General features: G+C 36.6%; 4 protein-coding genes and 1 non-coding gene across 6 annotated transcripts; 3 read left to right on the forward strand and 2 right to left on the reverse strand.

Moving 5' to 3' along the window:
* Positions 1 to 18,816: 18,816 nt before the first annotated feature.
* On the forward strand, positions 18,817 to 23,472 carry LOC104234198 (uncharacterized). Of its 2 annotated transcripts, XM_009787732.2 has the most exons (3): positions 18,817 to 18,976; positions 20,089 to 20,270; positions 20,675 to 23,472. In XM_009787732.2, exon 3 carries the CDS (start codon positions 20,942 to 20,944, stop codon positions 22,856 to 22,858), a length of 1,917 nt encoding a protein of 638 aa, XP_009786034.1. In that variant the 5' UTR covers positions 18,817 to 18,976; positions 20,089 to 20,270; positions 20,675 to 20,941; the 3' UTR covers positions 22,859 to 23,472. The 2 variants fall into 2 exon arrangements, with proteins under 2 accessions (XP_009786034.1, XP_009786033.1); XM_009787731.2 differs by lacking the exon at positions 20,089 to 20,270.
* Positions 23,473 to 25,821: 2,349 nt separating this feature from the next.
* Positions 25,822 to 31,483, forward strand: LOC104234199 (calcium-dependent protein kinase 1). The gene is made up of 8 exons (XM_009787733.2): positions 25,822 to 26,511; positions 27,559 to 27,702; positions 28,399 to 28,551; positions 29,319 to 29,434; positions 29,540 to 29,707; positions 30,156 to 30,283; positions 30,357 to 30,456; positions 31,076 to 31,483. Exons 1-8 carry the CDS (start codon positions 25,860 to 25,862, stop codon positions 31,157 to 31,159), a joined length of 1,545 nt encoding a protein of 514 aa, XP_009786035.1. The 5' UTR covers positions 25,822 to 25,859; the 3' UTR covers positions 31,160 to 31,483.
* Positions 31,484 to 33,003: 1,520 nt separating this feature from the next.
* TRNAL-CAA (transfer RNA leucine (anticodon CAA)) lies at positions 33,004 to 33,087 on the reverse strand. Its single transcript has one exon. It is a non-coding gene; the product is annotated as a tRNA-Leu (tRNA).
* A 1,738-nt stretch (positions 33,088 to 34,825) lies between these two features.
* Positions 34,826 to 40,714, reverse strand: LOC104234200 (protein disulfide-isomerase-like). Its single transcript, XM_009787734.2, has 11 exons — positions 40,394 to 40,714; positions 38,826 to 38,856; positions 38,172 to 38,459; positions 37,894 to 38,079; positions 37,644 to 37,769; positions 37,408 to 37,542; positions 37,187 to 37,306; positions 36,898 to 37,015; positions 36,407 to 36,519; positions 36,063 to 36,300; positions 34,826 to 35,096 (listed from the first exon to the last, which is right to left on the reverse strand). The coding sequence occupies exons 1-10, from the start codon at positions 40,612 to 40,614 to the stop codon at positions 36,067 to 36,069; spliced, it is 1,572 nt and encodes a 523-aa protein (XP_009786036.1). The 5' UTR covers positions 40,615 to 40,714; the 3' UTR covers positions 34,826 to 35,096; positions 36,063 to 36,066.
* A 9,860-nt stretch (positions 40,715 to 50,574) lies between these two features.
* On the forward strand, positions 50,575 to 51,552 carry LOC138884249 (uncharacterized). Its single transcript, XM_070165318.1, has 2 exons — positions 50,575 to 51,037; positions 51,146 to 51,552. Exons 1-2 carry the CDS (start codon positions 50,575 to 50,577, stop codon positions 51,550 to 51,552), a joined length of 870 nt encoding a protein of 289 aa, XP_070021419.1.
* The last annotated feature ends 4,040 nt before the right edge of the window (positions 51,553 to 55,592 follow it).

Genomic DNA, 55,592 nt, shown 5'->3' on the forward strand with positions numbered 1-55,592 from the left:
GTTATGGCGTGAAGCGGCTGCAGCAACTGCTGCTCGACGGAGTGGTCGACGCGACGGAAAACTCGTATCGTTTGGACGTGAAAAGAATAAGAAGCAATCCCCACCCTTTACCTTTTCTTCTTTTCGTTTTTCTTCGATTTTCAACCGAGAGGGAGGACCAACAGTCCTCTCCAATTTTTTGTTTTTAAAATTTTTCCCTCTTTTTCCTTTTTTTGTGTTCCGTCCTCTTCCTCCTTTAAACAAAACTTTTTTTGCTTTTTTACAAATTTTTCCTCTCCTTTTCACGTGCTCCCCCTTTTCAAAATCTTTTTGCTTTTTAAAATTTCCCCTCCCCTTTTCACGTGCTCCCCCCTTTTCAAAATCTTTTTGCTTTTTAAAATTTCCCCTCCCCTTTGCCCTTGTCCCCCGTGCATTTTGTCTCTTGTTTAAAGAAAATGGACCTCACGTGTGTAGGGGTCCAAGACATATGTCCCCCATGCGTGGTGGGGTTGGATTATTACGGGCTAGGACCGAAAATTAGGCCTAAAAACGGGTAGTTTGAACCCAAATATTATTCTTTGCCCAGACCCGAGAATAAAACACGATGTTATTTAATTAATCCTATGCAAGCAAAATAACTACCGAAATAAGACTAATTATTTAAAACAAAACTATTTCTTCTTTTTCTTCTTTTTTTCTTAGTATTTTTCAAGACTAAAATAGCTACAAAGCATAAATAAAACTATTTTTGTCATTTTCGTTTTTATATAAAGATAAAATATAAAGTACTATTTTTTGTATTTTTCAAGATTAAAAAGGCTACAAAACGTTAATAACTTTTTTTTGTAATTTTCGAAATTATACAACGATAAAAACATAAAGTACTATTTTTATATTTTTTAAGTTTAAAATGACTACAAAACATTATTAAAACTATATTTTTTGTAATTTTCGAAATTATATAAAGTACAAAAATAAGGTACTATTTTTTGTATTTTTTCAAGTTTATGAGAAATAAATAAGCTAAAATATATATATATATATATATATATATATATATATATATATATATATATATTTGTATTTCTTCTTTTGCGACGAAATAAAGTAAAATAGTTAAAATAGCTATATTAGCCCAACTTAAATATTCATGCTAAAAATGTGAAAATTCCCGGGGAGGGTCAAAAATCACGTGTCTACAACAAGCAGTAATAACAGCATGCAACAGCAGTAACATTGCAGTCTCATGGTAGTCCCAGCTATCAAAACTTCCCAAACTACATTAACCTGATTCCCTTCTAGCCAGGGATATGTAGGAAACCTTTGAAGCAAAGGTTCGGTTAAATCTTTTTCAAAAACAAAATGCTTAACACGGAGTATTCAGATGGGCAAAAATCGCTCACTTTATCTTTGCACGAAAACTCTTCGTGTTTTCGGACAAAGAGGGGCAGCTATAAGCACGTGATTTTTGCCCTATGAGAGAATTACTCCCAAAAAATTCAAAATAAAATAATTTTCCTTTGTGTACAATTTTGAGAATTTTTGTGGCATTTTTCAATAATTATTTGTATTTGTCCATGCATGTTTATTTGTTAAATTAATAAAAAATACAAAAATACATCGCATTTGCATTTAGGATTTAAGTTTACAATTAGAAGTAATTAAGTTTGTTTTACAAGAATGAAAATTGCAAAAATATGCATCGTTTGCATTTTTAGCATTCAATGTCAAATTGTGTAATTTTGTTTTAATTGGTGTTTAAGTATGTATGATAATTGTTGCTAGGAATTAATTAGTATTTTTGATAAGTTAATTTAGTTTGTAACTTAATTTAGAATTTTAGTTTTATTAATTAGAAAGTAAAAGAAAAGAGAGCAAAAAATATAAAGAAAATCGGAAATGTGCCTCTTCTTCAATTTTGAACCTAGGCCCAAAACACCTCTACCCAACCCAAAACCCTTGACCCAAGCCCAACCGCCCCCCATCTGACCACACATGACCCCCCTCACTCTTTCTCTCATTTTTGTTTCATTTGTTACCTAAAAAACCCTAAACACACCCCATCTCTTTCTCCTAGCCGTCGGACCCATGCACCCCCCTCTATTCATCTTCTTCGTCCAAACGACCCCTCCAGCCATGAAACCCCACAGCCCCCCCTCCTCCGTTCGCTCACCATTGTCCATGCATCCCTCTCTCTTCATCTTCTTCGTCCAAACGACCCCTCCAGCCATGAAACCCCACAACCCCCCTCCTCCGCTCACCACTGTCCATGCACCCCCTCCCCGTCCGCCATTGAAACCAAACGACCACCCAAGTCAACCCCCTCACCACCAGACAGAACCCCAAACCAGCAGCCCTCACGTCCCATGGCTGCTGCCTCGTCTGCTACGTCCAACCATCAACAAACAACACCCCGTCCGCCATTGACGAGCAGCAGCGCTGCTGCGTCAAGCCCCAACCAGCTTCACATGTTGCTTCTTCTGCTTCGCCCTCTCCAGTCACGAAGCTCCATGTCTAGCAGCCACTACTGCTGCTTAACCTCAACACACACACATAGCCTCACGTCCAAACAACCATAAAACCAAACACAGCTGCTTCTTCTTCAGCCCATCGCACGAGCAAACGACCAGTCCGCCTCCCGTCTCCATGCCGATTTTGATTTCTGTCTCATCATGGAGCTCGTGTGTGCTTTCATTGGTTCGAGCCTGACTAAGAGCTACCATCCGCTCAAGGTCTTGTTTGGTTTTGTTTGAGTCCGTCGTTGTTCGTCGATTCAGTGAGGTCCAGTCGAGTTCGTCGTTGTTCCGATCCGGTTAATTGATTTAAGTTTAATTTCTGTCCGTATTTTGTTTGATATTCTCGGATTTGAAATCAGTATATGTTTGATTCTTTTCTTGTTCGTTGTTTATCATTTCTTGATTATTTCTTCAGTTTGTTTTTATTCATTTGTTCTTGTTTAGTTTAATATAAAAGTTGTTGGTTGTAATGTTGTTAGATTTAATTTGAAGTTCAATTGATTATTGAGTTTAGTGATTTGAATCTATTTGTTTGTTATGTTCAATTTGTTACTGTTATTGAATCTGAAAGTATGTTTGTTGTTAAAAATGTTGTTCAATCAAAATGATTTCAGTTGTTTCTTTATCATATCATATGGTTTGGTTCCCTGAATCCTTAGTTTTTGTTTTGATGATATTTGACATAATCTGAGTTTCTAGCTTAAATTTGTTGATGAAATTTGATTAGGAATTGGTTATAGCTGATGGAGGTAGAATGGTAAAGTATTTTCAGGGGTAGAATGGTAAATTGCAGTATTTTCAAGGGCATTTTCGGGATTTTAAATGAGTCTTAAAAATAATTAATGAGTGCTCTGTCCACTAAGTATTAAACAATATTAAAATAATGCATAAAATAATACGTAGTAGGGGACAAGACATAATGGTGGGGAATTAATACATTGTTTAATATAGTGGGGGACAAAGCATGCGGTAGTGGTGCAATAAGAGAATTAAATAAGGAAAAGATATGTGTTAGTGGGAGTTAATACATTGTTTAATATAGTGGGGGACAAAATATTAGGTAGTGGGATTCAAAGGGGGATGGGTAGAAGATGGTGGGATTTAGTTTAAATGCTTCAAGTTTGTAAATAAATAGGAGGAGCTGGAGAGAAGAAAAGGGAAGATGGGCTGAATATTAGAGGAGAATTCCGAAAATAAGAGGGAGAAGAATTTGGAAAGATAAAAAAGATTTTTGAGGATTCGAATTTGAAGAGAGTTTAAAAGAAATAATTTTCTGAACATTAAGAGAGAATTAAGGGTTAAACATTAACTGGTCTTTCAATCTAAAAAAAGGTCCATTTTGTTTTTGCCCGTTGATTATTGTTGGCATTTCTGGATTTTCATGTGGTTTGTTCCTTGAGTTTGGTTGGTTATTTGCTACTACTTCACTGGTTATTGTTGGATTTTTGTTTTGGTTTTCAAATCTGTCACTGGGTGTTCCGTTTGTTGGTTGTTGCTGGTTATTGTTGTTGTTGCTGTGTTACATACTATTTTGCTGACCTTCTTCTTCTTGTATTGGCAATACCAGGTACACAACTGTAACTTTGGCATATTGTAAGCTGAAATGTGAAAGCATGAATACATATGAAGAATGAAACTTTGAAGTTTTAATTTAGCTTTTTCTTTGTTTCTTTTACTGATTTTATTTAGGCTATTTCATGTATTATTATTCTGTAAATTTCTGTCGTTTTGCATAACTAGGAATCTTGTAGTGATGTATTAAATAATACTCTGCTTTAGTTTGATTATTAGGTAGTGTATATTTAAGCATGCTCATTAATGTCAAATTGTTTAATAACTGGAATAAGAGGAAAATAACATAAGTTGGTCTTTAGTGAATCGGCTTGGCAAAACTGATTGGTTCACTAGCTATGAAGGTTTTAATATTGTTAACAATAAGTTAATCGTGAACATGTAGCTAAATTTAGTTAAAGCATGAATTTAAATTAATTTTGTAAATTAGGCATTATGGCATGATTTGAGTTCAAACAAGACGAGTTAACGTTTAAATTTAATAAACTTTCGAATATGCATTAGTAATTAAGATTGATTCTAGTTTCAAATAGTTGTAAATAATTAATTCCAACGGTTCAAGTCATCTAACAATGCGAGTTTAATCTAGTTATAGGATAATTAGTTTCTTTTGAATATATTATTTGTCGATTCCGTATTTTATTTATAATTTCAATTTTAGTAATATTCCTTTCCGTTAACATTTGTCTTAATCTAGCATTTAATATGTTACGCTTTTTTTTAAGCATGTAATTAATTAGAATTTTTTCTCTTTTATTTTAGAGACGAATTTAATATAAATGTAGTCACTTTAGGATATCCTTAAAATAAATGAGGCGTACTTCGCCAAAATAAATACAAAATTACGGGGCCCTCAATAATTATTTGTTTTAAAATACATAGATTCCGGGACGGGCCGTTTAGCAAATTGCACGGCCCTACCCAAAATAATAACAACGCGTTAGTCTTTAGGCGCGTATTTAATAATGTTATTTTCCTAAACTCGGGTGCACATTTATGTGACCCAAATCCAAATCTCAACGGAGTCGAAGTGTGTCGACGACCACGGGTATATTGACTGAGACGTGGTTCAAGATATATTTTCACGAGGTTGCAATTCTCGATAAAAAATAATAATAATGATAAAAGCGGTTAAAAGTTAAATTTTAAAATAGTCCCTTTGTATTATATCAGATAATCAAGCCGAATATGACAGTTGAGCGACCGTGCTAGAACTACGGAACTCGGGAATGCCTAACACCTTCTCCCGGGTTAACAGAATTTCTTATCCGGATTCTGGTGCGCAGACTGTTTAACAGAGTCATTCTTTTCCTCGATTCGGGATTCACCGGTGACTTGGGACACCATAAATCTCCCAAGTGGCGACTCTAAAATAAATAAATAAATCCCGTTTCGATTGTCCTTTAATTGGAAAAAACTCCCTTCCGCATCCCTTTGCGGGCGGCGCGGGCGAAAAAGGAGGTGTGACAACCGTTAATGTATAGCGCCAGGTATTGTGGCGCTATACTGTAAAAGCTGACATGGCCAGGTATAGCGCCACAATACCTGGCGCTATACATTAACGGTTCCGTTACTGTTAATGTATAGCGCTAGGTATTGTGGCGCTATAATAGATTTTCCTGGACCCACCAATAATTTCGGACTTTAATAATTCAAAAGCGTATAGTGCCAACGTTTTTGGCGCTATACATATAAAAAAATAAATCTGGCTAGCCATTTCCTATATAAAGAGGTTAGGATTGTATAGAAATTCATCCAAAAAAAATTGTTAACTCTTGTTGAAACGTTTATTGTTCTTAAATTCTCCAACAATTTTTCATTATGTCTGAAGAGCGTAGAATAAGAGTTTCATTATATTGGGGGGTGAGGTTGTGATGGAGAATAATTTTGTGGGCTACAGTTTACCTGCTCAGTGTCATGTTAAATTGCCACTTACAATAGAGTACGGTAAATTGATATCGTTATTATGCAAAAAACTGAGTGTGAGGAAACAGTCAGTTATAGTTAAAGTAACCGGAAGATATCCGTATTCCGTCACTCCGTAAGGGGTTGTTTTTTACTCGGAGTTTAACATCGACGATGATGAAACTTTGAGTGATTTTTTGAGGACTCCGGACGAATGTCGGGAATTTCTTGTAATCACAATGTTGGAGATGTACGTGAAGGTCGAAGACGTTCCCAAAAACGAGGTTGTGCGTAGCAGAGATAACCCTCAGTCATCGGGTGGTTATTTTGGAGCAGTTTTTGCCGGACAGGTTCCGGATAAAAGAGTTTTCATTGATTTAAACTTATCACCGGCGGCGAATGAGCAACGAGAAAATAATTTATACCCTGTTTTCCATAATTCACAAGACGAGTGGTAAGCTTTAATTTTCATTTGTGTTAATTATGTATATTTTTGGCGTACTTGAATTTGGATTAACGCTCATATATTTAATAGGGGGTACCGACCGAATATGAATTTTACAAGTGGCACATCCGGTAGTCATCACCTAATTGAAAATGTCCATCATGGAATTTCATCATATTACGACTTGTAAGTGAAGTGATATAAAACCATATGGATATCATTTATTAATTTAGTAGCTTATATTTTTGTTGGTTGTGCAGTGAAAACGAGCAAGTTGAACCACCTGTAGTCACTCAATTAACGGAAAACGACGTATTACATCGGGATCTGGCAGATGCACAGAGTGAGGAACAGAACAGTGATTACGATAACAATGGCAATGAATCCGGAGACGAGACACCCTTTTTTCGTGAGGATGGTGATGAACAGGATGAGGAGGAAGGACCTGATTTGAAGAGAGACCCACCTAGACGAAGAGTGTACGAGTCCGAAGTGTCGTTTCATTCAAGGGAGATTCCTTACATTGATAACTTGCCAACTGTGCCGGATGTGGAAGCTCTCACAAGGGATTTTGATGAAATCCGGACAGCAATGTGGGATGAGTCTAGACCAACGGTGCTTGCAAAGGGGATGCTTTTTCTGATAAAACGCGCTTAAGCAGGGCTTGTAAAATGCACAACGTAAAAGAGTGTCGTGAGATGCAGGTATGAGAGTCAAGTCCGATGGTATACAAGGTTGTTTGCCGCAGGTGGTTTTGGCCATGTAATTATATGTTGCGTGCGACCAAGAAGAAGACAGGTATGTGGAAAGTGGGTAAATATATTCCCACCCACACATACGAAATGGACACATTCAACGGTAATCACTTCAACTTGGATATTGACTTGATATCTCTTGTACTTATTCCACACCTTGAAGCATCCATAAGGTATACAATCAAAGAGTGCATTACATCAGTCCACCAGGAATATGGCCATACCATTACGAAAAGAAAGGCATTTCTCGGGCGCAAACGAGCATTTGAAATTATCTACGGTAATTGGGATAAGTCATTTTCATCTCTGTCAAAGTACATGGCCGCACTGCAGCACTTTAACCCCAGGACAGTTGTTGAATGGAAGCTTGAGCAGAGTTCGGGAACACCAGAATACATATTCAATTACGTGTTCTGGGCGTTTAAGCCAAAAATTGATGGTTTTTTGCATTGTCGGCCCGTAATATCCATAGACGGAACTTATGTCTATGGAAAGTACGATATCAAGCTATTGATAGTCGTGGCAGTGGATGCTAATGGACAGATATTTCCTCTAGCTTTTGCTGTTTGTGCCAATGAAAGCATAGAGACGTGGACGATGTTTTTGAACCACCTGAAAGAGCACGTTGTCAAACAGCGTTCAGGTATTTGTCTAATATCTGATCGGCACGGTGGTATATTAAGTTATGTGGAGAACTTGCCTGCATGGCAAGAACCTTATGCATACCACCGTTATTGTGTGAGGCACTTTAAGGCCAATTTCCAGAAGGCATATCCCAACAAGGATCTACATGATTTGATGTGGATGGCAGCAACAGACCACCAACAACATAAATTCCAGAGGCATATGGATTCTATCAGGCAAGAAGACGAGGCAGCCTATCGTTGGTTAATGCGACATGACCTTGAAAAGTGGACGTTGCATGCGGATGGTGGCAGACGATGGGGAATTCTTACTACAAATGTGTCAGAGTCCTTCAACGGGTTATTAAAGTCAGCAAGAGGATTGCCCGTCACAACCATGGTGCGGATGTCGTTCAAGCAGATGGCGGAGAGGTTTGTTGAACGGTCTGCAGCTGCAACAGAATTGATGGAGAGGGGTGTTGAATTTATGCCAGTGCCTATGAAGAGATTTGAGAAATACAAACGGCGAGCACATTGGCATTCATTTTTGCAGTATGATAACGAAAGAGGTATTTTTGAAGTTCGCACCGCTATCCATAATAATTGAGGTAATAATGTACAAACTGTAAATGAATCTGCAAGGTTATGCTCCTGTGGGAAATGGTCCATTTACCACATGCCTTGCTCACATGCCATCAAGTGTTTTCAACGTGTTGGTTATGCGAAGACCAACTATGTTGATCAACAATATAGTGTTTCCAAGTACCTATACACATATAGTGGTCAATTGCAGCCAGTGGGTGCTGAGCATTATTGGCCTCCGGAACCATTTAAAATGGTATGTAACAAGTCCTATTTGCGTAAAAGACAGGTGCAGAAGAGAACGCGTATACGGAACCAAATGGATGTTAGTGACATCGTTTATGCTCGCAAATGTGGTATATGCTCGCAAACAGGACACGACCGTCGTAAATGTCCTTCAGCTAATTTGGGTGGCAAAACTAATCAAGGTCGTGGTGGGTGTTCTTCAAGTGTATCTAACTACCCATGAGTTTATGTTGTAATAATTAGTTGTTATGTCTATGTTGCAAGATTTATGAAATAAAATTATGTTTGTTAACTATGATTTGTACTTTTCCATTTTACATATTTAAATATTAATTTAATAAAACTATCTGTATATTTGTTATGTATTTGTTGTCTTGCCGAACTGAAAAGGCTGACCAACTGACATAAAGTTGTCTTGTCAACATCATGATATTTAACACGCAAAATATAGCACCATTACATAGTACGTTATGTGTGTGTTGTCTTGTCGAACTGAAAAAGCTGACCAGCTGACATAAAGTTGTCTTGTCAACATCATGATATTTAACACGCAAAATATAGCGCCATTACATAGTACGTTATGTGTGTCTTCTCTCGCCTATAAATAACAGGCTCATTGTAATTATTTTGTGTGCTCAAAATTTAGTAAAAGCAAATATTTCAATACAAGTAAGTTTTTTTTTACATTACAGACAAATTTATTTCACAAATGGCTCAACCTCTTCGTCCACCAAAGTGCAACTGTGGAATAGCATGCTTGATGCAAAATTGTTGGGACGGTGGTGAAGTTGGACGCCGCTACTGGCACTGTATGAACCAGTTTTACAAGGTTCCCGGCGAACATATTTGTGATTTTCAGGAATGGGTCGATGAACCATGTTATCAGGAATGTTACAGAAAATAACTGCAGTTTCTTTATAATACGTGTTTAAGACAACGAGAAAAAGAAAAGAAAGCAATACAATTATTGCAGACTTGAGGGCGAAACTCAAGGAGGTGGGAGAAGAAAAATGGAAAACGCAATGGAATTGTGAAGCACAAAAGGAACGTAAAAAAAATATAAATTGGAACTTGCGGAGGTGAAGGCGAAACTGAAAGAGGTAGAAGAAGAAAAAGAACAACTGCAAGAACGATTTAAGTGGTTGGAGCGGAAAATAAATGGCAACAGGGGCTAAACAGGCCATGTATGTGTTTAGTGTATTTTTCATATTTCATCTATTTTGATTGTGTTGGCATGATATGTTTGTGTTTGGGCTGTAGTAATGTTTTCCTTGTTTGTTGTACTAAATTTTATTTTAATTGAAGTAGAAGTTAAGTTTAACTGCTTGTGTTGTTCTACATTTTATTTTATGAAACTATCAAATGAATGGAGAACTAAAAAAAGTAATGAGCATATTCGATTAAATATTGTTGTTAATTTATACAAAAATATTGTCTGGCCAATGTCAATGTGTCCCGTATCCGGTGTGTTTCAATGCAACCGTTGGCCTGAGGCGCATCCCCTCCCGCCCGGATACGCTATCAGGATCATCATCATCAAGTCGTCTCCTTATAGCTGGATGCGGCGCAGGATGACATGTATCTGTGGTGCTGTCAGCTCCAGTAGAAGGCTACATAATAATATGAAACTTAGTATAGGAAAATACATAACAATTCACAACAATTTATATTGTCTTACCATCATCATGTCTGGATCCTGAATATAGTTATCTGTCGCAGCATCGCATGAACCCTTAAAAAGGAAATTAATAAAGTTAAAGAAAATAAATAAGTTACAGTTAAAACAAATTCAAATTCAATACTAATAAATTCATACCTGCGCATGTGATGTGGAGCCATAACTCAGTCGGCGCCCACTATAAAAATCTCGGGTCGGTCGATCCTCAACAGTGGTGGATGGGCCTAGAAAGTATCTACCCCAATCCACTCCTTGAATATCCGAGCCCGTGATCAATAATTGACCCGATGGGGTCACCTGCGATGGCACTGGAGTGTGATAAATTCCAAGGCTGTAAGACGGCATGTCCGTCTCATGCATGCCACCTGCCATATCAGCAGCAACATCAGCAGCAGGAGCCTCAACGCCTCCTTGCTGGGGACCACCTCCTCTCCGTCCACGACCACGTCGTCCGGCACCACCTGCACGTCGGGCACCACCAGCTCGTGGGATACCACAACCTCGATGGTACTGCGTTGGGTCCATATAATCAGCCTCGTGTGCCAAACGCTGATCCGATCGGGCTCACTGCAGTGTCTGGGCAGCCACATCCATGAATCGACGACTATACTCCTGCATGGCCACAGGATCGTGGACATAACTCTGCATCTGCTGCCTCATATGATAGACGGTATGCAATCCAATCGCCTGCACAAAGTAAAAAATATAAACTACATATTTGACACTAAATTACAGGTATATAATTAATAATAACAGAAAACATACCAGGGCCTCGTGTCTCCCGGCGTATGGGACGTACCGACCATGTGCCTGATGATTTGGGTTCCCAATAAAAAGTCGGGAAACAGTGCGATACCATGCCATATAACGTTGAATAGGAAAGTGCTGCGGAGGTGGGGTCAAGTCCCCTCGCCTGTCCCAAGTACCCAGCTGCTCGTTAAGCCATGCCATAAATGTGTCGTCCGCCCTGGACCAATCATCCCTCTCATAATGTAAAGCATGCCATACAGGCGGAGTCGGTATAGGCTGCGGCAGGCCAAACTAGCAAAATACCCGCTCGGAGGCATGATGCTCGACAATATCGAGGCATATGAGCGGGACAGAAGCCCTCCAAATATATTGGCCGAACGTGCAATACACTGGCAGGGTACCTATCACCTCATCGCTATACGACGTCCAGATGAACTATCAAATAAGAACACAAAAAGTTAGTATGTGCAGCACTAAGTTAATCTATAACAGGTAAGTTTAGTTAGATATTTACCTGTGCGTCATCCAACAGATCCAACACATCCCTGCAGAGGGGGAGATTATGATGTGCATCATACTCTCGTGCAAGAGTACGACGCATAACCCACCTACAGGCTAGAGGGAGTTGCAGAATTTATACATTAGCCGGTAGCTGTGGTAGAGGTGGCTGAAACTGCAGAAATCGCTCCCAGGCCCAAACCTAACATACAAAGTTGACGTAAATTATAAGATTAACTATAACTAAGTAGAATTGTAACTAATGGACATATTATTTGAATATATTGTCACCTGTAGAAGCGGCAGAAAGCCACAAACGTCTCTTTGTGTGCCGATGAAAGCCGGCACATCTGCCTGTACAGGTATGAGATGACAGCACCACCCCAGCTGTAGATGGTTGTATCCTCGAACCGGGCAAGATGATGCAAAAAACGGAGGCTCACTAGGTTCCCCAAAGTGTTCGGGAACAAGACCCCCCCAAATAGAAGGAGCAACAGCAGCCTCGTATATCGCTGTACATCCACCTCCGCTGACTCGCCGGTGATAGTATGGTGGATCTGCACCAGGTGGTCTCTAATGGGGACCAACTGTATACGACTGGACCCAGACGCTACCTCCTCGTCCTCCGGCATGAAACCTGTGAGCATGTGCAGCATATCCCAAAATGCCTGCCGCGAATAATATCTCATGGTCGCAGGCAGTAAAACAGGCAAGCCATCAGCGGACAGGCCATATAAAATCTCAACGTCCTGCAGTGTGATGGTGGCCTCGCCGATTGGCAAATGGAAAGTGTGCATCTCCGGTCGCCAGCGCTCAATCAAGGCCGTGATCAAAGCATAGTCGAACTGTATCCGGCCAATCCTAATAATCCTATATAATCCCATTTCATCCAGGTAATGGACCACGCGGGGATGTAGAATGCGGGGAGGACTCAAAAACTCCCACAATAGATCCACTCTCCTAGCCCGGAAAGTCTGCGTAAGCAACTGTCCGTCCCATATATACTCGGATCTATGCTGGGGATGTAGGGCTAATAGATCCAACGTCCGAGGGCCGGGATGTATAGTCGCGTCCATGTCGTCAACTGTAAACTATCATTAAACTATCACTAATAATTATGTGTTTTTTATTATAATTTAAATTCATATTTTTTAATAACTTAATTGTACAAATATATATATATATATATATATATATATTTATTATAATTTAAATTATTATTTTTAATAACTTAATTGTACAAATTATATATATATATATATATATATATATATATGTGTGTGTGTGTGTGTGTGTGTGTGTGTGTGTGTGTGTGTTTTTATTATAATTTAAATTATTATTTTTTAATAACTTAATTGTACAAATTATATATATATATATATATATATGTGTGTGTGTGTGTGTGTGTGTTTATTATAATTTAAATTATTATTTTTTAATAACTTAATTGTACAAATTATATATATAATGTATTTTTATTATAATTTAAATTCATATTTTTTAATAACTTAATTGTACAAATTACTAATTATGTGTGTTGATACAATTATTAACTTAATTGTACAAAGTTTGCATTTTCAAATACCAGTATAAGATACTTAAACAAAAAGAATTCTAAGCTAAAATACTACACATTACTACGCTACAAGGCTCTAAATTTTACTACGCTATAAGGGTCTACGTTTTACTACGCTAAAAAGGTCTGAATTTTACTACGCTAAAAAATAATATAAACTAAGCATAAACAACAAATAAATTTAATTACAAATAAAATACAAAACGGAATAAAAAAACATATATATAAATCAGGATATTAACAGACAAATTTATTTTACTAATTTATATTTTATTAGAAAATACTAATATTAAATTCGGATAAATTTAACATGCTAGTTTCGAAAAAAAACACAAACCGAAATAGAACACATACAAATCAAATAATATACATTATTATAAATGTTTCAACTTAAAATAAATCGAAATGCCTCGATTTAGAATTTTGGCAAAGCAAAAAGATTGAAATTTTGACTCCGAAATTGTGAATCAACAATAGCACGAAACTCTACTCGAATGTGGGACCCTTTTTCTTTGAGTTTTATGTGTCGGGGGGACCCAATTTTTTTTTTTTTTTTTTACAGAACGGGCAGAATCGGGGGAGACCAAGAAGTGGGGAAGAGTTTTAAAAAAATGGGGGATGGATGGAATCGAAGAAGAAGACGGAGGGGTATAAAAAATCTATGTATAGCGCCACAATACCTGGGGCTATACATTAATGCGCTATGTATAGCACCAGGTATTGTGGCGTTATACCTGACCATGTCAGCTTTTACAGTATAGCGCCACAGTATATGACACAATATATAAAAATGTATCTTTTTTTGTAACCACTTATTTGTATAGTTTGAGTAAAAAAAAATCACATTTTGGTTCCGGACTCCCATTTAGATTATAGTACTATGTGTTGTTTATTTTTTTATGTCCTCGTACGTATGATATTATTAAAAAGAAAAAGTCAAATCATTTCGATAAGATTAGGAAAGGAGTCAGACGCCACTTAAATTTCATTAGTGAAGAATGAGAAGTTTTATGGTGTGTATCACATTACTGACATTACTTGTATGAAACTCCTTTCTGTCTTACAAAATTTGTGGACCTTAATCTTACATTTCTGGATCTACAAAACTGTGAGACAAAAAAGATGCCTCATACAATTAGTGGGGATAAATTTAAAATAACCAGATTTACATGTGGTCATTCAAAAATAGCCACAGTTTTAAAGGTAATCGAAATTTGGCTACTTTTCATGTAAAGATAAATCTGAACGAAAATACTGTTCAAAATCCGGAAAAATACTCCAGCGTAATATCCTGGAGTTCTAGTATATTATACTGGAACTCCAGTCTAATATACTTGAGTTCCAGTACATTATACTGGAACTCCAGTCTAATATACTAGAGTTTCAGTATAATAGACCGGTCCAGTATAATATACTGGAGTTTGGAGTACCGATGCTCCAGTCTCCAGTATATTATACTGGAGCCAACAAAGTATATAGGTCAAGCATAATATGCTGGAAGTTCATACACAGGTGCACCGAACTCCAGTATATTATGCTGGACTGGTCTCTGTTACGGCAAAATAGTGGCTATTTTTCAATGACTTAACAAATGCTGACTATTTTTGAATGACTAATCCGAAAACTGGCTAGACCGTGCTATTTTTACCAACTAGTGTCAGTTGTATGAGACACAAAATAAAATATACACATATCACATTAGAATATTAAGAAGAAAAGATATTACTATGATTCTTCATATCAATCATTCAATCTTATAGTATTATCGATCGTGTTAGATGAATTACGTTTGACTAGTTATATGAACCTATATATGTTAGAGAATCGCAGTGTATCACGCCACTTGGTGGTTGAAGTGGCGTCTTGAGGGGTTATATGATACGTGTTTAAATTTCGAAACTCAAACTAATTATTTTTTTGACTATAACTTTTTCATATATTTTTTTTAGTTATATTGAATTATTAATGTATGTGATTTATAGTACTTTTTCTGTAGTTTTTAAATATGTAAATTTTATTTTGAAGTACTTAAATATTTTATGTCCAGATACACGATAAAAAAAGGACAGTCTAATGCACAAAACATTGCATTCATGCAGGATCCGTGGGACGATCGCACTATTAGGGGTATTATATGGATTGTCTATCTTAATGCAATCATTAATTGTTGTTTCTACCGCTAGAACCTATGTTTTGTCGGTCATACGGAGTATATCCAAGTACACGATCAAAGTAAAAAATTTAAATTTGAAAAACAAAAAATATCACATGAATTGAGAAAGAAAAAGTACTCCCTTCGGTCCAAAATAAGTGATTTTTTGGCTTTTTTTTGTGGTCCAAAATAAGTAATTTTTCCAGATTTCAAGAATGAATTAAATATTTTTTCCTACATTGCCCTTGGAATAATTAATATTGGAGTATGTGTTAGAAGTGTTTATGTGAAGAGATAGTAAAGGTGAATAAAGTCAATTTTATTGCTAATTAATGTTAAAAGGTGGATTTTTTAATATGTGTAAAAATAACAAAAAAAATCACTTATTTTGGACCGAACGAAGTATATTATAAGAACTGGCCAACCAAGAAACAACAAAAGGAGGCGGCTATAAAGTAGAGGCACAACGAACGGTGTCGAGCCGCTGCCAACTTTTTATTGAGTGAATATGATGATTTAAAGATTGATTGACAAAAAGGAGGACACGTTGTGTTTGTGGAAATGCGTGACTGAAGTTTGATGTCAAATGACGAAGTGTCAGGTGTCTTTGTCTGCACAGCAAAAGTCCCAACCTGACCTTTCCACTCATCAAAGGGACCAGTCACTAGTCAGCAGCCACGCCAACTACTTTCTTGATTGAAGGGGTTGCTCCGATCGTAAGACCCCACTTCCAACCGAGAGGTTGTGAGTTCGAGTCTCCCCAAGAGTAAGGTGGGAAGTTCTTGGAGGGAAGAATGTCGGGGTCTATTTAGAAACAGTCTCTCTACCTTAGGGTAGGAATAAGGTCTGCGTACACACTACCCTACCCAAACCCCACTAAGTGGGATTATACTGGGTTGTTGTTGTTGTTGTTGTTGAACTATTATACATGGAAAAATTTAATTTTGTGTCTCGCACAACTGATACTAATTATGTGAGTTTTTTTTTGTCTTACAACTATATGGGTCCCCGAATTTTGTGGACCCATATATTACATATCTGGGTCTACAAAGATGTGAGATAAAAAGAGGTCTCATACAACTAGTGTAAGTTGTGTGAATAGTACGGTATATCCAGTTTTCGGACTAGTCATTCAAAAATAGTCAGTGTTTACGAAGTCAATAAAAAATCGCCACTATTTTGTTGTAACAGAGACCGACCCAGCATAATAAACTGGAGTTCGGTGCACCTGTACCTGTGTATGAACTCCAGCATATTATGTTGGACCGATATACTTTGCTGACTCCAATATAATATACTGGAGACTGGAGCACCGGTGCTCCAAACTCCAGTATATTATACTGGACAATTATACTTGCTGGAACTCCATCATAATATACTGGAATTCAAACATACTTATGCTGGAACTCCAGTATAATATACTTGCGTATTTTCCGGGTTTTGAACAGTGTTTTCGCTCAGATTTATCTTTACATAAAAAGTGACTAAATTTCGATTACTTTTAAAGCTGAGCTATTTTTGAACGACCAGTTATAAATCTGACTATTTTTGAATTTCTCCCAAAATAAAACCACTCATTGTACATGCATTGTATCACAAAATTTACTACACCATTTGATCATAATTAATTACTCCTAATATAATGTAACACTTTACTTTAATAATTTAATATAGTTTGGTACGAAAGTAGATAAACTTGTGGTTTCCACTCCCTTTGGTCCATTGTATGTATCCTATAGCCAAAAAGAAAATCACTCATTCTTTTCACTTTAAATAATTAAGAAACATTAAAAAATAATTTAACTAATTAACTTCAATCCTACTATTTCAAGAAGGTATGTATAATTAGTTACTCATTCAGAGATGACATAAGAGTAATTTAACCAAACACTTCGATAATATTATTATGTCTTTCTTTCTTAAATGTTGTGATATTGTTTGACCAAAAAGTATAAAACTCTTTGTTAAACTAATTAAATAAAAGGGCAAGGGGTTAATGCTAGTTAAAAATAATAACCCTGGATCTAAGGCCGGTTCACGCGGATAACGTAGGAGCCATCTTGATATTGATTTATTGAAATACACATTAAATGTTGTGGTTATTAATAGAGTGAGAATAATGATAGGCAAGAATGTAATAAATGACATTAAATATAAATAGAGAGGAAAATTCACCTAATATTGAATGAGGTGGAGGAAATTATTCCTCTAGCAGTGACTGAATGACAAGAATACAAGATAATATGGGTCACGTTCTTGGATGTGATGAGAATGATAATGGACAGAATATAAAGATCGAATCTCTTTCAGAAGGTTGTTCTTTGTATTTATCTAGAGAGCTTGTTTTTCAAAAGTGTTCTTATCAAATGCAATGTTACATGCCCTTTGCCTTATCTTTCCTACTATTTATATGAGACATTCCCGAAAAAACCGCGAGCCTAATGAGTCACTCAACGGCTTGTTCCGTTCGCCACTGATTGACCTCGGCCGAACTATCTATGATTAGTTACAATTCTCACGATAATCACCTTCCTCGTGCTAAATCTCCTCGGTTGGATTTTGACCTATACAATTTTCTGGTATTAAACACTTCTAACAAAAATAAGATATTTTTTTAACAAATTGAAGGGAAAAAAAACTCAGTGTATTCTCACAAGTGGGGTCTGGAGGGATAGTGAGTACGCACATTTCATTCCTACATTGTGAAGATAGAAAAATTATTTCTAGTAGACTTTCGGCTCAATAAAACCATAATGACAATATTGTTCCCAAAAAAATAGTAATGGATATAGTAATGGAAAAAAGAGTAATAACAATAAGATAATAAGGTAAACAAGCAAAAGAAACAATCGATCGTACTAAAAATATAAGTACATAATTTTGTTAGTAGTTTAATAAATTTTAAATCACAGGAATAGAGAAGAGCAATTAATAGGTCACTATTTGGATTCTAATGACTAGGTACTTATTCAATGGACGATTTATGTATTGGTTGACTAATTTAAATTTGCATCGAAATAGTTCATTTAAGAGAAAACCTTTTTTTTTATAAGATTTCTTTATTTTCAAGACTCAAATTATAAATATATAATATAATTAAAAATAGAGGTTAAGTAAAAAATTACTACTTTCTCCGGTCCAAAATAAGTGATTTTTTGGCCTTTTTTTGTTGTCCAAAATAAGTAATTTTTTAGATTTCAAGAATGAATTAATTATTTTTTTTTCTATATTGCTCTTGGAGTTAATAGTGTTGGAGTATGTGTTAGGAGTGTTAGTGATTTTTTTTTTCTATATTGCTCTTGGAGTTAATAGTGTTGGAGTATGTGTTAGGAGTGTTTATGTGAAGAAATAGTAAAGGTTAATATAGTTAATTTCATTGCTAATTAATGTTAAAAAGTGGATTTATTAATTTGTGTAAAAATAGCTAAAAAATCACTTATTTTGAACCGGAGTGAGTAAAAAATAAGTGGAGACTGGACAGAGTTATTATATATATATATATATATATATATAGACACATACCTACTGTCCTCATAATGTGCTCATTTTCTTCCTCCCTCATTAGCTGCCTTATGCTCAGCAATCCCAATATACTTTCTGTGGTTTTAACATAATCCCCACCTGTAAAAACTTCTCAAAAAATTTCACTTACAAAAAAAAAAGAAAAAAAAAAGAGAAGATAAACCCCTGCTGGAAAAGGTAATTTTGTTGAATCTAAAATCTCATTTTCAAGCTTTTATTCAATTTTTGGAACTTGTTTTCCCAGATTTTGAATTGTCATTTCTTGTTTCTGTTGTATTCTCTTAAGTGATTGATTCACTTATTCAATCAGTAATTTTTCCATTGAGCCATGCCAATTAATATACTTAACTTCAATTTGTTTATTTTTTTAATTTATTTTTTGGTTCAAGAATAAAAAAGGTGGGATTTTAAGCTGAAATTTGTAATCTCGAACTTTAAGAATACAGTTAGAAGCTAGTATAATTTTAGCAATTTTCATTGTTTTGCTGTTTCTTTTATTTGGATTGGATATTTTATTTAGAAGTTGGGTCTACAATTATTTATCCTTATATTGTAAATTTTCATTTTTCAAGTTTTGTTCTCTATTTAAAATATTTGCAACATTTTCTCCAATATATGATTTCCTATGTACTTGCAATTTTTATTTTTTTTGTGCAAAAAAAGAAAAAGGTGGGATTTTTAGCTGAAATCTGTAGTCTTGAACTCTAACAATACTGTTAGATGCTACTCCCTCCTGTCGCTTTTACTTGACACATTTTGACTTTTCACGCCACGCTCCTTAATAAATAATAAATGAATCCGTAATAAATAATAAATAAAGTGCATAATTTTATTTTTTCATTGAGTCGTGGACCCTGAATCTGATTGGAAGCTAGTTCCTTTTAACTTCGATTTGAACATCTTCTAGAACTCGAGTCTTCAAATCTTTATCCTTTAGCTAGATTGAACATCTTTAATAAGTTTGTTCTTCTATTTTTTATGCTTATGTTGCATTTCTTCTGATATATTGTTATAGTTTTCTTTAGCCGAGGGTCTACTTGAAACAGCCTCTCTGCGCTCTCAGAGTAGGGGTAATCTTACCCGGCGTACACATTACCCTCCCAAGACCCCACTTGTGGGGAATCATTGGGTTTTTTGTTGTTGTTGATATATTGTTACAGTTATACATGTCAAGAAAAAAAGATAATTATTTAGTTGTATCTTGGTTATGTCTAGTTTAGACTATATTGTTTGTTTTTGGGGTATTTAAAACCGTTTTCATTTTCCTCGTTTGTCTCCTGTTAATACAGTTTTGAAACTGGATAGTGCGGAGGGAGCAAAAAAGGAAACTGAATCTCGAGTGTCTATTCGGATTTCAAATAGTTCGGCTGAAATTTTGGATTTAAACAGCAAGTAGGAAAGTGTAGTTAAGCAACATGATTCATTAGTATGGTAGACCATGAATTGAGGTTTATTGAAGAACCCTATTTGCGTAAGTAGACAAATTCATGTTTCTTCTTCATGTCCTGCTTTGCTGAGTTTGCCTTAGTTGATATCCTTGTGGTCTTCTGTTATCTCGGACAGCAAAGTTATCAAGTTTTAATATGATTTAAATTTTTAATGCAAATGAATCTGTTCCTTGTGGTTTTATGGCAAAATCAAAGTGGTTTTTTTAGCTTGGGACAATAAAAGGAAGTTCATTAAATTTTCTTCTTATTTGCTTGGCGTATTGATTCAGTAAAAGAAATATTCTGTTCCACTTTTAAATGATCTTCATCTTTCTGGCTTGTGTCTGCTAAATCTTTTCCCTTTCATATTGTCTCGACCTCGTGTCTTCTGTACAGTGAATGTGTGATCTTAGACCTGCTCAGTAATGTAATTCAATGTGTTGTGCAGGATGATTATTTGTCATGATTTGACGCTGGAGGTTTTGACGTTGCACAAAGTTTTACTCCATTTGTGCTGATTACAAGAACTTGGAGTAAAGTTTGATATCTATAATGGATAGAAAGGACACTTCAGGATTCGTAAGCGGGGGTGGGATGTGCTCTTTTTGACACATCTAACCCTAGTTTAGCCGCTAACTATTTTTTAGCCTGGAAGTCAGGCCGACTGTTCTTTTGCAATTGAGATTTGGTTCAATAGTAATTTTTCATCCTAGTCATGGATCCCAGATTCCACTATTTGGGATTTGCTGCGAACCCGTTTTTAAATGCATCCAAAAATCTGGGCAATTCCATCCCAATTGGCGGAGCTGTAGCTGAAGGTGGTTATTGTGCTGATACCACCCTGCGTCTTGATTCGGTTGGGTCTCTAATACCTTCAGTCCATTCCCCAAAGGAAATTGATCAGAAAATTGATTCATCTTTATGTCTAAGTTTAGGCCATTCATCAACTTCCACGGAAAGTAAGTGGAGTTCAGGCATTTTATGCACCTCACTATCTCCAGTAAAAGAAACTCACAAGTCCTTGATGGACCTGGAAGTGAACTTCGGTTTTTATCTTGCCAATGAGACGACAGCAAGGCCGAAAAGTTCAGCTATCTCCATTCCAAAAGTACTTGACGCAGGGACTGCAATTGATCTGGAACTGAGTCTTTCCAGTAGTGCCGCTGAATCTGATGTTACTACTGTGCCACACGGTTTTGGTGGAGCTTTTCATACTGATGAAGTATCGACAGGTTCTTATCGGAATACTGGTAGCTTTTTTCATCCATTGCATGCGCCACAGGACAAAGAGGCTAATTTCTTCTCGAAGCAGGCAATAAAAGAAGTTGAGCCATCTCCAGTCTCTCCTGATCCCTCCTCAAGTGTAATAACACATCCAAAAAGCTCAGTAACCTGTACTTCCGGGTCAACAAAGCATCAGCAGCAGCAGCGCAACAGTGGTATAAAACAGTGTCAGTTCAAGGGATGTGTTAAAGGAGCAAGAGGTGCTTCTGGCCTTTGCATTGCCCATGGTGGAGGCCGTAGGTGTCAGAAACCGGGCTGTCATAAGGGAGCCGAGGGTCGAACCGCATTCTGCAAGGCCCATGGCGGTGGTAGGCGGTGTGAATTCCTAGGGTGTACCAAAAGTGCAGAAGGACGCACTGATTTCTGCATCACGCATGGGGGTGGACGCCGTTGCAGTCACGAAGGCTGCACGCGGGCTGCAAGAGGGAAGTCTGGATTATGCATTAGACATGGTGGGGGCAAGAGATGCCAGATGGAGAATTGCACGAAAAGTGCGGAAGGACTCTCTGGCCTCTGCATTTCACATGGAGGTGGCCGGCGGTGTCAGTACCCCCAATGCACTAAAGGGGCGCAAGGAAGCACCTTGTTTTGTAAGGCCCACGGTGGTGGGAAACGTTGCATATTTGAAGGGTGCAATAAGGGCGCAGAGGGGAGCACGCCTTTCTGTAAGGGTCACGGTGGAGGGAAAAGATGTACATTCCAAGGAGGCGGGGTTTGCCCAAAGAGTGTGCATGGAGGGACTCTCTTCTGTGTGGCGCATGGTGGTGGTAAGAGATGTGCTTTCCCAGAGTGCTCCAGGAGTGCTAGGGGCCGGACTGATTTCTGCGTGCGCCATGGTGGTGGTAAAAGATGCAAATTCGACGGCTGTGGAAAAAGTGCTCAAGGAAGCACCGATTTCTGCAAGGCCCACGGTGGTGGAAAAAGATGTTCTTGGGGTCAACCTGGTTCCGAGTTTGGCCATGATAATCCTTGTAACTCATTCGCCAGAGGGACGACACGTGTATCTCATGGTGCTCTGATGCAAGACAAACGTGTTCATGGTGGTGCCACTCTAGGGGCTGTGGTCTTGGATCCAACACCCCAAAATCTGGGGAAGATGAAGGAGATTGCCAATGTACAGGATATGTATATTGATATTATGAAGATGGGAAATAACATTTTGACATCTACCGGTTGGAAATCTTTTGAGTTAAAGGAAGGGAATACGCCAGTTGGTGGAAGCTCATCATCAGTTTCCGAGGGAAGAGTGCACGGAGGAAGTTTGATGGCAATGCTGGCCGGTGGTTCAAACTGCACCAGGGGCACAATGACTACATCCGCGCCAGGGAAACCTTTTGGTAACGCCTAAAAACTACATGTGAGATACACTAGCCGCTTCATCCTTGCATTTTGGTTGTAAGCCTTGAGAATTCCGGATGTTTGTGTCAATTTCTGTTATCTACCTTGTTCACTATTATGGTGATTGAGAAGCTGTTATCTTTCATTTGTGAAGTTGGGTTTCGACTTGAACCTACTACTGTTATAGTACAACAACAAAAAACAAGACACCCTTGTGCTAGTGGGGTCTGGAGATCAGCTCAGACACCGGCGGTACCTATTGTTGGTACCTATTGTGATACCAGGTCTTCAGGAGGCTTTGGCTCAGATCGTGAGCGTGTACACGGGCCTAGCTAAGGCGGTTACTATACTGGTAGTGGTTACGCATACATTATCCCTACCTTGTGCAAGTAGAGAGACGTTATAGTATATAGTGGTAATAAGGGGAGGTTCTAGGCTGAAAGTAAGTGTAAGAGTTTGGTGTCCAGTATTGGCTTTAATGTACATTTGTACATAGCTGTTTTCTTGTAGCTTTGGTCTTGTAAATATTTTGAGGTAGTATGAGTAACTCATTATAACTTTATTTCTATAGCATGCTGCCCCCCACACACACAATTTTAAGTTATCAAACTTTGCCATTATTCAGTTTTCAGTGAGTCAATGCTTTATTATATGCTATTCAAAAATAAACTATCTTTGTCCTAAATAATTATTTACTACAACATAATTTGTGGGGTGCTGTTGGGATGACATAACCCTGTTTTGGATTGTATTATTCCTAACTGCCAAGTGGCAACTGGCAAGCTAAAGAAGTCTATCTCTCAAAATATTAAATGTTTTATGGGGAAAAAAAATTTGCAAAAAAAAAATTAGATTAAAGGATGCTAATATAAAATATCGGAGGGTTATTTTGTACTATTCTTTTCTTTTTGATTTTCTATATCCATTGTTTGGTATCCGTTTGACTCGAGTAATCTTGATTTACATCGGAAAATTCCACTTTGAGAGCAAAACGCTCTCCGTCAAAAACAACTCCATATCCATATACAACAACAACAACAATTCAGTAGAATCCTACAAGTGGGGTTTGAGGAGGATAGTGTGTACGCAGACCTTACTCCTACCCCGAATGGGTAGAGATGTTGTTTTCGAAAGACCCTCGGCTCAAGATAATAAAAAGACAAAGGGAGAGAATATTAGATTCATCACATAGATCATAGGAAATATAGGAACATAAAATGCAGAAGAAAAATGTAAAGCAAAAACGATGGCTAGTAAGTGAAACCTGCGTCGACAATAGAAAATAGTAAGAAACGACATTACCCCTAGCTATCTTAGACAAAATCCTACCGGACTAGGCTCACAAAGACACAAAGTAACGCAAGACTCAACTACCTCCTAGCCTACAACTGTAATACTCGACCTCCACAACTTCCTATCAAGTATCATGTCGTCGGAAACCTGAAGCCTCGCCATATCCTGCCTAATCACCTCTCCCCAATATTTCTTAGGCCGCCCTCTACCTTTTCTTGTGCCTTCCACAACCAGCCGCTCACACCTACTTACTGGAGCATCTGGGCTTCTCCTCTGTACATGCCCGAACCATCTGAGCCTCGCTTCCCGCATCTTCTCATCAATGGGAGCCACGTGTACCTTCTCTCGAATATCATCATTCCTAATCTTATCCATCCTAATGTGCCTGCACATCCACCTCAACATCCTCATTTCTGTTACTTTCATCTTTTGGATATGTGAGTTCTTAACAGGCCAACACTCAACCTCATACATCATGACCGGTCTAACCACCACTTTGTAGAGCTTACCTTTGAGTATCGTTGGCACTCTTTTGTCGCACAAGACTCCAGATGCTAACCTCCACTTCATCCATCCTACCCTAATACGGTGTGTGACATCCTTGTCGATCTCCCCTTCCCCGTGGATAACCGAACCAAGGTACTTGAAGCTGCCTCTACTTGGGATAACCTATGACGCAAGCCTCACATCCGCGTCCACTTCCCCTGGCTCGGCGCTGAACATACACTCGAGGTATTCCGTCTTCGTTTTGCTTAGCTTGAAACCCTTAGACTTAAGCGTATGTCTCCAAACTTCCAATCTCTCATTAACACGGGCTCGTGACTCATCAATCAGAACTATGTCATCGCCGAATAGCATGCACCACGATACCTCCCCTTGAATATGATTTGTTATCGCATCTATCAACAGGGCGAATAAGAATGGACTGAGCACAGAGCATTGGTGTAACCCCATCTCAACCGGAAAATGCTCAGAGTCGCCTCCTACTGTCCTAACCCGAGTCTTAGCCCCATCATACGTGTCCTTAATTGTCATAATATAAGGAACCGACACACCTTTTGCCTCCAAGCATCTCCAGAGAACTTCTCTAGGAATCTTGTCATATGCTTTCTCCAGGTAAATAAACACCTTGTGCAGATCCTTCTCTCTCTCTATACAGTTCCACCAACCTCCTAACAAGGTGTATAACTTTTATGGTGGAACGACCCGGCATGAACCCGAGCTGGCGACTCCATATCCATATTCGAATATGAAACCTCTGATTAAGGATGAGATGTTATTAAGGGATCAAAACATTTCCTCATATGCTTTCTCAAGCAGCAAGAATTTAATGCCCAAGCAGTGACACGTTGTTAATTTCAGACTTCTCCGTTAGAGCCAACAACAGTGCATTGTTTTATTTCAAGACGTTCCTTGAATCCTTTTTTTCTCAGAGGAAGAGTCGAAAGAGAATCATCTTAAAAATCAAGACTAATGCTTGAAATCTAAGTAAAGATTGAATTTCTTATCTCATGTTGCTTAATTTTCGTTTCGACCTAAATATTCCCATTTTCAAAACTCAAATTCAAAGATTCTAATTAAAGAACATTATTGCCCAATTTTGCTAAGGTCAATTCTGTCATTTCAGTCAATGAGTAAATGCTCACATTTTTCGGACAAGTCAGCAAATATAGCTCAACAAAATGTTTGACTGAACAGTCCTCACACACCCCCAAAAAATGGGCAACTGTAACAGCTCATCTTCCGACCAAACTACCACCATATCCTCAGGCGGCGCCACCGGTCCACCGCCGTCTGAAACCACCGGTATCCGAATCATCCCTTCATCTCAACCGCCACCTCCCCGACCACTTTCCGGAATCGGCCGTGTCCTCGGCAAACCAATGGAAGACGTTCGTTCCACCTACATTTTCGGCGGCGAACTCGGCCGCGGACAATTTGGAGTAACCTTTTTAGTAACTCACAAACAAACGCACCAGCAATTCGCGTGCAAGTCAATCGCCACGCGAAAGCTCATAGCGGCTGACGACGTGGACGACGTACGCCGCGAGGTTCAGATCATGCACCACTTAACCGGTCACCGGAACATCGTGGAACTTAAAGGAACGTTCGAGGACAAGCATCACGTTCACCTCGTCATGGAACTTTGTGCCGGCGGCGAGCTTTTTGACCGGATAATTGCTAAAGGACACTATTCCGAACGAGCTGCCGCCGGACTTTGCCGGCAGATGGTTACGGTGGTTCATTATTGTCATTCTATGGGCGTTATGCATAGGGATTTAAAGCCGGAAAATTTCTTGTTTTTGAGCTCCGATGAAAGTTCACCGTTGAAGGCTACTGATTTTGGATTATCGGTCTTCTTCAAACCAGGTATTATTGGATAGGTATTATCAGTCTTCTTCAAACGAAATTCTGTTTACTGACACTGTAAATATTGCTATTACACAATCTAATTGCAGTTAACTCTATGTAAGGCTAATTTTATGTTATATGCATTGATAATGTAATATTATACACTGATAGTAATGTTCTTTTACGCCATCACTATAATTTAACTTGTTATAGCAGGTTCAATCAATGCTATTTATTAGAGTTATCTTCGATTCCCTTCAATCAGATTGCATAAATAACTTTTGCACCATTGGTGCATAGAACTTAAACTCTATTACACCGTCCGTGCAGTCTCTTGATTTTTTTTTTTAATGATGATGGTGTTCAGTCAAGCATTCACACCTCGACTGAAAACTGGTAACCTACTGCAACCTACAAACATAACTGCCAGTTAAACCTGCCCATGAGCTGGAGCAAATGAGCTCACATTGAGTGTCATAATGGAGAGTTGAACCTGGGATCTCCAGTTTGTTACTCTTATGTCTCAACAACCAGTCATCTCATTGGGGACCTAGTATCGTGATTCATGTAGGTCGAACATAGGTTACAATGGTATTTTCTGGTAGACAAATTTATTTGCTTTCCAAATGCTTACTGTAAGACACAAGACAATAAGAAAAAAGATGATTGAGTTAACCAGTGTGTTCTGTTTTGTGAAATCAAGCCTGAGTGCCTGACCTATTAGAAGGGTCAATCTCGAACAACGAATCCCATATTCCTGTTAGTAAATTAGTTTCAAGACTTACTATTGACTCCCCAAATCTCAACCATATCTGGTTCTGATGATATAGTTACTAAATTTTGTTAAGGTCAATGAAGTATAAGAAAAGCATTGAATTCATAATTAGGATTAATCTCATGTAGTTCATGCAAATCAAGAAGCCATTCTTGTAACAAAACTCAAGCCTGTGTTACTTGGATCATGTCTCTTTTATCTTATGTTCCGTTAAGTTTTTAGCTGGACCACTTGTTTACAACTCTTTGGGATATAGGGGTGACCTATTCAAAAACCACTCGTTGATGCAGGTGATGTGTTCAAAGACCTAGTTGGTAGTGCATATTATGTCGCTCCTGAAGTTCTGCGTCGAGAATATGGACCTGAAGCTGATATTTGGAGTGCTGGAGTTATCCTGTACATTCTACTCAGTGGTGTTCCGCCATTCTATGGAGGTAACTTCATTTGCTACCTCTAGAATTTTAGCATCTGAATGTCCTAAAGCTTCTTCATCATTATTGTTTCTTTGTTTCGTTTCAGCACAGGTAGAACAATGGTGGATTCACACATGCACCATATAATATCTCGTTTGTTGCCCTTAAGCTAAAATATGAAGAAGAAATTGAAGAAACAAGTCATTCAGGAATTGTAGCAGAATACACTGGAAATTTTAGGAAACTCGAGGAAATGGCATAATAAGTAGAAAAATTTCATACTTCTCCTGCAGCTATTTTTCAACAGCATTATTCTTGTTCCTCTTGTAATTGCCATAATGTAACAATATAGACAAATTTATCATTCCGAATAGATGGTATCTTGCATTAGATGTTAGAGTTTTCTTTTGTATATCTGAGCATGGTTGCTTTTCGACTCCATATTTACAACTGCCTTCCCATAAAAATAACGAGGGGATATCTGCTCCAATTATTTAAACCATTTGCCATTGTCCAACTTGGGGAAGCATATCCTATTTTTAGGCGAATAAACTTGTAAGATGTTTTGCTAAATTTTGCCAAGCCTTTTGTTTCTAGTGCTGAATAGCTACCAGAAGTAAACTATACAGGCAAAGTTTGTGGATAATATTCTCCTAGAAAAGGACATGTTCCAATTTTTTTCATTGACTTGGAAATATTTCTCTTTCTTTTATGCAGAGAATGATCAGAGTATCTTTGATGCCGTTCTTCGAGGTCATCTTGATTTTTCATCTGATCCTTGGCCTTCAGTATCGAGTAGTGCCAAAGATCTTGTTAAGAAAATGCTACGATCTGATCCTAGAGAAAGGCTTTCTGCAGCTGAAGTCCTAAGTAAGATTCAACTTTAATCAAGATCTATCGTAATACATTGCAAAATGACTTCATAGTTACGTTGTCTCTAATTAGATATAGTTTATTTATTTATTTATGTTTAAGAGTAGATTTATCTGTATAGCATCAGAATTCCTTTAACTAAGTTCTTAGTCTATAGAATCCAATAAATTATCCCAATCAGCTTTAGCATACAGTTCATACAAAGATCCAATCTATGGTTGTTTTCCTTCCATACATGCCATAAGGTACATGTTCATGCCAATTGACTTTATTATCATTTTCTTATTAGTACAATCCCAACTGAACTTAGTGAATAAGTGTAAGAAATGATGCATGAGATGTGATCCAAATGAACATATTGGTTGTATCTGACACCAAATTTCTTCCCTCTTAAGACAAACATGTACGGGTATGACATGGCTATCTAACTTTATATTGAACCTTAAGATTTATTAGAAAACTACTAACACATCCGCACATGTATATGATATTCATATTAACACAAAAGCAACTATATCCGCACCTTGTACTTACTTAATAAAATAATGTAACCATACCTTTGTGCATTGTATTAACAAATAAGCCACAAATTATCGATTTGTTTTTTTCACATATGGTAGACTAGGACTTTCATATTGTTATAGTATTTTAATTTGACACTAGCTTGATGCACTTAAAAAAATTATTTAGCAAAATAAAATAATTAACAAATACGCCACAAACTTACTGTGCTATAACTGAGTAAATATTTTGTGCAAACGTAGATCATCCATGGATGAGAGAAGATGGTGATGCATCTGACAAGCCTCTTGACATTGCTGTCTTATCTAGAATGAAACAATTCCGTGCTATGAACAAGCTGAAGAAAGTTGCACTGAAGGTTAGAATTGTGTATTCAATGTTCTTATTAACGAGATAGGCCATCTCTCTCCATCTCATGTGTTCCTTACAACTGTGCTTATCTTCTGTTGCCCTGCATTTGTAGGTAATTGCCGAAAATCTCTCCGAAGAAGAAATCATTGGCTTGAAGGAAATGTTCAAATCTATAGACACAGATGACAGTGGAACAATTACATATGAAGAATTGAAAGCTGGTCTTACAAAAATGGGCACAAAGCTTTCTGAGTCAGAAGTCAGGCAGTTGATGGAAGCGGTATATTCCTGACCAATCCTTAGTTTATGGTTAAAGTTACCTTCTCTTTTAGCTTATATCTCCATCTTGCAATTATTGGTTTTTGGTCATGTTCATTTTTCACATTTGGCGAGCAGTGAATTACTTTAGATGTAAATTTCTGAAACTAAAATCTTCTTGGTGAAACACATGAACAAGAGATTTACATAGTCCAATGGAAGTTTTGGTGAATGTGTATCTCGCTCCATCGCAGTATTCTATACCCATTAGCAAGTTCTGCAACTCTTTATGGATAGTGTTTTAGTTATTAAATGCTCCAGGAAACGATGGAGCGGTTGTTCTCAGTTCCCGTAAAAGTTTTGACATGATGAATATTTGGCTTTCTAATACTCCGAAGAGTGGGTGCATAGAGTGTACTTGCCTAACATGATTAATACATAGTCAATAATACAGATAGCTTCCCTTCCAGGCTGATGTTGATGGAAATGGAACAATTGATTACCTTGAGTTCATAACAGCTACAATGCACATGAATCGCATGGAAAGAGAAGATCACTTGTACAAAGCATTTGAGTATTTTGACAAGGATAAGAGCGGGTGAAAAGCTATCTACCTGCTCCTCTACGTTGAATTTAAACATTTTACTGCTTTCTAATCTCGGTTCCTTTAGGTATATTACGATGGATGAATTGGAGCACGCCCTGAAGAAATACAACATTTCTGATGAAAAAACAATAAAAGAGATCATTGCTGAAGTTGACACAGACAATGTACGGGTTCCTTTCATTTCTGAATATTTATACGATATTCCTATTCAACTTATAACTTTTTTTCCAATGTGAGAGTTTCTTTTGGTAACTTAGGAGAGTTTTATTAGAGTAGTTTGATCACATGGTACGGAATCTGCATGTGACATCTCTGTGGCTTAGGAGTTGAATCTTTGTTTTTTTAAATCTCTTTATAAGTAGGTCTCTCTCAATGAAGTAAGTTTTTTGGAAGGCACTCATTAAACATTGGTTTTAGCGAAAAGAAGTGTTGGCAGGACGTAATTCTTTCTAGTGCTTTTTATCATTTTGTTACAGATTTTGTCAATCATGACTTAGTTGAATTGAACCAATATAAACTTGATACGACTTCAATAGTTGAATTGAACCAATATAAACTTGATACGACTTCAATAGTTCATGGTATGTAGATATATGTCTTGATCCTTATTAAAAAATATATGCTGTCTTTTGATATTTTCTTAAATATAAGAAATAGAATTTGTTCTTTTAATAAGAAAGCTGCATACGGAAAAAAGAAGAAGATGATTTTACGAGTGAGTTGTGGTTATGTATAATGATGTTTCTTGGACTGACATTGATAAATATTACTATCCAATTGCAGGATGGAAGAATCAATTATGATGAGTTTGCTGCCATGATGAGGAAAGGTAATCTGGATTTTGTCAACAATAGACGTCGCAGATGAAACCCACGAAACTCATAAAGCAAACCATTTGATTAGCACTGCTACTCCAGTGAGTTTCAAGAACTTAAAGATCCAATTGGTTCCCTGTAACAATCTGGGAGTGTGAGAGCTGTGGCTCTTGGCTTTTTGGTCAATTTCCTGTAGAGTTCGTGTTAAGTTGAGCTTCTGGTTAGGTGTATGATGTTCCATTGAATACAGATGTGAGCGACTAAAATCTGAACACGAAAATATGCTTGGTACATAGTATACAATTGATAATACTGATGTACTTTGGTTCATACTTCAGCCTCTTGAAACTAATGAAGAGAAGTCCCTTTCTCCTCCTTTTGTGTGTTTTTCATCAGTCACCAGAATATGCCTTCACAGGAATTATAAGTTTGTGTACTTGTTTGGAAACAAGCCATATTCTTAGAGCAATGTATTTGTTGTCCCACATTTGGTAAGAATAGTTTTTCTCCAATTATGGGTAAACGGGCCAAGGTTGGGGCAGGATTGCGGTAATGACATCAGTAGCCACTTTAAGGGGCTGCCATTTAAGAGTTAGCCAACTGTGTTGTCTTGAAGTTAAGATTTCTGGTTTAAATTTTTTTGGCAAATTAAGTACTGGCTAATTTCTAAATAGCATCCGTGAAAATAGCTACATGTGCACTCCCCCCCCCCCGGCAAGCTTTAGCCCATCAAGTGCATGGATAGCTGATTTTGGGATCCATATTGATCCATGGCCAAGTTTATAAATTTTTGTAAGTCTAGCCACTTCGAAAATAACTTCAGACATGGAATTAAACTTGCAAAAATCTGCATTTGAAGTTACAGATTTTGTTTGAAGCTTGGCATATTTATTGTGCTAGTAAACTTCCGACGTATGTGTCCGAAGTTTGGCAAGGAAAATTAGAGGACAAATCTAAGCTAGCGTTTGGATATAGATTTGGTTGAAACTTGAAAAAAGAATTTTTGAAGTTGTGTTGAAAAATAGTTTTTGAAAGTTGAAGTTGTATTTGGACATGCATTTTATTTGAAAAAAAAGTTAGAACTTCACAATTCTTATTGTCATACTCTGACCTCCATGAATTTAAAGAAAATTCAAATTTTAAAGTAGCCACCACTTGTAACACTTAGGTAAATGTGTTAACGTAAGGCTTTAATATATATATATATATATATATATATATATATATATATATATATATATATATATATATATATATATATTGTCATAAACACTTTAGACAACAACAACAACAACCCAGTGAAATCCCACTAGCGGGGTCTGGGGAGGGTAGTGTGTACGCAGACCTTACCCCTATCCCGAAAGAGGAGAGAGACTGTTTCCGAAAGACCCTCGGCTCAAGAAGACAAAAAGACAAAAAAAGACAATATTAGTAACACCACATAAATAATATAAAAAATATATATATGAAAAATAAGAACATGAAATCAAGAAGAATAATACAAAGCAAAAGCAAAAAAGTATCCCTACCAAACTAGTCTCACAAAGTTATGGCATAAGACAAGTCCCAATTACTTCCTAACCTACAACCCTAATATTCGACCTCCACATGTTCCTATCAAGAGTCATGTCCTCGGAAATCTGAAGTATCGCCATATCCTGCCTAATCACCTCCCCGATACTTTAGACACATATCAACAAAAACAGTGGTGATACTAATAATGACAGCAAAAACAATATTATGAATCAAAAATTTATTTTACTTTGTAGTGTAACGAGTGATTTGACAATAATTCTTTGGGTTTTATTTATTACCTCCAGAGGCAAAGCAAAATAGTAATATATTTTGGAAAAGTAATAATCAAATGTTGGCAAAATTCTAAAGTGAAAAACAATCTGTCAGAAGTGGGATTTGAACCCACGCCCTCTCACGAAGACCAGAACTTGAGTCTGGCGCCTTAGACCACTCGGCCATCCTGACAACCTATGATAGACTTGCTCCCAAGAATATAATTTGTATCTTTGACTCTTCGCATCATAAATACGGTCAACCCTCTCCATAACAGCTTCGTTTGATCCGATATTTTTTGGCTTTTATAATGAATGACTGTTAAACACCTATAATAGCATTTGACGTTTAAATATTTTTTGGCTGTTATAGATAAAAATTATTCAAAAATTAATTATTTTTTCCTTTTTAATGTTACATATAAAAGATAGGAAAATTATTCAAATTTAAAATCTCAATAGATATACATATTTCATTAGTTAAATATTGAATAAAGCTAATACATTATTAATAAATTCATAACTAAAAGTATAAAGATTTAAACTCTGAGGCATACATTTTAAAGCTACCTAAAAAAATAATTTTTTTCAAGATTGATGGAAGAACTTTGTAATTGTAACTTATTTCGTAGATTTCATTCTCTTACTAGCGATATAACACTTGAATTGGCGAAGATTCCTGTCCAAATTTTTAGCAAAAAGGTATCCAATAGATTTTCCTTGAAGACAATATAAGAGCTTAACAGTTAACTTTTCTATCTAAATATTTTTTGGAATTTGTCCAATGGAAAAGATATCATGTGCAAATCTTCAAATATTATATCTTATGCGAGATAGAAACTTTGTTTAGTGAAAAAGATTGTGTGCATGTTTTTAGAATTATTATTAGTAATCTTAAAGATTTTGTATAGCTGTTATAGAAGGGTTATTTAACAAAGAGCATTGTGCTATAAATATAGTTGTTGCTGTTATAGGTAAAAAGCTTTTATATAGAGATAAATTATAACTTAAAAATTCGGTTCTAAGGAAAACTTGACTTTTATAGTGAATGATTGTTATATAAGGATGTTGTTATAGAAAGGTCTGACTGTATAACTCAATTGCTTCGAATATTACCCTGTATTGTCTGAAGGGGGATGTAGTAAGAGCGTAGGTGAGTGATACGCATAGGAGGCATGCTCGAAAAGCAGCAATAATAGTATGGTTCCTGATACCATCACTAGATTGCGACCACAGTGACGAATACTTCTAGCCTATTTGACCAAGCTTTTTTGTGGACCAAAAGTGCTTTTTTTGGCCAAAAGCACTTTTGGTCAAAAATTGAGGTGTTTGGCCAAGCTTTTGGGAGGAAAAGTAGTTTTTGAGAAGCAGAAAAAGTAGCTTCTCTTCAAAAGCACTTTTCTGAGAAGTACTTTTGAGAAAAATACACTTAAAATCAGTTTTCAAAAGCTTGGCCAAACACTAATTACTGCTCAAAAGTGCTTTTCAAATTAATAAGCCAAACACAAACTGTTTTTCGCCAAAAGCATTTCTTTAAAAAGTACTTTTGAGAAAAACACTTTTCAAAATAAGTTGATTTTAGAAGCTTGGCCAAACATGCTACTGCTTTATATGAGGTGGAGAGAAAGACGATTTTTTCTTTATGCGGTCAACCAAATACTATATTAACCGATTTTACGCTAAATTTAATTATTTCAAACCATCAACCAAACACCCCCTTATTGTACTAAATTTCAAAATAATATAGAATAGTATTCCTATTTCTCTTCATTTCTGTGAAATTATTCCTCTAATAAGGCAGCTGATAAATTATCAAGGAATTATTTCTGTAAATTACATAATGGTTTTCTTACTCATTTTAAAGGCTCTTACAAAAGGTTAATATAGTTCTTGGTGAAAATGTTAGCAAGTCAAACGAAATATGCAAAGACTAGAACTAAGCAACGTTTATTGATATTAATAATTGCCACTAAATTGAGACAACTGCGTGGGATACATAGGATGAGGCAAATACAGCCCCCTTATTGCTATCTAGAAAAAAGAAAAAAGTGGAGATGACGACGACGACAACAACAACCACCGCCTCAATCCCAAACAAGTTGAGGTCAGCGATATGAATCCTCAGTTCTTTCATATCGGGGAGGAAGGGCTAATCGGATGAGGTGAAAGAAGCTGAAGTTTGATCATGTTGAGTCCCATAACCTGCAAAAATCGAAAGCAAACTTAGGTGCCTTAGTTTGAAAATAGTCCCTATCAACTATTATGTATAGTCAAACATCTCTATAACATCGTCGTTTGTCTCGACATTTCTTGGCTGCTATAGAAAATGTTGTTATAAAGGATAACATGAAAAATCGTTCCAAAAAGGACTTGTCGGCTACAATGAAATGTTGTTACAGAAAAGTTTAGTTGTATACATTATATTCTAATATGTATCTATAACCAGTTAGTATTCGGGCTTTTTTCACTTTTAGCCCGCAAAGAAACTATTTATATTTGGTAGCCGAAAAAATGTATAATTTTTGTATATAACATTTAAGTTGCTCGGACACGTGTGCGAGTGTTCGACACAGGTGCGGATCTAAAGATGGGATCTTTCGAGATGAAAATTCTAAGATTCAGGGATACAGATCCTAGTACGGATAGGGGTGCGGGGGTCCTACTAAAAATAATTTAAAAAATAAAAATATAAAAATATCTCTAAATTATGAGAAATTTTGTGGAATACTTACGTATAGCTTGTAAAGTGTGAATTTTTTTTATTCTCAAGTTGTAGATAAGCAAAAGATTGATTTTCTAGATAAGATATGTTGTTTTCTTCAAATTTACCCTAGTTTTGGTTTTGATTTCGAGAATCAAATCGTATCTCATCTCAAATTTTTCCTTCCGTCGTGGTCAAAGTACCCAAAATTGTTTGACCAGATCTGGTACGGATCCCATACCCACACTCATACTAGTGTCGTGTCGGCACGGATGCAGCACCTAAACTGCCATGTCGGAGCAACTTAGTATAACATACAGAATGTATATATATATACAAAAAATATACATTTTCCGGCTATTAGTTTGAGAGCAACTATACAGTATTATTTTCCCTTAGTATTCTCTCCGCTATTCTATGGTCCAAGAAATGCAAATAGACACAAAGAAGAAGTAAAAGAACATTACCTCCTTATAGCTCATCCTTCATTGAATCTGTTTGTGCATGTTCTGATACTGTTAGATCAGATTTTACAAAGTCTGAGGGGGCAGGGGTACCCCTATTAGTCTGGATAAATTCAATAACAGCCTCTTTTGTTCTATTCCCCTCGAATCGCGACAAACTACCGGCTGTAGATATCATGTATAATGTTGGGAATCCTTGAACTTCGAATCGTTCACGAGGTATATCATTTTCTGTTCCATCCTAAGGTAAATCGCATGGAAAGTAAGAAGAGTAATCTTACAAAAATGCGGAAAAAAAGAAGAAGAAACGAATAGAGAAGATAGTCATGGGATCAAGAGATTCTTACAATCTTAGCAATTAGGACATCAACGTCGTTTTCAAATGAGAGCGCGATTTCATCCAAGACGGGAGCAAATTCCTCGCAGTATTTACAACCAAGACGATAGAACTCTAGCAATACTGCAAGAAACAAGAACAAAATGATAGGCTGCAGTAAAATCCCCGCACTCACTCACTAATGCTCCCCTTCGCTCCCTCGAAAAAATAATTAATACTCCCTCTGGCCCAATTTATGTGACACTCTTTCCTTTTCAGTCAGTTCGAAAAAGAATGACACATTTCTATATTTAGTAACAATTTAACTTCAAAATGCCTAATTTACCCTAATGATTTATAGTCGCACAAATATCTATGGCTCATTTTAGACCACAAGTTGCAAAAGTCTTTCTTTCTTTCTTAAACGTCGTGCCCAGTCAAGATAGAAAAGTATAACTAAGTTCGATATATAACTATTTTTGCATTTATTGTTCAAAGAATGATGCATTAGTTGATACGAACCATCTTTCCCTGAGTTGAAAACCATATCCTCTAGAGTCTCAGCAACCACAACCTTGACAGGTTCATTATTAACTTCCGGAATAGGCTGCGATTTCAAGTATGGTTTCAACTTGCCATCCTGTAGTCATACAAGAAAAGACTGAAACATAATTGGAGAAAGAAAAAAAGATTTTGAAAGACAAATAAGTCCTCATGTTCGTGCGTAGAAACGAGTAAGATACTTGAGTCTGGATTGCGTTAGCAACATAGTAAATACTAGGAAATCATAGAATCAGGTTCAAGTCATTACCTTAAAATCCTTCAACCAAGCTGCAAGGCTATCAGGTTGTACATGTCGTTGAACGTATTTTGTACCGTCCATGGCAAGTACGAAAATCAAAGGTACTTGATCAGTGTTCAATCCAAAATACTGCAATCGAACGAATAAATATTCAACTCACTTTTCTCTCCCATTAGGAAACATTATAAAGTATTTTACGCCGATTGGATTGAAAGGAGGATGAAAATGACCTCAAGGGCTCTTTTACCGGTCTCAGCATCTCCTAAGAGGAAGTTCGCTTCCTTTCCTTTGTAACTGGCGGCAAGATCATAGTATTTGGACTTGAAATGATCAAGATCCGTAGTGAAGTTCAGAAATAAAAATACCTACAAATTCCAAATATCGATTGAAAATCTCCAGAGGATATTCTTATACACTCTTTTTTTACTTTGCGTTTCAATAAATTATTTTTAGGAAGGTCGAGTACCTTATCCCCGGGACTATGCAAAAAGTGGTTAACAAATGCCTGGTTTTCGGGCTTGTCATCGAGAATAGCCATGATTGGAACGCTAGTTTCTTCAATGAAATTCTGCATCGCCTCAACTTGAAAATCCTGGGATAATATTATGTATATACAAGTACACTGTTAGTGAAACCGTTCAAAGCAACACAATCAAAAAAGGGAAAAGAGTTCTGTCAAATTGATATATAGAATCAAACTCAAGAAATCACAATACCTCGAAATCAGCATAGAGTTCATCAAATGGCTTAAATAGACGAATAGTTGGCTTATCAACCGGCCCACCACGAGGGAGGAATTTAGTATCAAGTGTGTGAACAAAGTCGTAATCTACTCGTAAATCTTCAGCTAAAACTGTGAAGTTCTTTATCTTCTCTAAGCAGAGTTCTGGAAATATGCCAACCTAAAATAACAACATGGCGCGGTATTTTTTACCCACAAGCTAGTAATGAGACAAGTGAACATAACTTGTATAAAGAGAATGCCAATACTTACAACAACAATTTTTTTCTCATCGATAAGGCTTGCTGCATCTTCCTTTGATTTGATTTCAAGAGATGCAGGGCCGGCATGTTTCTTCAAATATGAGATTATACCATCTGTCTCACGAGTACCTTTATAATCATGAACTGTCTTGCCACCATTCCGGAATATCTTAATGCTCGGAACACCATTATGAGTGTAATTTCTTGCGAGTTCTGCATTTTCCGGAACTGTTGTGTCCATTTTAGCAAGAATAACTGGAGGATCATGACTACTCAACACTGAAGCTGCTTCTTCGTACTGCCACGATAGAAAAATAAATACAAAATAATAAAAATAATATGTTACTCCCTCTGTCTCAATTTATGAGGCACTAGCCGGTTTCGAGAGTCAGAACTTCTTAATTTTGACTGTGTATTCGGACAAAGAATCTCTAAGTTTTTTTGAAATAAGATTTAATTATTTGGAAACTACGTCAATAGTACTATAACTCATAGTAGCAATTAGTAATTCAAAATATTTTAAAAGGCATAAGAAAAGATCACAGTCAAGGAAAAATTCGTTTGACTCTCAAAATCCAAACAATGCTACATAAATTGGGAAGGAGGGAGTATATAGCAAATATTGATAAAGCCAAATAAGTCATTCTAAATAGTAAATTAGTACCTTAGGGGCAAGTTGCTGGCAATAACCACACCTATTACAGAGAAGACAGAGACAATTAGGTCTAAATTTTTAATAAGAGTGTATATTCACAAGATAGCTATTCAACTACTGAAATTTAAACCAATGAACTTTCCTTATTCATCCTACTAGTGTTTGACTGAAAACATAATCTTTGAATGTAAGATCCATTTATAGGACATCAAACTGAAAATGAAAGGAAAACATTTTTAGCATCTGTTTTTAAGATAAAAAACTTTTAGGATAGCAAAATCTTCAGCAATGCAGCTATTAGGATATCCATTAGATATAACTACACGCCTAATACTAGAAGGGGAGTCTTGGCGTAATTGGTAAAGTTATTGTCATATGACCAAGAGGTTACAGGTTCAAGCCGTGGAAACAACCTCTTGCAGAAATGCAGGGTAAAGTTGCGTAGAATAGACCCTTGTGGTCCGGCCTTCCCTGGATCTCGCGCATAACGGGAGCTTAGTGCACCGAGCTGCCCTGGGATAACTACATGCCTAATACTACCTATACCTGTATGCTTTCCCAATAGTCAAACCAAATGATCATAGCACAGGAAGAGCGCCAGGATTTGAAGCTAATGGGTTCGAGATTCTAGTCTTTTTAAAATACTTAAGTATTTCTTTAGACAAATACACTGGCATGCTAGCTCCGCTCCTAAACACATGTACCGGATAACTCTGTCCACCAAAGGCTAGCAAAACGGAAAGAATACACATAATGGTTTTTCCCTTCACTAAGATTTGAACTTGAGACTTCATAGTTCTCTTCCCATTTCATTGGCCAATCGGTCATACCCATTCTTGTAGAGTTTTTAAATATTTTATATGTAAAACAGATGAGTAAATCTAAATTGATTTTGACTCCACAATAGGCTGCATAAGACAAATAGGACTGTGTGGTCTGTGGACTAAGAGTGAAAAGTGTGTGTGTTTGTTTGTGAGAGTAAACTACTTCAGTAACCATCCCAGTCTATCCATGAACCTTGACCAACAAAGGCGATTTGAAGTTATGAGTCCTGAATTTGCCATCGAACCTAGAGGCCAACCTATATATGTGTATATCTTGAAATGGTTAATTTAAACTTAGCACTCTGAACGCTTAAAGCCTTTAGGGGTACTGGTTGAGCAGAATATTATGCCCCGTCGCATTAAAATCCTGAGTCCACCTCTAATAGAAGCTATAGCTCATTTTAGTTATCGCGTTCGAGATTAAATATTCATACATATTTAATGAATTTATTAATATAATACTCTAGCTCCTCTCCTGTTGACCAACCTGACCATTCCACTTTTCTCAAAAATTACGGATTCGGATGAACCTGTAACTTTTGCTTAACCCCTACATTTGTATTAGAAAGTTTACTAAATATGTATAAATATGTAACTGCGAACCCAGTAACTATGCCGAGCTATGGGGTTTGGCCACAAGTTCAGAACCCATAAACTTCAAATCTTATATCTTATTTTACAAATCAAGAAACTTAAACTATTCAAAGATCAAAAGGAAAGAAACCAAATAAAAAAGAAAGAAAGAAAAATTACCATGGGGCATAGAACTCAACAACAATCATCTTGTGTTGAGAAATAATATCAGAATAATTAGTATAGTCCAAAGTCCAAACAAATTCCTGCTCCAACTTCTGCTCCTCTGCCACTACCTTTTGTCCCTCATTTTCTACTGGATCAGCAGAAACACCTGCAACAATGGCTAGTACTGCAAAAATGGCTAAAAGGGTACTGAAAACTTTACAACTTTTAGCCATTCTTGATGACTAAAATGTATCTATCACTGTCTATTTTCACTATTAATACTCTGTATTATTGGTAGGAAAAATAGTAATTCAAGATGGGACAAGTTAGCTTATCTTTACAGCACTATATATATAGTATTATATATAGTGGGAGAAGAAAAGTGCCACGTCAATATTGATTCTTATGTGTAAGAAAATGATTGGACATAATATGTGTCTGAATAGGCGTGAATGGTGTCCAAAAAAATTATAAATGTTGGTTGACACATTAAAGTATAACTTAAAATATTATAACAAGTTATATACATTGTCCATGTAAGCAAAGGCGGACCTATGTGTAATCATGAGAGGTCCGCAAACCCCATTAGCTTAGGCAGAAATCTTATATATGACTATGTATACACCTTGAAAATGGTTAATTTAAAGCACTTGGTACCCTAAACACGAAAAATCTTTTAAGGGGAGTTGGTTGAGCAAAATATTGTGCCCCTGTCACGTAAAAATCCTGGATCCGCCTTTGTGTAAGTTATATACACTGACAACGTAAATATGTACAGGCGTGAACGGTCACCGATAGTATAAAAAGATATACCAATATGAGTTGGATCACTTAGCCATGCTTCCTAATTACAAAAACGAGTATCTAAAAATACATGCGCTCACCCCAAGGAAGATGATGGAGAGTTGATCGAAATGTGCACTAAAAACTTTTAGAGATATCTCCTTCAAATCACTGGTATGAATATCAAAATCGTAAGCATCAACATGTAGGTTTCAATCCAAGTGGTAGTAGTATAAGACCCTTTAACTATTGTTTTTGAGAAATGACTCGGTCTAGCCTATTTGAGTTTATACACATCGATAATATGAGAAAAAATTTAAGAGGTTTATAATTTTGAAAACAACATATAAAAATAACTTGATTGTGTAAATATTTTTTAATTGACTAAATTTAATTTGTTTTTTTTTTCTTTTTGGTGGAAAAGATAATTATATTAATATTAATATAATAGTAGAAACTAGTACTAGTTATAACTTGTTTCTTCAGAATAATAGAGAAAAGAAAAAAGGGCAAATAACTTTAAAACAACTTGGAATTATGGCAAAACTCGAGATTCACGATACATATTGATAATACATTTTTGGTACTAAACAAATAATTGAAGATTCTTTTGACTTCGAAAAAAACTCGAGATTCACGATACAAGTTGATATTATATTTTTTATACTTATTAAACAAATAAGTGAAGGTTCTTTGAACTTTGAAAATGTTTAATTTAATTTAAGTACATGTTACGTCTTAATTTTAGTAGTGCACATAAATAAATGGCGGAACAGTCACATAAATGCTCGTACTTGTACCGATTTATTATTTCAAAAATACAAATAACAAATATATAAATAACAAATCGAAACATGCTCAAAAACACTATTTTAATTATCGAAAATACTTGATTGAATAAACTCATTTACTCCGATATGAATGGAGAGTCAACTCCAACACTTTCATGTAGCTAAAATATTGAAACCAAATTTTAAAATAAATTTTTAAAAAAAAAGATAGAGGAAAAATTGGATTGAGAAGAATAAAAGTGGATCTCATAGTCAGGGGCGGATGCAGCGTATAACTTACGGGTTCAACTGAACCCATAACTTTCGACGCGGAGTAAAAATTTATATGTAAAAATTCATTAAAATTGCAAAAATAGTAGATATGAACCCATAAATTTAAAAATACAATGGGTTCAATGTTAAAAGCCCTTAAAATTAAACTCATAAGATTTAAATTTTGGATCCGCCTCTGCATGTCAGTAGATTCCTTTTGAAGAGAGTAGTTATTTATTTTGGTCTAGACCCAAATGAAAAGGAAAATGTTCCATTTGAGATAATAGTATAATGTTTATTACTGATAAAATATGTTAAAATATAATTAAAAGATGTGAAAATAGTGTAAAAATACTATACATAAAATTCAAAGTGATATTTTGGCAATTGAATAGACCTTGAGTCGCCACTAAAAGATTATCCAAGAAACGATTCTAAGATTCCTCTTATAAAAGATTTACATAAACTAATTATTCGAGGATTATAATTTAAGAATTATTTATGCGAGAAATAATAATGAAAGTAATTATTATGCAGTGATTAATAATGAAAACTCGTTATACAACTTACTTTAAAAATGCATTCTTATCTTTAAACAGATCTTCAAATTATGAATATGTCTATTTTTATTTTTATTTCAGACTGTATCCCGCATAATATAATAAATAAACTCTCGCGCAACTTAATGTAGATATCATTTCACACTGCCAATCAAACACTCAGCGACGGACGCATGTGGTGGCAAGCGGGTTCAATTGAGCCCGCTTCATCAAAAAATAATATTGTGTATATGTTTAAATTACGATTAAAGTTGCGTAAATTTTGTATAAATATTTTATTTGAACCCACTTGACAACTACTATTTTACGACTAAAATTATATACTTTTAAAATTAAACTCGCTTGCACAAAATTCTGGGTCCGCCACTGCAAACACTTAATTTGTTCTGTGGCAAGTGACAACTAATTTTTTCTTATAAGGATAATTTTGAATTTATATATATGATGTTTTTAAATTTGAATTAAAATAAAAAAAAACTATCTTTTGTTACCATATTATCATACTTAATTCGGTTAGTGATCATATGCAACTATATTATGAACTTTTGTTATCTTAATTCAAATTATGTAAATACTACTTCACCTCTAGCAAAAAAAAATAAAAAAATACTTCATATAACTATAAACTCTTTTACATTTAAAATCCTATAATTATAGTTCTTTAAAACACTATAGCTAGATTTGAATAAAACGAATTTTTTTTAAAATAAATGTAATAGGGTACACATCTATGTTTATCCAAATAACAAAAAAAAAGTTTAAAAGTTGATAAAAATTTACTTACATATATAATAAAGTAAACCTACATGCTGGAGAAAGAAACATTACAAAAATCAGTCAATATTCAACACAAGTTGTTGTTTTTTCTTTTTGAAAAATGTTTGTTTGAAGAGTCAATTTATATAAATGGACATCAAACGAATAACAAAACTTTGGCTATATAATTGATTAATTTCTATTTAACACTTTCTAGGAATTGAAGGGTATAAGACGAAACCTCTTCATTTAGCTGCAGTCAAACCAACATTGCAAGGGTATAGTATTTTTTTTTTATTGAAAATATTAGTTTTGAATCATTAGATTATGTGAAATATTTTTTTCTCGAATTCAAAAAGAGTGATATTGGTTTATAATTGATAGTTTCTATAGCGATTTTCAAGTGTAACAAAAAGTATATTTAAATTAAATTTGGTATGACGTGAAATAGTTATTTTTAAAATGTCGAAATGGGATTATTTTTTATATTATAATGTAATTTTTAAAATAAAAGATAAGATATTTTTAAATTTTTGTAGAGAGTTTTTTAAATAATTATAATAGAAGTCATATCATGGATAAAATCATGAAACCGAAATCTTATGGATTATTACATAAATATTCGGCCAGATTTATTATTTACTTTTTATAGCTAATATACATAGATGGTATATCTATTACACACGAATATACACATATTACATATGAATTATATATAAATTACACATCCTCAATTTTTTAATTAAGTGGTTGGGTGAGCTCCTGTTTAGGTTGATAAGATAACGCCAAAAGAAAAATATGACAGAATTTCAACCAAAGACTAAAAATATAAATAAAGTTCTTATGTAAACAATTTCTATTAAAACTCATCCTTTTATTACGAAATAAATTAATTTTATGTATCAAAAGAAAGAAAAACATAAAAAATAAGATAAAAGGAAATAAATATAGAAAAAAATGTATGAAAAATCTAAAAATCAGAAATAAGAGACGACAACAAATTTCTTTTTCTATTTCATCTTTGTTGAGTATAAAAAATTTGGAAGACGATCTCATCGATTTCAAATATTTTTTTCAACTCAAATACGTAGATCATAAGATAAGAATATCTTAGAATATTTTTTATATTTACATTGTGTGTCATTTTGTAAAAAATCACTATACTAACAAACTGATATGATATTCGAATTTGAATTTAATTATAATCTAAGTAGTTTGCATTGAGGTTAAGCCAAGCATGGTGTCGAGAAAAAACTGCTTGAGAATTTTAAGACAATATATGCAATGTTATATAATAACAATCAATTAATCTAACATTTAATGATTCAAAGAACAAAAAATCTGTATATGTATAGGTTATTCAAAATTTAAAATTTGTGGCTAGAGATATCGATAAACTCAAAATGAAGTCATACTGAAATAAAATTTCACTGGCCAAAGAATTATTTAAATTTTTAGATAGCCGATAAAGTGAATTTTAAATTAAGGATAATATCTTCACTTGCATCATTATAAAAATAATCATTATTGAAATATATATAATGTTGTAGAAATTGAAATTTTAAAATAGAAATTTTTTTTAAAACATAATAGTATACTAAATAAGAATTCAAGCCGCAGTAAAAGAGTCACGTCATAACCAAAGAATCATTCGTATTATGCCAACCTTTGTAATTTTCAGAGCTCATAAATACGAGTTATTATTTCGGTTTGTGACTATTTTTAGGTTCCAATGACACCAATAAGAATGGTGCAAAAATAAAATTATCACTACGAGATTTGAGAAAATGTTAGCCTTTTTTTATGTGTTTCATAAACAATATCTAATGATTATCTATAATTACCTAGAAGGTTTAAATTTTAAGGTCATTTACATATAATTCAAATAACTCACATATTTAACATGGTTAATGTCAAATATCAAAATGGAGTACTTCATACTAGAAAGAAAATCACTGGCTAAAGAATTTTTTAAATTTTAAATAGCCGACTAAAATGAGTTTTGAATTAAGGATAATACTTTCACTTACATTGTTATAAAAATAATTATTATTAAAAAATAAAGTTTTAGAAACTGAAAATTGAAGATAGAAATAATTTTAGAATATATCAACACACCAATAGAGTTCAAGCAGTAGTAAAAGAGTCAAGTCGTATCCAAAGAGTCCTTCATAGTCTCAACCTTTGATTGGTTTGCCATTAATATTAGTTATTATTTTGTTTCCTGACTATTTTTTGGATCCAATGATACCGGCGAGAATGATACTAAAAAAGAAAAATAGAATTATAACTAGGATATTTGAGAAATGTTTAATCATTTTCATGTAGTGTTTCTTAATTAATATCCAATGATTATCTATATTTATCGAGAAGGTTTAAATTTTAAGATTTTTTACGTATAATCCAAATAACTCAAATATTTAACATGATTAGTATCCGCGAATCTGCGCGGGTGCTAATACTAATAATACATTAACACAATATTGATTTTCAAAAGATAATACATAGTAATGCATTACACACTGATTTATAGGACAATATTTTGATAATACATTACAAATTCATTTCATAAGACAATATTACATAATAATACAATACATAAGAATATGAGAGACAAAATGTATACGGGTAAAATCAGGGGTAACATATACCAATTTCCCGGCGGGTCATACGAAGCAAAGAAATGACCACATGAAATCGAAATCGAAGCCGGGAACTTCTCGTGCCAGGGGCCGAACGGAGTGTTCGCCACCGGGACTGGTAAGGCAACATTCTTTGAACCAAGAGCGAGCTTATAGACCTCGGAAAGCACTACGAACGATTGCACATGACTAGCAGAAAGTCGTGATATCCGCACCCAACTGGATATCACGGCGCGAATCTCGCGCGATATCGGTAGCATATCAGTAATTGACAAGAAAGGAGGATTTTTTTACCCATTTTAAAGTCGTGAAGCTCTATATTAAGGGGAAGCTTCTTAATTCAATAAACATTGTAATACTAATATCAAGGGAATACTAAATTATTTATCTAGCTGTTGAAAGGTTCTTATTTTAATCACAGCTCTTCATACATATTTGACTTTGAATCGAGGGTCCGGTCGAGGGCCAAACAATAATTAAGCTAAAATCCGAGCCCGAGCTCAACGTCATAACTGGTTTGTTTATTTATCTCATTTTTAATTTGTTTATCTAACATTCTTGATTACTTGTGTTGAACCAATTCACATATCCTTAAAACCGCGTACAAATTTAATTATTATCCGTTTTAAGGGTAAACACAAAGGAAATGCATTTGAGATTTTTTCGTGGAATTTGACATTGTAAGAATTAATCAAAGAACAAAAACATCAATTATATTTTAATATATTAGAAAAGCTAGTGGTTTCGACTTGGCTGTTTTGTGTCATAAAAACCAAATCTAAGGGTAATTTGTCATTTAATACTTTAATATAATTTACGTGTAATTTGTTTCACAAGAAATTAACTTAATGGAACTTGCTTATAATTTTTTGATTTTATGCTAAAAGAGATTGATGCTAGCAAAAATATTTTCTCATCTAAAAAGAATCTCTACTATAGCAATATCACAAAAAATATTTTTTTGTGGGTCCATTGAATATGTTGAATCCTTGTGCTCTCCGTGAAATGAGAGTACTTCTCCCCGAGCGTATTTAATTTTTAGTGTTATGATATTAGGCTATATATATATATGATATTTACACCTTAATATTACTATCTTTATTGTTATTTTATAGGCGAATTGATAACAAAATTCTCTAAATGGTGTTCTTTTGCTTCGCAGGAAATAATCTAAGTGAGGAAGCACTACAGAGTGTTTTGGAGTCAATAATGTGAAGAAAACGACCAACCATGAAGTACCCGAGCATAAAGAAGCAAAACAATGGACTGAGTGAATTTCACCGCGACCGCGGTGGAACAACGACAGATCAAGTACTCGAGGCAGAATGTTAAGTGTTCACCGCGGTCGAGCCGCGACCGCGGTGAGCTATTCACTCGCTAGAAAATTTGGGGACCAAAGTGTAATTTGGGGAAAACTTGTTCCAAACCCTTATAAACTTTAGAAGCTCGCCCAAGACAGAATTAAACTTGTTTTTTAGACCACTTTGGAGGCAAGAACAAGTGTGAGAAGAGTAACAAAATATTAGAGTTCGTCTATCTTCTCTTTATTATTGCAATTACCCATTATGAATAATTTAGTAGTTTTATCCTGTTTTGTTATGAGTAGCTAATTTCTTAGTCTAGGATTTTGATGGAACCTATTGAAGGATGAAATTCTTTTTATGTTAATATAGTTTGCCCAGTTTAATCTTTATTTGCTCAACTACGTTCTTGTTGTAGTTAATTGATAGGATCCTCAATTAGCTGTGCCTATTTAGTGTGCATAACTTGGGAGAGAGTGCATATTTAGGTAATTATTGAACAACACCACTCCCAAAGTATATGAGGGATCAATAACCAAGGGTTTAAATGCGGGATTAGGGATAACGAAGCCTTGAGTGCAATCTAAAGTGAGTTGTAAGAAATAAAGCCAGCTAGCGTAACTCGGGAGAGTGCGCTTAGTAAATTGTCGTGATTACTCAGGAGAGATTTACGGTAATAAGAGTACTCATGATTGATAGAGACTATTTGGTAAATCTATGTGAAACATAACTGAAGGGATTCCATCAGTAGAGGAAATCATAACCTTAGAACCTTCTCTTAATTGTTTACAACTTAATCATAGCTAGTTTTCAGTGCTTATTTACTTGCATTCTTAGTTAGCAGAAATACCCCCAATTGTTATTTACAACGCTTGGGAAGTTGATTCCATAGAATTTAGTAAGTCTAACAAGAGTAATTGATAGGTTATTTCCTTGTGGGTTCGACTCTGGGCTAAATACTCAGATTATATTTGCAACGTCCGCGTGTCCTTTTTATAAGGCATAGTTGGGCATGATCAAATTTTGGCGCCATTGCCGGGGAATTAACGGTGTTATCAATTACAATTGAAAAAAATACAAAAATTCTTAGTGTAGTTAGTTTTCTCTACACCCAACCTAATCATTGAAATTTTAACATTGGTTGACTTGGTTGTACATGTGCATGCCTAGAAACTCATCGAGAACTGGTGAAGTATTTGAAGCATTATTAGATCCCGAGAGAGTTTTCAAGGCCTTGAATTAGGCAAACCGTAAAAACAACCAACAACAAACAACTGAACAATTCGAACCAGACATGGGAGATCACAAAGAAGACCTAGCTGTACCAATAGCGCCAGTGGCACCTCTTGCTCCAGAGGCTGCTCTCTATGACTGGGCACAACCCATACCTGAAAATTTGGCCACAACGATTTTAGACCCGTAGATACAGGCGGAATCATTCCAAATCATGAATAACATGTTGCACCTGTTGCAAAACAAGGGATTATTTTCGGGGTCACAAGTCGAAGATCCTCAATAACACTTGAAGAATTTCCTGTCAATCTGCAAAACCCAAAGGCAGCCCAACGTAACTCCGGAAGCAATCAAGCTTTTATTTTTTTCCATTCTTAGTGACAGGAGCTTCCCAGACCTAGATAAACTTACTCCCTATTAATTCCATAACAACTTGGGAGTAGTTAGTCAAGCAATTCATGAACAAGTTCCACCCACCCAACAAGACTACTCAACAAATTGATGAAATTTTGAGTTTCAAATAGAGACCAATGGAGACACTGCATGAAACATGGGAACGATTCAAAGGGATGCTGGTTATATGTCCACACCATGGTATTCCGGATCTGATGTTGGGCCAGCGGCTTTACCTGGGATTGTCAGATAGCGTGAAGGGTAATATTGATGTTTCAACTGTTGGAGCATTTTTGAGCAAAACATGGAGAGAAGGCCAGAGTCTACTTGACAAGATGGCAAGGAATTCGGGATGGACAACCATGAATGCACCTATCACTCTAGTGGTTCACTTAGTGCCCTTAGATCCATCCAACTCTATGGCTGAAAATATGGTCACTTTATTGACACAGATGAGTATACTCACCAAAAAGTTTGAAGAGTCAGGGCAGAAGCAGCAGGTACACATCGTAGATACTAGCAATGGGGGTTTGTGCACATCTTGCATTAGTAAGCCAATTGGTAACCAGTGGAATGCAGAACATGATCATCATCACTACCCTGAAGACATGAATTATGTCTAATTATGGAGGCCAGAGACAGGGTGGTCAGAATTGGGGCCAGCAAAATCAGTCGTACAGGCCAGTCCAGCCATAGTTCAACAATGGAAACATGGGAGGTATGAAACTTCCTAATAATATGACACCTTATCCAAGGCCACAGGGATATAATAATCAAAATTAGCAACAGGGATATCACCTTCCTCAGCAGCAACATGGTGGATGGCAAAAAGATGGGTTTGCTAGACTTGAGGCAATGATGCAGTAGGTTATTGGGTCTAATGCAAAAATTAGTGAAAGAGTATATGCACATGATTCAGCTATCAAGAATATTGAAGTGCAGATGGGCCAAATTTCGATGTCTCTAAACAATCGTCTTCATGGGACATTACCTGCAGACACTCAAATAAACCCAAAAGATCAAGGCCCGAAGCAGCTGATGGCAGTGAGTCTACGGAATGGCAGAGATTTAGACGTAGATCAAGAGAGGGCTCGAGAAAGCAGATAGGCTGAGACCCTCATATCAGTGCCCATTGAGCTAGATGATTAACCAAACTGACAGAGGTGATAGTCCAGCCTGCCCAGGAAGAACTTAACATTCAGATTGAGACTGAAAAAGAAGCTGAGACAGCCCAGGAACAAGTAGTTGAGGTGCCAGTTGATAAAGAGCAATCCCAAATCATTGGGAAGAAGAGACCTCCCGCACCATTCCCTTAGAGGCTAGCCAAGTATCAAAAAGAGGAGCAATACAAGAAATTTGGAGATGCTGAAACAAATCCAGGTAAATATCCCATTGATAGATGTTTTGAAAGAGATGTCTGGGTATGCAAAAATGATGAAGGACTTAATGTCTCGAAAATTTAATTTCCAAGACTTGGCCACGATGACTCTTACTCAGATCTGCAATGCAGTGGTGACTAGACCAATTGTTGAGAAGCTATCTGACTTAGGGAGCTTTACAATTCCCTGCACTATTGGTAACTTCGCTTTCGCCAAAGCACTTTGTGACTTAGGGGCTAGCATAAATCTTATGCCCCTAGCGATCTATAAAAGGTTGGGGATTGGAAGAGCTAGACCCACTTCTATGTTGTTGCAGCTGGCTGACAGGACTGTAAAAAGACCTTCTGGTATCCTGGATAATGTGTTGATTCAGGTAGGGAAATTTGTGTTCCCTGCAGATTTTATGATCTTAGACTGCAAGGTGGATGAAGAAATTCTCATAATTTTAGGAAGGCCGTTCTTGGCCACTGGGAGAGCTCTCATTGATTGTAAGACTGTGGAGCTCAAGATGAGATTGAACGATGAAGAGATAACATTCAATGTGCAAAAATCTTTGAGGCGACCAAGTGAATTCGCCAATTGCTCTCTTATTGATGCCGTGGATGTAATTGTAGAAACTGATGATGAGATACTGACTATTGAGGACCCTCTTGCTACATGTCTGATGAATTTAGATGAGGTGAATGGAGAAGAACTGGCAGAATGGGTGTTGGCATTAGGGGGCAGAGGATTCTGGGATAGAACTCTTGAATTTGAGCCCTTGCACTTAGAAAATAGAGAAACTCCTCCAGCCAAGCCACCCATTGAAGAACCACAAAAGCTGGAATTGAAGCCACTGCCCACCCGTCTTAGGTATAAGTTCCTTGGACCTGACTCCACATCACCTGTTATTATCTCATCCAGTTTGTTAGATGTACAGGCACAACAACTCGTGCAGGTACTCAAGGAGTGTAAGACTGCCATTAGGTGGACCATGGCAGACATTAAGGGGATCAGCCTGCCTATTGCATGCATAAAATTCTGCTGGAAGAGGGACACAAACATTCCAGGGAACACCAAAGAAGGTTTAACCCCAACATGAAGGAAGTGGTGAAGAAAGAAGTGATAAAGTGGTTAGATACGGGAATCATTTTCCCAATCTCTGACAGTAGATGGATTAGCCCAGTGCAGTGTGTGCCTAAGAAGGGTGGCATGACGGTGATAAAAAACGATAACAATGAACTTATCTCAACAAGAACCATCACGGGCTGGAGAATTTGCATGGACTATAGAAAGTTAAATCTGGCCACCCGAAAAGACCACTTCCCACTTCCTTTCATTGATCAAATACTAGACAAATTGGTAGGGAGGTCTCACTTCTGTTTTCTGGATGGGTACTCAGGGTACAATCAGATCTCCATTGCACCAGAGGACAGAGAGAAGACCTCCTTCACTTGCCCATATGGCATTTAAGCCTTTCGGAGGATGCCCTTTTGCCTATGCAATGCACCCGCCACATTCCAAAAGTACATGATGTCCATATTCACTAACATGGTAGAGGACATAATGGAGGTATTCATGGATGATTTCTCAGTGGTGGGGAATTCATTTTATGAGTGCCTTATAAATCTGACTCCTGTGCTGAAGCGGTGTATTGAGACTAACCTGGTTCTTAATTGGGAGATGTGCCATTTCATGGTACAAGAGGGCATAGTCTTGGGGCACCGAGTGTCCAGTAAAGGAATTGAGGTGGATTGCGCTAAAGTTGACGTGATAGCAAAGATGCCCCCTCCAACTTCAGTCAAGGCAATTAGGAGCTTCTTCTGGCATGCCGGTTTCTACTGGATATTCATAAGAGACTTATCAAAAATTTCCAACATTCTCTGTAAGTTATTAGAAAAAGATCACCTTTTCTTGTTTTCTGATGATTGCAAGGTAGCATTCGAGGAGTTGAAAAAGAGGCTAGTCACAACACCCATCATTGTTGCCCCCGACTGGGAGAAACCTTTCGAACTCATATGTGATGCTAGTGACTACGTAGTGGGGGCAGTGCTGGGACAGCGGAAAGACAAGCTAATGCATCCAATCTACTATGCCAGTAGAATGCTGAGTGGAGCCCAGTTGAACTACACTGTGACTGGGAAAGAGATGTTGGTTGTGGTGTTTGCTTTCGACAAATTCATATCGTACCTGATTGGCTCTAAGGTAATTGTATACACTGATCATACAGCTCTCAGGTACTTGATTGAGAAGATGGAGTCTAATCCGCGCCTGATTCGTTGGGTGTCGCTACTGCAAGAATTCGACCTCGAAATTCATGACCATAAGGGCACAGAAAACTAAGTCGCTGACCATCTATCACGACTTGAGGGAGCTGAAAACTCAGTTGAGGTTGAGAATATTCTGGAAACCTTTCCAAATGAGCAGTTGCTCACTACTAGTCTTGAGGAAGTGCCATGGTATGCAAACTTTGAAAATTACCTGGCCAGCTGTATAGTTCCCTATGACCTTTCCTCTATACAAAAGAAAAAATTTTATCGTGACTGCCACATGTATTATTGGAATGAACCTTACTTGTTTCGAATATGTGTTGATAATATGATCTGGAGGTGCATACCCGAGATAGAACAATCTTATGTTTTGCAGGCATGTCATGCGCCGGCATATAGAGGGCATTTTGGAGGAGTCAGGACAGCTGCGAAAGTGCTAGAGGCCGGTTTCTTTTGGACAATAGTGTTTAAAGATGCACACAATGGGTGAAGGGCTACAATGGATGTCAGCGAACCAGGAACATTTTCCATCGCCATGAGATGCCCATGAACCCGATTCAAGAGGTAGAAGTGTTTGATGTCTGGGGGATTGACTTCATGGGACCCTTCGTCAGCTCTTTTGGAAATAAGTCCATACGTGTTGCTGTGGATTACATGTCCAAATGGGTAGAAGCTGCAGCGTTGCCCACTAATGGTGCAAGAGTGGTGGTGGGTTTTTTGAAGAAGAACATATTCACCCATTTTGGGACCCCAAGAGCGATTATCAGTGACGGAGGCACCCACTTCTGTAATAGAGCCTTTGAGAAGTTGCTAGCAAAGTATGATATATGCCACAAGGTGGCTACCCCTTATCACCCGCAGACCAGTGGACAGGTGGAAGTGTCTAATAGAGAGATAAAGAGTGTATTGACCAAGACTGTAAACGCCACAAGAACTGATTGGGCGAAAAAGCTAGATGATGCACTTTGGGCTTATAGAACTGCTTTTAAAAAACCAATTGGTATGTCACCATATAAGTTAGTGTTCGGGAAGGCCTGCCACTTACCAGTGGAACTTGAACATAAAGCTTGGTGGGCACTGAAACAGCTGAACCTAGACATTGAGGCTGCAAGCACAACGAGAATCACTGAATTGCATGAGCTTGACGAGTTCCGACATCTTGCTTTTGAGAGCACAAGGTTGTACAAGGAATGAATGAAGAGGTTGCACGAATAGAACATTGTTGAGCGATATTTCAAACCCGGGAACATCGTATTGCTCTATAACTCAAGATTACGGTTGTTCCATGGCAAGCTTAAGTCACGATGGTCTGGTCCATTTCGAGTGGTCGAAGTATTCCCTTCAGGGGCTGTAGAGATTGCCTCAGAGAAAGACTCTCACATATTTGGAGACAATGGGCAAAGATTGAAGCTATACATAGGCATGAAAGAACCAAAGGAAGTGTCAGAGATCCACTTGACGGAACCTCAGAGGCCGAGCGAGCCTTAAGTGCGCTTGTCTACGTCGTGCCGCGACATTAAATCAGGCGCTGCGTGGGAGGCAACCCACGAACTTTGTTGTTAGTGTTTTATGATGTAAATTCATATAAAAAAATAAAAAATAAAATAAAATTGGCCAGCACCGCGACTGCGGCAGAATCGCGGTAGGACCACCGTGAGAGGCGAGCATTCTGCCTCAGGACATCAACCCAACTGCCTCGAGTTAGTTAACCCACCGCGGCCGCGGTAGGACTACAGCAGGACCGCGGTGATGCGACAAAAATCGCAGCCTAGGTAAGTTCGAATTAAATTTTTTATTTTCTTTTCTTTTCAAATACCCCCTTATTTATGTCCCACAATACCCACCCACCCCCTTCTTTATTTCCCATCTCTTTAAACCCTAACTCCCAAATCCCTCCTCTCTTCTTCTTCTTCTTCTTCACTCATCCTATTTCCCCCCATCTCCATTCCTCTCACTTCTTCTTCCATCAAGGTATAATGAATCCATCTAGGAATATACGCACCACTGGGTCCTCCGCTAGTGGACTGGGAAGCTCCTCGAAAGCTAGGAGTCAAGCTAGTGTGCTACAGTTTGACAACACAAGGTTTGTCTCCAAACCGGCGGAGGACAGGTACAACGCAAAGGAGACTAAGAAATTGTTACATGAGGTGCATATTGACCGAGAAGCCTTAGAGGTAGAATGCCCAAATATCTTCAATGAGTTGAGGAGGTGTCAGCTATACATCTTCTTTGAGGAACCGAAGGAGGCCAATGTTCAGATGGTAAGGGAGTTCTATGCTAACTGCCCGGAACATGAGAATGGAGTTGTTACTGTCCGCAATACACGTGTAAATACGTCTATCAAGGCCATCCGCAGGGTGTACCAGATACTAGTGTTCAGGGGGGACTCTGATGATTATCGTACTTTTAGCCGAACAAGTGCCTTGTAGGGAACTCTTCTTGAGACTATCTGTGTGCTAGACAGAGAATACATATGGATAAATCATCGGATCACACTTAACTCCCAGTCTCTCAATTAAGAGGCTAAGTGTTGGCTCACCATTATCAACAGTCGGCTGTTACCCTCCAACAATATGACCGATGTCAATCTACCACGTGCAGCATCGATCTATTGTTTCATGGCCCATATGGATTTTGATGTGGCACGACTCCTCTATGACGAGATGCTCATTAGATCACCTGAGTTGCTCAAAGGCTTCTACTTCCCTTCTCTAGTCACCAGGCTGTGCCGTCTTCCTAGAGTCCCTGAAGACCTTAGAGTTGATGGGAAATTGCCACTGAAAGCCCCGTTCCTAGCAAGAAAAATCAGAATTGGGATAGAACCGGTGGTGAATGTTGACGAATCGAATGATGAATCTGATGATGATGATGT

Source organism: Nicotiana sylvestris, chromosome 12 (genome assembly GCF_000393655.2).
Source record: "Nicotiana sylvestris chromosome 12, ASM39365v2, whole genome shotgun sequence".
NCBI lineage: Eukaryota > Viridiplantae > Streptophyta > Magnoliopsida > Solanales > Solanaceae > Nicotiana > Nicotiana sylvestris.

Bases quoted from the DNA above. Each gene is read 5' to 3' on its own strand.
- LOC104234198 (XM_009787732.2), top strand. From the start codon at position 20,942: ATGGATCCCAGATTCCACTATTTGGGATTTGCTGCGAACCCGTTTTTA.
- LOC104234199 (XM_009787733.2), top strand. From the start codon at position 25,860: ATGGGCAACTGTAACAGCTCATCTTCCGACCAAACTACCACCATATCC. The intron at 27,703-28,398 runs GTAACTTCATTT...TCTTTTATGCAG, and splicing joins TGTTCCGCCATTCTATGGAG to AGAATGATCAGAGTATCTTT. The intron at 30,284-30,356 runs GTGAAAAGCTAT...CGGTTCCTTTAG, and splicing joins TTTGACAAGGATAAGAGCGG to GTATATTACGATGGATGAAT.
- LOC104234200 (XM_009787734.2), bottom strand. From the start codon at position 40,614: ATGGCTAAAAGTTGTAAAGTTTTCAGTACCCTTTTAGCCATTTTTGCA. The intron at 37,016-37,186 runs GTAATGACTTGA...GTATGACTACAG, and splicing joins CTTGGTTGAAGGATTTTAAG to GATGGCAAGTTGAAACCATA. The intron at 36,301-36,406 runs GTAAGAATCTCT...GATTTACCTTAG, and splicing joins ATGTCCTAATTGCTAAGATT to GATGGAACAGAAAATGATAT.
- LOC138884249 (XM_070165318.1), top strand. From the start codon at position 50,575: ATGACTCTTACTCAGATCTGCAATGCAGTGGTGACTAGACCAATTGTT. The intron at 51,038-51,145 runs GTGAATTCGCCA...TGATGAATTTAG, and splicing joins AAAATCTTTGAGGCGACCAA to ATGAGGTGAATGGAGAAGAA.